Genomic DNA, 72,089 nt, shown 5'->3' on the forward strand with positions numbered 1-72,089 from the left:
ATGCGTGTGTGAGAGTGTGTGCATGTGCGTGTGTGAATGTGTGTGTGTGGGCACGCGCCTGCGTGTGTGCGTGTGTGTGTGCGTGTGTGTGTGCGTGTGTGCATGTGCGCGTGTGTGTGTAGTATTTGGCAGTGTTGAGGCCTCTCCATTGAGTAAGCAGCGGTCCAGTTAACTGAATGTCTGGTGTTAAATGAGCTTTGCATGTTGGCTAAACAGACCACTTCACACACACACAGACACACACAGACACACACACACACAAACCTTGGCTCCCAAAAGGCAGCTGTGGATCCAGGAGAGGCAAAGACAGGAGAGAGGGATAAAAAAAAGGAAAAAAAGGAACACATCGTCAGAGAGTGATGCATTCTCTCGCTGCTCTCTCTCATCAGCTGCGCCACAAATCAAGTGTTCTGCTGCTGCCGCTGCGACGGCGGCCATTTTGTAAAAGTCAATAAATAAACTGCCGCGATCGGAGGAGAGAAGTATTTAGATCATTAGCTCTTAGGAGCACTGGCAGAGGCGCTGTCTGAATGATGGAGACTCTTGGCACGGGAGGCAGCACCTTCAGTCAGGAATAAAGTGCAGCTTTCTGTTCATAAAACATCCTGCATGGCTAGGCTCGCCACTCATGGACTCGTGGAACCTCTGTGTGCATAGACAATACGCACAAACGCACATACACACACACACACACATGCCGTAGGGGTGTAAATAATAATCGAAATGTATCGATGCATCGATCCTACGGCCGCCGATCTAATCAAATTGCATCCTGTTGAGGGGGCATTCTTAAATATCAAAAATGATGGAATCGCTGGCCCCTGCCCAATGCCTCCATAACATAATAGAAGTGGAAAAGTTTTTGGAAGAAAACTAATCGAATCACATCGTATCGTGGGGAATTCTTAAGTATCGAAGATAATCGAATCGCTGCCTTAAGAAATCGATACCAAATCGTAGCGTCATGGAGGCTGATTTACACCCTAACACACCGTTGACTATTCAAGAACAGAGGCAGAGGCAATGGATGCCCCTATGCCCATGTTTCTTTTGATCTTTGTCTCTCATACACATGCAGTATACAAAACACACACATTCATGAATACTGACATACGCACACACATTCACTACTACTCACACATACTCAGGCACGTGTAAACGCACGCACGCACGCGCACACACACACACACACACACTTTCTCTCTCTTAAATACACATACAAGCATACCCATGCAAACACACACACACACACACACACACACACACACACACACACACACACACACACACACACACACACACACACACACACACACACACACACACACACACACAGACAGTGCTATTACGGGCCGCACAGGGAACTTTCAGTGCCTGCAAGAACAAAAGCCGGTGCTCGTGTTCACATTACTTCTGCACCATTTCCACTGTGTGGGCAAAGCTGTGAACCAGCGCAAAAAAATAAGCCAGCCCATGGATCACTGCAGCCAGGGTTCTCTGCAGACTAGTCTCCGAGGGACTGAGACTCAGACACAGGCTCCATGCTCTTGATTCGCCTCTGTGTGTCACTGATGTCCCACTCATGGTAGAATTACTGTACCAGCATAATAACATGAGAGCATGTTTGGAAATATTAGGAACATTCTCTGGGTGGTCTAAAATAAAAGTTCATGCTCAAAATAGTTTAGGTGTAAGCAACTGGACATCTTTTTTTTTGAAGCGTGAAGATTTATTTCACCTTTCATGTGAAAGGTGGCTTCCGCTTTGCCCTCATGTCAAAGAACCAGGCAAAATACAGAGAAGACGAGCCCTTACAGCTGACACATATACCGTACAGGTTGATTACTTTATTTAGAACGAATGGTGTACCAATTCCATCTGTTCTGTTTTTAATCTGTGACTTTCCGTTGTAACTGTACATAACTGGCTCACTCACTCACCCACCCACTCACTCATTCTCTGACGTTGACCAAGAGAGATACGTAGAAGGGAGCAAAAGGCTGTCTGTCACACAGTTTTTAAGCAGTCGGGCTGAAAATGAAAGAACCACAAACAGAATGGAAAAAACACTTGCCAGCCACAGTGTCCTTTTTTTTGCCTTGTCTCGTTAACATAAACATTTTTTTTAATGATACTGTGTGTGTGTGTGTGTGTGTGTGTGTGTGTGTGTGTGTGTGTGTGTGTGTGTGTGTGTGTGTGTGTGTGTGTGTCTGTGTAGGGGGGGATAGTGTATGTCTTTTAATGTACTGTATATTCTTATCTGGACTTTGAGTCTGTGAAATAAACGTTTATTAACAAAACTTTTTGTACAAATGTCAAGATTTAGCAGAAACTATTGTTACAGAATAGGAACTGAGTAGTGGATATAAAAAAGCTAATTTACAATTCGGAAAGATGAAAATCACATATAACAATATCCCTTATTCACTTCATTAATCCCTTATAACTTATGGTGAGTGGTGCATTTCCATTTATTATGCCATATTAATCACTAGTTGTGGATAGGGAACTATTCTCATTTGATGCCTGTTCTATGTAATATATGTAACATGTCATATTTGTATGTAATTCTATATTCATATGCACGTTATAGCTGGTTATATGTTGGAATACCAACACGTTGAGTTCACTGGACTTTGATTTAGTGGGACTTTCCATTTCACGCTTGCTCAATGACCTCCGAATGACCTCACTATGGCAACACATACCTGGTGTCTTCAAGTACATTAATACAACATCTGCCTCAAGCAGACATAGTGGCTCTCAATTATCCTTTCAAAAAGCTCTCAAATACACTAGGTCCCCTATCGTCCCCCGTTTGCACAAGGGAGCAATGTCCTCTTAGTAGGATGCCTTGATTCTAGGCACTGCATGCTCATTACAATGACCCTCTGAGCATTCAATAATCTAATATCACGATTGGTCATGGAGGATGCTAACGATATTGATAGCAGATGGCGGCTTTCGCAGCTAAAACCCACCCAACCCCACTGTGGATGCTGATTATTCCTGTGCAAAGCAGGTGCTCGTGTGTGTGTGTGTGTGTGTGTGTGTGTGTGTGTGTGTGTGTGTGTGTGTGTGTGTGTGTGTGTGTGTGTGTGTGTGTGTGTGTGTGTGTGTGTGTGTGTGTGTGTGTGTGTGTGTGTGTGAGAGAGAGAGAAAGAGAGAGAGAGAGAGAGAGAGAGAGAGAGAGAGAGAGAGAGAGAGAGAGAGAGAGAGAGAGAGAGAGAGAGAGAGAGAGAGAGAGAGAGAGAGAAAGAGAATATAGTGTACTTTGGTCATACCAGTAAATATTAGTTCAGTATTTAGTGTATTTATGAAAATATCACATTTGGAAATAGACAGCACAGTCTCAATGAGTCTCAGCACAGTTCTTCTCATCTACTACTCTGGTCACCATCCTGCACAGTGCACCTTTAAGGTCTTATTTGCATCATAGTCATGTGTATAAGAAGTGTGACTGTTAGGAGTCCACTGCCAACTTCCTACTCTCAGACATTTAAAAAGCACCAATTCACAGTATAAGCTTAATCAAACTGAAATAAAACTAGACTGCATTCTCACAGAAAATGCAAAAAGTGGGCTTGCCTATCACCATTATATTCAAGAAGGGAAAAAAGTCAGAAAAATAAATCCACAATAACAAAAAATCGACAAGAGATACAGACACAAAAATGGACTTCCTGAGGCAAGCACACTCAAAAATGAACCTTTGTAAGTTGTCCAATCAGGGCAAATACAGTGTAGTATCTCTACTCTACAGTCAAATTAGTGCTTCACGTAGCAACGAGCGCAGAAGAGTGTCAGCACCTGTTCAACAGATAGTAAAGGTGAAATGAAATGCATACAGTACAATAGTACCAAGGTCATTTCATGCATAGATTGCTTGTCTTTAAGACCCAGCTTTTTTGGTAGCTGATAAGACCGTTACTCCAAAAGACAGCTCACAGTTTACTTTGTTGTTGTTTACGAACTATCTGAAATAAGTTAGGCCTGTCAGGTATGGGTGTGAATCTAATTGATGAAATTACAAATTTTCACTTGGGAGAATCAATGCATTTTGTTTATTTTTTTGTCTTTTTTCCCCCTTCTTTTCTCGTCTCGTCACAGGGTTAGCAATATAATGTAAGCACGTGTGTGAACGACGAGGTAGTAAGATAGAGGAGTTTACACAACTAACGGGATTAGGCCCATTACAGGAGATTAGTGCTACCTCGGTCTACCCCCCTATCTTTTGTGTCTCCGACGGTCTGTCTTTTCGTGCTGTGTGTGTTGTTGTCGGGATTGTTATGGCAGATATCCATGCTGCATTTTCACTGTGCGTCTTGTCTGATTGCACCCATTACATCCAAGTTCCTTATCTGGATGTGATTTGTTCCACAGGCTGTGAAAAATACAAGGAAACCACCACCCCCCCACCCCCCACCACCTACCCCCCCAATCCCGCCCGTCACATGAATGGGACTATCTGCATGTACAGCACATGGTGAAATTAACATGGCCTTCAAAGTGAAGACAATTTCACTTAGAGGCGCACTTGCTTAGTGATGTGATCTAATCAATGAAGTTATTCACACATTTCAAAAACAATGTATATGTGTTTTTAAGATATTTTGGGCTGTTATTCATGTATTATTTTACCGACAGGACAGAGAGAGAGAGAGAGAGAGAGAGAGAGAGAGAGAGAGAGAGAGAGAGAGAGAGAGAGAGAGAGAGAGAGAGAGAGAGAGAGAGAGATGAGGACATGACCTCAGGTTGGAATTGAACACAGGTTATCGTCGTAATGTTAGCGGTTCCGTAGCCCACTGACCCACAGTGTCCCCACAATGTCTGTCACAATGTTTAATCTAGGTTTTTCAACTTTAATTGCTTGGGTTAGCACCAATAAAATATACTAGCTTTACATTACTAGATAACACTCCAACACTCTGCTGCTGTGTGATTTACTGAGGATCAGGGGTTGTGGTCTTATTTAATTTTACCTGGTGAACAGCCCCTACAAAAAAGATATTAATTACTTTGTTTAAGGATAATTTATTGAGCATAGCAGTACAACTTGTGATAAATAAAGTATGAGTTTGACTTAATTGGCCTCTGCAGCAGTAAAGAATACAGCCAACTCATGTTCACATTGTAATTCTATCTATGTGCCGCAAGCATAGTGGATGTAAAATGGTGTCACGCAATCCACAAGATTTTGTAATATTTCTTTTTACTAATGAAATACATAGACTTATGTAATTTTATACCATAATGCGCAGAACAAACTCCTAAATTATTCTCACAGTTTATGTGTTGCAGTTCATAATTATAATGTGGCTTACTTTAAGGACAAAGTTTGTGTTTATATTACATTTTCTTTAGATTTATTTATTTACGGTTTATGATTGCATTGTAATTAGAGTCGGGATTGCCCGGGTGGTTTATGGGGAGGAATTGCTTTATGTCCCAAAATAAATCAAGCACATTTATGTTGCCTGCGCAATTAAAGACAGACCTCTTTATTAGTACAAAGCAAGAGCGGGCGCTGATGCACCACAAGCTCCCTCTGTTGCACACTCAATAAGGAACTTGTACATCCAAGCGCAGGCATACTTCAACCAAATTAATAATTAACAGCACATATTACTCTCTCAGGTCGCCATGCGTGCATTCTTCCCCATCTCCCGCATGCTTGAAATGGGCTTCATGCTCACACACAGCACCCGAGGAGAGGGCCCAGCAGTGTGCTCTTGTGTATTCTTCTAGAACATTTTTGAGACAAAGAGCTGAAAGAACAGCATGGTCATTCTTCACAGCTTTTTTTGTTCACACTCTCAAGAAAAAAAATACACAAAAGCATCTCCACGGAAGGCAATATTGTCAGAACATATGCACTTTGATTGTTTCCCTTTTGTGCTTTTTTTTCAAGGCGTTCTCTCTCCACCACTGAAGCCCTGCCAGGAAAATGCTCCAAACCTGACACGAACAATGATGCCTTCTTTGATGTCATTTAGTCAGAACATGTGGCGGAGTCAAGGAAAAAGAAGTTCAACTATGAAATTGGCAGAGAGCTGAACGGTGCCGTCACACCATATGAAAGATTGTTTGCTTTAAAACAAACGAGCTTTTTACTCTTGCATTTCTTTAAATCGATCCAAAGCAAAAGTGTGGAAGCGGAGTGAAATGGATCCTTGTGCATTCAGTGTGACAAGCGGCACTAAGGTGGTCCATCACTGGCCATTTGCTTAACAATCGCACATAAGTAGAGACAGGTGTTTCTCTACGTCACACCTGAGCAAGTCCCATAGAGACTCAGGATGGATTTCTTTCCGCTAGACATAAGACAACCTTATGTCAGGCTATTTAAAGGCATAGAGGATATGCATACTTTTCCTACTTACTACAACCACTTTTTTTCTTTTAAAGGCCCAAAAAGAGCGAGAAACTTGACATTGATGTTCTATAGATTGGCTCTTATACAAGATACTCATATTTGCTTTCAGACATGTACTTACTGTGCATGACAAGATATTAATAAATTACATAGTATGAGGCAATATCAAAATATTTCTTCCATTTCACAGAGGCATTCAATATTTCAGCTTTGCAGTACATGAATAGTACATCTGTTGTCTATTTATCCATCTGTCGATACGAATATATGATAAATAACTCTAATATAATACAGTGCCCTCCATAATTATTGGCACCCCTGGTTGAGATGTGTTAAAAGCCTTAAAATAAATTCAGTGTTTATTGCAGAAGAATACTGTCACACTGAAAATTTTAGGAAAATGTAACCTTCAACTCAAATGAATTGTAGGAAAATAAAAAAATCCCTGACTAAAAAATAATTATTTTTCATTAAATCACCTGTTCCACAATTATTGGCACCCTTAACAATTCCCAGGAAATAAATATAATTGAAGCATTTCTGTCATTTCTACAGTAGTTTACAAAGTTTACCAGAGTATGTAGGAACATTTAATTAGTAATTCATCACTTCCTGTCTCCCTGGGGTATAAATATGACGTGACACCGAGGCCATTTCTCTTATCCACTCTTAAACATGGGAAAGACAAAGGAACACAGCATACAAGTGAGGCAGATGTGCGTCGACCTTCACAGGTCAGGCAGAGGCTACAAGAAGATTGCCACTCAACTGCAGCTGCCCATATCTACTGTGAGAGGAATAATTAAGAAGTTCAAAACAACTGGAACAGTGGTAAATAAGCCTGGACGAGGACGCAAGTTTATTTTGCCACCACGCACAGTGAGGAGGATGGTAAGAGAAATCAAAATATCTCCAAAGCTCACTGTTACAGAATTACAACAAATGGTAGCATCCTGGGGTCACAAAGTCTCCAAATCAACCATCAGGCGCTGTCTACACGCCAACAAGCTGTTTGGGAGGCATGCACGGAGAAAACCTTTCCTCACCCACAATCATAAGCGCAAACGTCTGGAGTTCGCCCAGCGGTATTGGGGCTTCAACTGGGACCGTGTGCTTTGGTCAGATGAGACCAAGATTGAGCTTTTTGGCAACAAACACTCTAAGTGGGTCTGGCGTGCCACGAAAGATGTGCATGCTGAAAAGCACCTCATACCCACTGTGAAGTATGGGGGGTGGGTCAGTGATGCTGTGGGGCTGTTTCGCTTCCAAAGGCCCTGGGAAGCTTGTTAGGGTGCATGGCATCATGAATGCTTTGAAATACCAGGACATTTTAAATCAAAATCTGTTGCCCTCTGCCAAAAATCTGAAGATGGGTCGTCACTGGGTCTTTCAGCAAGACAATGACCCTAAACATATGGCCAAATCTACACAGAAATGGTTAACCAGACACAAAATCAAGCTCCTCCCATGGCCATCTCAGTCCCCAGACCTCAACCCCATTGAGAACCTGTGGGGTGAGCTGAAGAGGAGAGTACAGAGGAGAGGACCCAGGTCTCTGGATGATTTAGAGAGATTCTGCAAAGAGAAATGGCTGAAGATCCCTCTTTCTGTCTTTTCCCATCTTGTGAAACATTATAGGAGAAGATTAGGTGCTGTTTTGTTGGCAAAAGGGGGTTGTACAAAATATTAACAACAGGGGTGCTAATAATTGTGACACACATTATTTGATGTCAAATAATTATTTCTTTATATGGGATTTTTTCCCCACTGAATAAATGCACTTGTATTGAAGGTTGGATTTTTCTCTTTTTTTCCATTAAGGTCCCATATTATTTAGAGAAAAATAATAATAATTGGAAGCTAAAAAACACATCTCAACCAGGGGTGCCAATAATAATGGAGGGCACTGTAAGTACTTTCCTGCTGTGTATTACTGTATGTGCATTGCCGTTAATGCTAATTGGGTTGATATGGGTAGAATATAGTAGCAGATTTGGAACGCAACAACACCTTGCCTTTTGAACCAAATGTAAAATAGGGAAATTAAACAACTTCAACAAGTGTACAATAATGGCGGCCGATGGCATTGCCAGTGCCCTTTAGAGAGTTGAAGTGACCTATTTGCGTAATTACAGTCTGACTCAGCCGCCATCTGTCAGGAAGCTACTGTGAGCCTAGTGACACCACTGATTGCTCATGCTTCAACTACACTCCTGACCTCAGGAGGCATACTGTACAAGGCCACCAAGCAAAAACACCTCTGGCCGCCACCTTGCAATCTCTGTGTTCCAGCAACGTGCATTTACATGTAGGTTCATTGACACTTTTGGGCATAGCAGTCAGATGCTGCAACCACACCCAATGCCATTATTATTGTATGAATGGAATTATTGTTAATATTTACATGGGAAACATCCAATCCATGTTGAGATTAGATTAGATTTGCCTTTATTGTCTCTTCAGGAGAGAAATTTTGTTTGGACATGAAATTATATGCTTACAGCCACACCCACTTCATCGACATCAAACCTTTTTAAACTAAGTTCAACTCATTTGCACACGCCTGTTCATCGCAGACATTAAGTGTCCTTGCTCTATTATTTAAGTCAATAAAACAATGTCAATGTTACACAAATAATAAATGTACCAACTTCAGGCATCGGAAATATAAGTTGTGGTTGTGACAACCCTGACGTTTGCTTCTAAAAATTTCAATGACCATTTAGCTGACACTTGTATTCAGAATGGCTTAGGTACAGCAACAGTTCTGGTGACGGTTGGTGAAGGCCAAAAAACAAAGCATAAAAATAAACACACTACATATAGCACATATGTTTTGACTGGGTTGTCGATGGCGACAGTACTGTTGGAACATCAGGATAGTTCACATGTATGAACTGAAGACATGTTTGGAGGTGCAGCAGAGTTCACTTCTTTACTCACAATTTCCTTACTCACAACTTCCTTCCTACCAAGTATTTAAACATCAATTCTCCATTCCAGCCAGTCACCAACTCTTTAACCTTTAGGCCAGAGCTGCTTAGTTTAGAGTTTAGTCTGTGACATGACACCAATACACATTTGAACTACAACACCAGCAAATACACACAGGTAGACTATAAGCTTACGTGCCAGAAAATATCCTAAATGTGTCTGACATTGCAATAGAATGTTTATTTTGTGACTTGAAATTCCTATTTAATGTACACAATCATGGTACAAAAAACTGAAGAAGAACAAGAACTCCAAGAAAAAAAGAACTACTGTGGGGGCAAAGAAACAGAGGCAGGAGTCTCTCCCGGACTGGATTTAAAAGGCTAAATCTGTCCTGTTCATTTGTGGCGGACTTGGCGTGAGCATATGACTTGGGCTTTGGAGAGGGAGGAGGGGAGGGAGAGAGAGCGAAGGAGAGGCGGGGGGAGCGAAGGAGAGAGTGGGGGGGAGACAAACGACAACATCAGAAATACGCTAGTCCCTGGTTCCTGTGAGTGTATGACAGAACAACGTTCCATACAGCCTCTTTCTTTCACTCTCCCTCTCCCTCTCTCTCTCCATCTCTCTCTCTCTCTCTCTGTTTCTCTCTCCATTCCTCCCAGCACACGCTTCCGAAACCTGATGCTTCGCAGCGGGCCCATTAATCCTTCCTTGTCGGATCCCAGCCAGGTAATTACTGTTTAAAAATATTTCATCCCATTCTTTTCCGCAAGAAGAGGAAAAAACGGGAACAAAGACAAACGCAATGCTAAACAACGGCAAAAAGGGGGCCCCGTTTTTAAATTCACTCGCTTCAATTCCTGCTTCTCTCTCTCTCTCTCTCTCTCTCTCTCTCTCTCTCTCTCTCTCTCTTACTCTCTCTCTCTCTCTCACTCTCTCTCTCTGCTTCTATCACTTGTGCAGGAATTGGTGGCTTTGTGCGCACAATGTACAAGGTGTCTGAAACAAAATCTTCAGCTATTTCATATTCAAATGCTGCAGTCACGCTCCAGTTTTCTGTATGGAGAAGTTCCCCTGTGTTTCTCTGTGATGCAGACAGAGAGAGAGAGAGGCGGAAAAAGGAGAGAGGAGAGAAAAACACAATTACGTGTACAACACACAGCTCGGACCTACTGCAAAGACCCACACCACCACCTCCTACATATATAATCTGAATGCCTTCACAATAATATAGACACACACCAACACCTACATAATTTAAATACCTTGACCATAACAAAGATATGTACACACAGCAATACCTTCTACCTATACAATTTAAACAGCTTGACAAAGGACGCACACCCACACCTCTATCTTTCATCCAATACCTCTCCGTCTGGGGAAAATACAGTTCTTTTCAGAAATTCACATCTGCCAGCATCAACAAAGTAATAACAAACTTTATTTGCACAGCACAATTCGTAACAGATCAAGCACAACGGTACTTTAACAAAAACACACGAAGCATTTGTTGCAGTTCGGAGGTTTTGTTGCAGCTTGGGCTCGGAGGTTTCCTTTTTTTTTTACAGTAACAGGCTGCCCATTGAAGGCTCACCGCCGCCACAATGAGCGTCCTGTCCTGCGTCTGTGTTGAGGATAAGTGTAGGTGACGCAGAGGAATGAGTGCAGAAGACGGGACCTGAGCATAGAGCTCCACAAGCCTCCAGCTGTGAGGGCCTTGTCTGAGAGACTCATCACTGAGCGCGCTCAGAGAGAACCCCCCCCCCCCCCCCCCCAAATCAGATTACCTTAATTGGCGTCCTGTGACCCTTGGTCCTACCCCTGCACAAGCAACCTCTGATCCTCAAGTATCGAAAAATGAAAATGCAATTTGGGACGCTGTTAGTGCCGGGCAGCTATGGTGGCGGTGGTGAGGTGTTGACGAAAGTGGAAAAAAAAGTTTTCCTTAACACACTGTTACTTGTATTGCTGAAGTTGCAATGATATTCATCAAAGGTGTGTGTCTGTGTCTGTGTCTGTGTGCGTGTGCGTGTGTGTGTGTGTGTGTGTGTGTGTGTGTGTGTGTGTGTGTGTGTGTGTGTGTGTGTGTGTGTGTGTGTGTGTGTGTGTGTGTGTGTGTGTGTGTGTGTGTGTGTGTATGTGTGTGTGTGTTCACACTATGAGGAGCTGGGATAAAGGAGCTACAGTATGTCAATCACCTCAAAGTGCATTTGCAAACATACGTCATAAACAGCTGGGAGGAGCAGTGGTGCAGCTAGAGTACAGTAGTCAGGGTATCTAGTAGGGCATATCCTTACATCTGAAGACTTAGGAAGAGATCAATTCATGGTTTTACCCTCTATGCCTGCATCATCCTGTCATAGTAAAAGCAAGCAAGCATGAGGCAAACACACTAAGGATGAAAAGAAACATATTGTATGTATACTGCATGTATAAGGATGGGAAAAAATGTCCTTCTGAATTTGGCCTTGTTTTTCTGTTTGTCACACATATACAGTACATTTCACAAATAAGTAAACACACACACACACACAAACATACAGACACACACACACACACACACACACACACACACACACACACACAAGCATTTCTGGACCTTATATCTTGTCAACAAAGCCCTGGAAATCTCCCCAGTCCTCCAGGGGGGATCCCTGGCAGGTTACGAAAAAAAGAAGTCCCCTGAACTTGTGCACACACACACACACACACACACACACACACACACACACACACACACACACACACACACACACACACACACACACACACACACACACACACACACACACACACACACAAGCATTTCTGGACCTTATATCTTGTCAACAAAGCCCTGGAAATCTCCCCAGTCCTCCAGGGGGGATCCCTGGCAGGTTAAGAAAAAAAGAAGTCCCCTGAACTTGTGTGTGCGACGTTGGTTGGCCCCCTCGGTGACTGGCGCCCGGCGCCCGGCACTCGCTCGCTATAGCTTAATACTTTGCCGCTAATTTGAGCGCAGGCAGCGGTGTCAGCTACCCCCGGCGGCTGACGTTGAATGGCTCAGGTGTGCTGACAGGTAAAGCGCTCGCAGTCGTGAAACCCTGGGGGAAATCAGGCTTGCTGATATACTCTACACCAAATGAGTCTGTTTACCGCACTGGGGGGAAAACAAACAGTCCTACTCAAAGGGATGCGGAGCTCATCAGCGGCAGTGGAGACCTACAAACAGGTTTTTTTTTTTACCTGGATAACTATATGTACGTCGCCCAGCGCATACTAATGACTGGCATTCTACATATGCAGACACACACACACGTTCACCTACACGCGTGCACACACACACACACACACACACACACACACACACACACACACACACACACACACACACACACACAAACACACGTACGTATGTCAGGAATGAGATGTAAGTTTATTTTTTTTCTTAAGCGGCAGCTGAACATAATTAATAAAGCATGATTAAAAGGAGGTGTGTGAAAACAAGATGCTATTCCATACGTGCCAAGTCGGTTCTGAAGGGCCTTTAAAAAACACAGGCAGGCTGGGACGAGTAACTCTACTGTACGTGACCATGAAGGGAAAACGTTCCCTCCTGTGGGAGGTTTACTAAGCGGCTCCTTTCCATTTCGCAAGTGCCTGTCAAAGTTTTACCTCTAATTTCATGTCCGGTCAAAAACTCACTGGGTTAACAACTTGCGCTGATGCACAAGATCGCAAAACCGAAATAAAACCCAGCGGTATTGCATTCAATGGTGCTTATGTGTAAGTCTAGTTTCATCTTGATTTGTTTGTTTGTTTGTTTATTAAGGTTGTGGGCGGAATGGCACGTGCTGTCATTTTTAATAGAGATGAGCTTTGATGAATATTACAGGCTGTTTGATGGCTGCGGCTGCACTGTGGCTCAGTGGCCTAAGGTGCTGTACCATTATACATAGGACTCGGGTTCGATCCCAACCTGAGGTTGTTTATCGATCCTTCCCCATGTCTCTCTATACCACTCATTTCCTGTACCCCATCCTCGACTGTCATATCTCAATAAAGGCTAAAAAGCCCCAAAATAAATACTACTGGCTGCTACGTATCTGCCGCATTTTCATCTCACTCAAACACGGCTGCCGCCACAAATGTCCATAAATTTGAACAGCCTGCGACAGTGTGCCAGTGCAGCCCGTGCGCCTCAACCCAAAGTCTTTTAAGAGGCGCTGGAAAAGCATCAATTCGGTTTCCAAACAGCGGTTACAGAACCTCCCTCAGTCGGATTACTGCTAGGACATTGGATGTGCCTTCTTGCTGAGCCAGAAAGTGTGTGTTTGGGTAAACCCCTATGTGCATCCATAATACTACAGACACACACTGAAGTCCTAAGGGTTTACCGCCCAAACACTGGGGTAGAGAAATAAAATTATCAGGGGAAAACAGAAGTGCGTAGAAAGAGGTTTCGTACAGGACATACACACAAAGAAACAAACACGCACACACACACACACACACACACACACACACACACACACACACACACACACACACACACACACACACACACACACACACACACACACACACACACACACACACACACACACACAAACAGCTTCTCTCCCTCTGCGTCACATACACACAGCCTCTGGCATGTCAACCTGCCCAACCTAGTCTCTGCTCTGTGACTGAAATAGGCAATTTCAATGCAGGCCTTCACATTTCATGAAGTAACTTTTTTTGTTTCAAAACAGACTGTTGATAAATACATGAAAAATACTGAATAACTGCCCACACAAATTCATACTCCAGAAGAAAGAGCTGTGTGACAAAACATGGAAATTTAATTTAAATCCACCAAACATTTAACAATGTTTATGCTAAACTAGCTCTCTGTTGCTCATTTTATTATCTCTTTAGTGTGTGTGTGTGAGAGAGAGAGAGAGAGAGAGAGAGAGAGAGAGAGAGAGCGAGAGAGAGAGAGAGAGAGAGAGAGAGAGAGAGAGAGAGAGAGAGAGAGAGAGAGAGAGAGAGAGACAGACAGACAGACAGACAGACAGACAGACAGACAGACAGAGAGAGTCATTTATAAGTGAACGTAAACATGTTTCATATACCAACAGTTGGTACTCAGGAGACAAATAGTTGGAGGTGGCATGTTCCCTCTGTATCTTAAGGCCAAAGATATATCACCGAATCCCAAGTTCCTGCTCTTAAAGAACCCGCATGCATCAGGGAAGAAGCCTCAAGTCACTTATTGCTACTTGAGGCAGTATTTTCCGCATACGTTCATAGTATAACTACACACCCACATCATTCAGAGGGAAAAACATAAGCATGATTTTCAAAAGTTTGTTGTCTTACTGGCATTTCAAATTGTAAAACTTTCTGTGAAAGACTGATTACATTACAAAGGTTGTGTATAGTATAGTAAATGCACTATGATTTTCGAAAGGAAGTGAGCCGGTTGTGTATACGCAGCACTGAATGTGAGATTTATTTTTTTGTCCTAATTTCAGTAACTCTGTTGTGACATTAGGGGGTGCTGGAATTCTTTAGAGGTATGACCTGAGACAAAACCAGGACGGGAAGGGAGGGGGGTTGAGATGCACCGAAGCTGCATGTAAAGCGTGAATTCAAAACTTTTAACTTCACACACACACGACAGAGTATTTAAGAGCAAAAACAGAACGGAAAAGCAGAGGAACTAAAAAAAACTAAGTAGAAAAAGTAAAAAGGATGAAGCTGGCCCATGTGTAATTCAGACCTATGTTTTGTTTTTTCCTTCTACATTAAAGAGCATACATATAGAATGTGTGCATCATAGCTGCAGAATGTTAATCTTGAATTGTGTGATATCTTTCCCATTCTCCTAATCCGGGACAAGTACTTACATGAAAAATACTTAATTGTAGATCTCGTTGATGTTGTGAGACACATTGGCACCATGTTAATCTGAAAGCAAAGAGAAAGGAAACAATAAATAAAGACGAAACACATACCCAGCAAATGCACTTGTAAAAATGGTCGAATTACACCCCAACAGAAGAACCACAAAAAAACCCTTACATCAAGCAACTTTTTCAAAGCAGAGCCTCATGAATAATTGAATAGGAACACATTTCCGCGTGTTTATTTATATATACATATGTATAAAATATCATTTATTCTAATAGGCTCTATAAATCAAAAGTATTGTCAGAGAATAAGAGATAAGTGAGGATATTGTGCGACGAGGCCAGCTGGTGGTAATAATTTAATGAAGTTTTACAGACGCCATAAAGGAGGTAAGCAGCTGTGGCATTAAGGATTATAAAGTTGGTAAAACTTTTAACAAGTGAGATGGATTTCAGTGCGACGTACATGCCACAGCACCCCCTACTTTCCCTCAAGAATAATAATAAGAGTGAGAGAGAGAGAGACAGTGTATGTGTGTGAGTGTGAGTGTGAGAGAGAGAGAGAGAGAGAGAGAGAGAGAGAGAGAGAGAGAGAGAGAGAGAGAGCGAAGGGGGGGGGGGGGAGAGAAGGGGAGGGAGAGAAACAGAAAAAAAGAGAAAGAAGGAATTTACACATCCTTCAATTGCAATGCTATCAATCACACGCGTGTTATTCCTTGGGGAGCGTCTTTACATGCATATTTATCAGCTCCGGCATGCTAATTCCCAGTGCGTCGCACCCGTCAGCCTCCTCTCCAGGCGTGTTTATGACTCATAATTGTTGATATCCTTTGATATATTTCCCTCAACTAAGACATCATTTGGTTTTTGTGGTCTTAAGTCAATGAGGCACAATGACCCGGGCTTTCAATTCAAATTTACAGTTCAATATCCATTATAAAGCCATTCAGAGGTCCCTACCAGGGGGTGCCCAGGAGGGAGAGGATGCATTGTTGTTGCTTTTTTTGTTCTCAGGGTTTTTGCTCATTTTCCTTCACATCAATAGTGAGGTGGAAAGCCAGGTTATATGAGGTGTGTGTGTGCGTGTGTGTGTGTGTGTGTGTGTGTGTGTGTGTGTGTGTGTGTGTGTGTGTGGGATGTAACAAATACAATTGTAAAATTCATCAAGTCAATACGGAAAAAAGAGAATCATTCTTTGAACCCTCTCACCAGGAGTCCCAATGACTCTGACATGGAGAACTGCCATAGGCCTCTTCACTCCCTGAAGCCTCTTCAATTAGGGAAAGTAAGAGTGGATGCAAGTTTAAGCACAACAAAAAAATCAGCCCAATCACAATAGGTTTCAATTGTTCAAATGAATGCTGCCATTGGATTAGTGGAGAGAGAGAGAGAGAGAGAGAGAGAGAGAGAGAGAGAGAGAGAGAGAGAGAGAGAGAGAGAGAGAGAGAGAGAGAGAGAGAGAGAGAGAGAGAGAGGAATGAGATTCTCAATCCCCCCCAGGAAAACCAAAAGTGATGTCTTTTGCAACAACTAAAAACTTAACACATGGTATAAACACATTGAGGCCCCCTCCCGCACGCCCTCCACCACAACCACCCACACCACCACCACCCCCAAAACAGTGCCACAGCCACCAGCTTCCCTCTCCTCCCATACACCGCCACCACCTCCCACACACAATTAACTTAAGGAAAAAGGTTTAAATAACACAAAGTGCCATATTGAAAGCGCACCTTCCGAGAGAGAAACGTGCATGCATTTACATGGCTAAGATGGCAGATGCAGTAATGAAGATGCCGATCCATGCTGTAGCAGAAAAAGCGTGTGGGAGATACTCTCTCTCCCTCTCTCTCTCTCTCTCTCTCTCTCTCTCTCTCTCCCTCTCTCTCTCTCAGACACCTGCCGCAGAGCCTGGCACCTCCAGGGAACCAACATCTGAGAAATGCAATTTGAGAGTTTCGGGTGGCACAAAGACAAGGCAAACACGGCACACGCGCAAGGCTGGGGAGAAAATGGGGGGGGGGTACTGGATATGTGCGGTGTGTGTTGGGGGGGAGGGATGGGACAGGGGTGGGGGAAGGGGTGCGGGAAGGGGGGGCGGTGTAGTAAACAGGGACTCTTGTGCCGGATGCTGGACAAACAAGGCTGCGCTTCCCTCCTTGAATTTTCTCTCCTGGAACATCGGCCTCGCTTTGTGGCACAGGTGTGTAAATTCAAGGACGAACTCAACCATGATGGAGGTGGCACTTGATTTTTTTATTCTGTTTTTTTTTAAACGTTTTTTTTTTTAGTGTTGTTGGTGAGGGGTGGCAGGAGTGGTGGTGGTGGTGATGATGGTGATGGTGGTAGTGATGGTGGGGGGCGGTGGCGTTGTTGGGTGTGAGTGTGGGGTGCTGTTTGTTTTTCTTTCTCCGTTATTGTCTCACGAGCTTGTTACGGGGAAGAGATCGTTTGTTTGACAGGACCGAGGGCTGGTCCGTCACTAGGGGGGATGAGAGAACAAGGTTGGCTTAAAAAGCCTCTTTGGACCTCACGGCTGCCTGTGCCTTCCCCATCTCCTAAACAGCATGTCCCATGGGACGGAGACATTCAAAGATAAACTTGAACGATAGAAGGAGAAAAAAAGACTAAGAAAAGGAAAAAAGAAGAGGAAAAAGAAACACTGCAATCCAAAAATGAAAACTTTTCAGGCTGCTTGTTTACTTTGTCAATGTTTACCAGTGCAGCCAGGAACTGGGAACCAGTAAGACGTGAAGACAAATTTTCAACCCAACTGGGCATAGTATAAGCAGCCAATAGAGACATGTTTGTAACCTGCAGGTATTTGAATGGCTTATCTCCTGAGAATGAACAAGTCACTCAGCGACAGAATATATCATGAGTATTGGTTGCCATGGTCTCTGAATAAAAACAGTAACCAAGTAACATATCCACTGACAAACAAGAAAACAATCTTTTCAATTCCATAGATATTATTCAATTTAAAAACTGCCCAAACAGAACATTGTGTTACATTTGGCACTGTGTTAAAAGTCTAGTTTGGACACGTATTTGGGGGAGTTAAGTCTGGTCCACGAGAGGGCCATTGAATTTTCATGCGTCCTCACAAATAAGTGACACAATGTGTTCACCATCATCCATCAGCCATCATTGCTGCCAACAGACAACAGCTCATCTGCTTGACTGCCTCTAGGCAGCCACTTCCTGTTGTGAGGGGTCACGGAGGTCAAAACAACTTCACTCTGGTCGGCGTGTACTTAACGAGTGGTTAATAATGCCCTTCACCACGCACACTATGTTGTGTCCTTCAAACTCAAGCACACGAGCACTCTTCACAAATCAGCTCTCCTCTCCTCCACCTGGCCATCACCAAAATGGCATTATATAAAACCCAGGGGCTACTACAGCATAATAATCTAAAAAAAAAAGAAAAAAGACGACAAGCATTTTCAACTGTGGCCCTCCTGTGCAGTTTGTCACTCAACAAATGTGAAGGTGATGGAATGATCTAATCACAATCATTTCGATGGCACAAAAAAAAACTTGAAACAGTTCATGGTAAAAAAAAAAGATAAGGGTTTTTATCACAAGTTGCTTTACATAATCAGGCGTGTAGCCATCGACTGGAATGACACTGCGTAAGAAACATTTTAAAAAAACCTCTTCATTAAAATCAACAACAACACAGGTGTGTGAAAAATGGAGGGGCTGGCGGAAAAAAATGAATTATTAATATTGAACTTAAGTATTATAACAGAGAAATCAATGAACATACCTGGCTCAATTAGCATGCAAAATGCTTTATTTTTTTCCATAATCCAGCACAGTATAATTATGGCCCTCTATTCTGGAACACGACAACTTTTGCTTTTTCTGAAGCGCACAACACCTGCTTACTTTGTTTACGCTCGCAGTTTCCCACTCATATTAATAAGCGGGTGCTCAGATGTCTTCCTACCTACTGCCTGTGTGTGTGTGTGTGTGTGTGTGTGTGTGTGTGTGTGTGTGTGTGTGTGTGTGTGTGTGTGTGTGTGTGTGTGTGTGTGTGTGTGTGTGTGTGTGTGTGTGTGTGTGTGTGTGTATTTGTATATGCTTGAGTACATGTATGCGCGTGTGTGCATGATTATGCGTTCCGCTACTAAACATCTTGCATATTTTATCCTTAAAATTTTGTTGTCTGAGGATGGAATTGTTTGGATTTATATATTGCTTGTTTTTTTTCTCCCTGTCTTGTCTTGGGGGAGGAGGGTAGGCCATGCCAAAAGTAGACCCGAAATATTCGAAGGCTTTACCAAACTCACACTGCTATCAATAGTCTGAATTCTGTGATACAACTGAACTATAGTCTGAATTCTGTGATAAAACTAAACTAGCAGGCTCACGAGAGAGAGTGAATAATCACTGTAGTGTATCACAGTTCAATAATCACTATATCATAAGTAGTGCATTACGCCTGTCTTAGTATAGCATGTATACATTCTCACAAGGAGCAGCACAACCCCCATGTAATCTTTACTGCAGCTGCGAGAAAAATTGGTTCCACAAGAGATTAAGTTGCTTTGTCATTTGTTTGGACACAATGCAAGTGACCGGACGTGCCGACGTGCTGATTTCGGGCCAGCCTTTAAGGACGCCGGAGAAACAGCTTGAGCCGGCCGGGCCCCTCGTCGCGGGACCACCGTTTTTTGGCAAGTCAAACTTTATCAGCACCAACATGCACAAATGAAAACAAACACAGCTCAGTCTGCTAATTACAGGCACATTTGAGTCCCTTCTCTCTCCCTCTCTACGCGGCGGTGGCTGCTGCTGCTGCTGCCGAGGACGTAAAAATGGCCTTCGCCGCTGCTCTCCCCTCCAACAACGTCGTCCAAAAAACTTGGTGAAAGGAGATGGCAATGCCGGGGTGGGGGTGGGTGGTCTCTGTTCGACTTCCGCTGCGTTCCAAGAGGGAACCTTGTTTGATTAGATAATACAGGTTGACACATTAGTAACCCTTGTGATTTTTCAAACCCATTATTTCACATGTTGAAGTTACAAATTACGGCACTGACACCAGGCTGGTATCTCCCAGGCCATGTGGCCTGAACCCTCGCCAAATCCGGCGCCACTAATTTTACTAATTGCCTGGGCGCCGCCAACACTTTTCATTGGTCCGCAGCCTGCGATGTCACAGGAAGCTAATGAGAACTAAATAATGCATGTGAACCCCTCTAATTGCTTCATTTCTCATTGTAGTTACCAGTGCCGTAATAAGAGGTTGGATGCCAAAATGTTTACAGTATAATTATTTTGGAGAGAAATATCAGCGTTTTTCCCAGATCTATGAAAACAAAAAAAATGGATGGAGGGGAGATGGGGTGAGAGAGAGAGAGAGAGAGAGCGAGAGAGAGAGAGAGAGAGAGAGAGAGAGAGAGAGAGAGAGAGAGAGAGAGATAGAGAGAGTGAGAGGGAGGAAGAGAGAGACAGATAGAGAGAGAGAGAGAGAGTGCAGTGAAATGAGACGTAAAACGTTTCCTGCCACAGGACATGCTCGAGCTGAAAATGTGCAAATAATCACCACTGAAACAAAAAAGATCTAAAACCCATCATGGAGTGGAGTCTATAGCAATCACTGTTAAATCAACAATCAGAATCATGAGGAAAACAAAAAAAGACACAAAAAACCCCAAAACAACTCAACTCCATTACTGACGGAGAAGCTTGTGCAACAAATTTGCAGTTTTGTGAAACCATCCTACTGATGAACACGGGAGGAGGAAAAAATGTATTAAACAAAGGGAAAAAAAAGAAAATGGCGGGAATAGCTCAGGCCTCTGTTTCAGCGGTGCATATCTCTCTGTATGCTTGAGTTGCTGCATGTCTATCGCTTTAAACACCCCAGCAGAAGCCACCTGGGGGTGGGAAGTGTAAGTGTGTGTGTGTGTGTGTGTGTGTGTGTGTGTGTGTGTGTGTGTGTGTGTGTGTGTGTGTGTGTGTGTGTGTGTGTGTGTGCGCGCGTGCGTGTGTGTGCGTGCGTGCGTGCCTGTGTGTGTGTGCGTGTGTGTGTGCATGCGTGCATATGTGTGTGTGTTGTCTCAGTCACTGGCCACTTTCCCACTCAACACACACTGGCCACCTCTCTCCCTATTCTATCCACGGGGAAGCTGTAATTCAGCTGTAAATTCAATCATCCAAATAGCTGAATATTTAATGCTATTAAAGCTCGGCCTAAAAGAGTTGTATTATTTATTTAGTCCCGATATCCCCGGCACAATTCAGTCAACATCAGGTGGTCCTGCTGAAAGCGGTCAATTTACAAGACATTCTAAATTATTGACCAATAATCTGTCTTAATCCATGTCATTCAAAACTTAATAATTCACAGCGGTGAGCCTAGTGGTGTGACAGCGTGTCCAGACGGCACACTCTTGTCCCCAGTTTACAGTTCTGTAAGGCTCTCCTGTATGACACCGGCTACTTAAAACAAGGCCTCTTAAAACCCCAGTACCGGCATGTTTGTGTAATGGTGCAGTGTGGTGCAGTTATGTCAGTCCTCTCTCCATAGCTGACTCATTGAGATGCTCGGGAGAAGCTTATATAAATTGTTATATAATCCATGGGTGGGTAGGTATTTAACCCTGCTCTTCAGCATCAAGTGTCTGAGCCCGAACACGCGCTAACCTTACCCATTCTAATTCTGTCTGTGATACTAAGGCGTTCTGTTTTATGTAATTGCAACAATAACTGACTGTTAAAACTACGTACAAGGGCACTGGGAGAGTTGATAACCTCATCTCACAAAATAGTGAAGGAAAAAATCCTGCAGAAGGTGATCTACATCATGCCAGAAAACGAATCAGATCTACTGTAAATCGGTTCGCCTGACCCATTCTGAACATGTCTTTAAAATCCTTCCATATCTTACTCAGTTAGGCTATTAACAATCAGATCTGATCAACTATGTAAGTTAATCTGGTTCTGACCCATCCTCAACATTCCATTAGAATTCATCCACATCTTATTCAGTTAGGCTATTTACAAACCAGCACAGCAACCAACAAAAGTTGTAAAAAAAGGGGGGGGGGAGTTAGAAACCATAACCTCCTTGGCTGAGGTAATTACAGACATCCAACACCTACTCTTTCCACTGTCACTATCTGAGGCAAGGCGAGCAGTCATGTGATGATAGGATGACTTGTTCAACTCTCCTATGGATTCACAGATGGTGCATCAGAGAGGCGATGTTGCTCCGAGAGGACCGGGGGGCATCAGCAGCAGCAGCAGCAACAGCAGTAGAGGCTCCAGATTTGGGAAACCTTCAGACTGGAAAAGTAGGGGTTGTTGACAGCTTGGAGTGTGAAGCATTTCACAGCGTTAATCTTACATTTTGCACACTGTTGAAAAAAAAGAAAGAAGAACAAGCTCTAATCAATCAACGCAAAATCCATTAGACTGAAATTAATGTACGTTTTTTTATTATTTATTTTTAATTTTAATAGAGGTTGTCACTCAAGTCATCTGATCTAAGCCTAAACCAATCAATACTTGCAAAAAAGCATAAAAGGTTTAAATATGAAGCATCTGTAATAGTATCAATGCCATGCTTGTTTTGATTAGCCGAGCTGATGTATACTTCTGAGACAAATATAGTATGCTCACAGCAGACGACATGACAAGGTACATAACAGGATTAGGCAGCATATCCTAAATGCTCCTTGATGTGTCATTGATAAAAGGATTTTTGATGCTTCATCTCCATAAAATGAATGCCCGAATTGTCCTATTAGCATTGTATTACACCATCTTCTTTATCTAAATGTTAATCTGTCCCCGTCAAAATCTCTGTCATATTCGGTGTGCCCGTCGAGTTGGATTTTAAAGCGCCATCACCAAAACCGTGAGCAAAAACGCAGATTACAGAGAATCTTCCAGGTCCTTGCAGCAGTGCCTTTAAAAGAACGACTATGCGAATCGATTGTGTTCTCTTCAAAGATACAATGTCTTTGTAAATTAATTCCATCCATATCAATGAAGTGTTATTGTTACTGCTCCATACCACGTTATGGGTAAATAAAATATGGAGGCTGGGTGATGGCTCTTCTGAGCATCCATCTATCTTGGGGATCGTAGCCCACAATCCCACATCAACAAGCCATACCATTATGCCATTAAAACTAATGGGCCTATTGTCCTCCAGCATTGTATTAACCTAGCCTCAGTGTACAACTTGCACACATAGCTCGACAGTTAAGGGTGTGTAAGGAAGCACAGTAGGGCAGTCCCGCTGAGGAACTTTAAATGTGCTTCTAGTGGTATACGAGGCTGGCAGCAGCGGAGGCAGAGAGCCTGCATCCATTAACGCAGCAGATGTATTATAAGTAATTAATGACAGCCATGTTGTCAACATTCCCTTAACTGTTTCCTCAAAACAAGCACCTGCAAGAAACTCAACCGACGCAACACAACAAAATGTACCAAAAAATAAAGATGTACAACTTGACAACAAGCACAGTGCTCTTTTAGTGACACAGGCCACAAATACAGACAGAACAAGCTTACAAACTTGTCAATGTTGAAGTTCGCTCAGTCAGACATCTAAACTAGTGCGGGGCATATTTCTTGCTTGAACTTTTCCTTATTGCTTGTTTGTCACATTTACTAAGTGGAAATCACTTCCGAATGGCCAATTCCAATTTTCATTGGACGACATCATCTGATTTGCAGCAACATGGGCATTTTGCCACTGGACAAGACTTGGGATGAAGATGATAAAGCTATTGGACCAAAGTAAAAAGAGAGAAAAAAAAGTGACGCGCATAAGGTAATGAGATCTGTAATTGAAACAGGGAGGTCTCTTCAGTTGACTGCTATAAACTGTACATTAAAACAGCCATTTTGATCTACACCCTGACAAGCAGAATAAATGTTCTGAATAATTTAACCAAAGCAAACATATCTTGTTAATTTCTGGATAATTACAGTTGTAGTACACGGCGTTGTGCAGGAAAGTTGGTAATTTAGGCTCCTGGGCAACCCTCTCCCTGTCACACAGACTCCGTGAAGCTTCAGTGGTCGCCACCAATAGCGGCGCACTTAATAAAAATTAGCTCATAATCAGCAGAGTTCAAAGGGAATCCACACACGTTCACAGTGCACCGTTTCAGCACTAGTGTGTGGGTAATCATCTCCAGAATCTCATTGGTCAACCGGCTTTTTTCCTTTGGTGTGTTACATTTGGGTAATTACTTTAAACAGAAACATGGGGTGTGTTGAAACAGAGCATAAAGAGGCTCAATAACTGCTCATGCTGAGAGACACCATCGGCTAAACATAGAGCATACGAGGGGCTCTTCAAACATGTGGGATGAAATTAGGATATTATAGGAGACCCTGTTCACACAGAAGTGGCCAAGTGGATAGCTGAGTCTGTCAATTCAGCACCATGCCTTAAAGCACAAGGCAGCTGTATTGCAGTCCATAGTACACAGTATAGATTTTCTGATGACCTTGTGACACTTCACTGTACTTTGGCTATTTCCTGAAAGGTATGTACAGTGCATTTAAATTCAAATGATTAATATTACGTTAATACAGGATTTCAGCTGAAGGCCTAGTGATAATGATAAAAGTGCTTTTAAAACAAACAAAAAAGTGTCCCCTTTTGTCTGTTAGGCTGTGTTTAGGTAAGATCCTTACAATGGCATTCATCATTATTCAAAAATGCAGCAGCAGCTTGTTCGAGAATCAACCATAGTGCTACCTTGCTTACTATGGCTGATTAGGTTGGTCAAGAGCTCAAATAGTCCTCAGTCACTCACACAGTCCGACAAAACCTCAAAGGAACCTCAATTGGGGAAGTCATGGGTAAGTAGGTAACAGTAACAGTCCAGTTAACTCTGGTGTGGCAAGAAAAAACAACTGGCAACTAAAGTACAAGGTGTAAGGAGCTCTAATTGTCAAAGTGAAAAGTGAAGGCCCACCTGGGAAACTCCAACTCCCATCGCCATTGTGACACAGCACTCCACAGCACACAAGTGTACACTGACTGCACACTGCAGACAACGAAATTACACCAAGGTGCTAAATTATCAACTTTTATGTCAGACACGTTCATAATCCAAACTAGAATTTACAGTGCAAGCGTCCAAGTGAGGATTTTCTTCAATGACTTTTGGCCAGGTGGCCTAAAATAAAACATGTTGCTAGGCAGACACGTGCAGTACTTCTCTCTGGTGCGTCATTTTTCGGCTATTCCACGTTTCCAGATAGATATGTTTTTTTAATTATCATTTCACAACGACGAAGAGAGAAATTCATTTACTCCATGACAGCTGTTCATATGTCAATTGCAAGATGAGATTCCTAGCCCCCCACCCCCACCCCCACCCCTCCAGAACAGTGGCATGTTTTTTAATGTCTGCCTCTCTCCTTAAAAGACAATTGAAATGGAGGCTTGAATCTGCGCATGGAAACTTTTGGAGGCAATACAAGTGAATAATCATGTAAAGAGCAGCCCTTGAAACAGGCCCCGCAGGTAGTACTCTGGCATGCAACAAACAAACAAGTAGGGCTCTTCTCTTCTCTTTTTTTGACATGGAGAGGAAAACACGGCTTGTTTACCCACTAGCATTCAACACTACAGCAGAAGCATTCTGCACAAGTGCAAAACTGGTTGCTGCGAAGAGGTCATATATTGAGAGCCATAGAGAATGTTGTCAACATGCGGTGGTATACAGCGAGGGAGACACATCAATTAGTAACTTTGGTGTGTGTGTGTGTGTATGTGTGTGTGTGTGTGTGTGTCAAGTCAAGTAGGTTTTATTGTCAATTTCTTTACATGCACTGGTCATACAAAGAATTTGAAATTACATTTCTTGCTTTCCCATACAGACATAGACTGTGTGTGTGTGTGTGTGTGTGTGTGTGTGTGTGTGTGTGTGTGTGTGTGTGTGTGTGTGTGTGTGTGTGTGTGTGTGTGTGTGTGTGTGTGTGTGTGTGGTGGGGTGGGGTGAAGGTTGAATTGGGTTGAATATTTTTTTCCAATCTTTTTAATCGCTCTTCATTGTTTATTGCACATTATTATTTTTTTTAAGTGTCAGCTATTTAGGAAATCTACCATAGAACACTAAACTATTCATTGTGCTCAAGTTTTTCTTTTGTTTCAGACATGTAAAAATTCTACCCTTTACCTGACATGCTTCGGTAAAGGCTAAAACTTTTACATGCCTGAAACAAAAGAAACACTTAAGACTTGCTTTAACGGTTAGGCATAATAGATGTTAAGAATCTATATTCATTGTGCTCTTTCAACTTGCCTGTTTGAATTTGGATAACCTCCGTATTTGATGCTCTCTCTTTTTTCAGCAAAATCTTTTCACAAGCAGCTTCTGGGGCTATTGGCAAGGCGAAACGGACAACAGAGTCATGAACTTGCAGTACAGAGCAGAGGGGAGAACCAGAAACCCATTTGGCAGCATTTGTTTGGGTTTTTCCTACCAGAGAGCAGAGACAACCAAGGCCCATAATGAGAGGCTTGGGCTCGTGGAGCAAACAGGAGAATGAGTGATGCAGCAGGCGTATAGAAGCAGTACTCATCTCCACTGTAGTTGCACGGAAGACATCTGGTACCAGGCGTGAGGAGATATTTTTTTTTGGTTGGAAAACACAGAAAAACATGAGCCCCTGCATCTGATTTGGCATTCTATTATTGAGAAGTGAGTGACACAGAAGGCGATGAAGCAGTAGTCAGTCATCTTTAGAGCAGTTTTCAGTGAAGATGACATCTGCTGCCACTACTACGAGTTTCTCACTCTTTTTTTGGAAAGCATAGACAACCTGGAGGTTCATATCACACACACACGCACATGCACACGCACACAAACACACACACACGCACGCACACACACACACACACACTCACAATCACACAAATAAACACACACACACACACACACACACACACACACACACACACACACACACACACACACACACACACACACACACACACACACACACACACACACACACACACATACGCACACACACACATTCAACCTGAGGGCTGCATCTGATTTGGGTCTCCATTATTCACCTCTCAAAAGGAAGGCATCGCACTTTCCCCGTCACTGACTCTACTGTACGCCATGAGGTGATGTCCAATATGAGAAATGTATGATGTGGCTTTGTGCACTGGCACACATGCATCTGTGATACACTTACTAATTGATTTATAGACAGCAGAAAGATCAGGAGATCAGAAGCCAGCTCTCGACATTGTCAACAGATTGTGTGTGTGTGTGTGTGTGTGTGTGTGTGTGTGTGTGTGTGTGTGTGTGCGTGCGTGCGTGCGTGCGTGCGTGCGTGCGTACGAGAGAGAGAGAGAGAGAGAGAGAGAGAGAGAGAACCATCCATAGATAATAGACATAGGACATAGGTAATTCTGTATCTTGTATGCTTGTATCGTGTGAGCGTACATATATGTGTATCTGCATATGACAGTGCTTGCTTGTGGCAAATGGACACGCTTGCATGTGTGCACATCATGTATATGTTTCATCACTGTATTTACCCATGTGTTCATCTGTAGGTGGCGTGTCTGCACAATATTCACACATGACAACACACGACTCCCATCCCTCCCCCACCCACCCTACACTGTACACACACACACACACACAAACGCACACACACACGCATGCACTGTACACATACCTTGTACAAATACTGTACACACACACACACACACACACACACACACACACACACACACACACACACACACACACACACACACACACACACACACACACACACACACACACACACACACACACAAACCCCTACCCCTCTGTGCACATACAGTCCCTCCAACACCCAAGTGGGTCTCGGCTCGCCGTTTCAGCTATGAATAGCATTAGCATCAGTCCAGTGTAAATAACTTGAAGTGGCAACTCATAAATACTTAATGATGCAAAAAAAATCCTTGAAGGGACTCCCTCTGCTTCTGTCCCAGACGGTGCACACACGGCTGCTGGCTTTGTTCCTGTAGGAATTTTCAGCCCCCCTCCTCTACGATTTTGCTTTGAATTGAGCCTCAAAAATGGTGAGGAAGACTTTCTGAATGATTAGTAACAGGTGTTTTAGAGGCAGAGGATTCAAGGTGAAGAGAAAGAAAGTGGAGTGAAGTGAAGTTTTGTGGTGGGGAAACTACTCATTTGAGCAAAAAAAAGCCTCTTATAGTAAATAGTCTGAATGTAAAATATAAGCTCTATGATACTTATACAAAGACAATATCAGTGCTCACAGATTTATGTTGCTCATTTTCTTTTGTTGCACGTTCTGGTTTAAATGTTTCTGAAACACTCCACAGCATACACTGCCACAGCATGCAATCCATGTGACTTAAAAATGCACAAATTAATGCAGCAAAGTAGAAGTGAAATGGAGATTGGTTTCTAAATCAGCAGGCTGATATACCTAATAGACAGCAAGAACACTCAAAGATACTCAAATGGTGATGTACCAAGCAGATCCCAAGCAGTGGCACTAAATGACCTCCAAAATAAAGCAAGCAACCGTGTTTGAAACAAAAAGTTGATGGCATAGGGGACTTTTTGAAACATGTTGGAAAACAATAGACTGGACTTTTAAGTTTGTTTCACAGAAAATAACTTATATGCCAGTGATCAAGCTCCTAAAGAATTATTTGTTAGCATTTGTTAGCAACACTGGTCGAATTGTTACCAAGCGTGACATCATCTTAGCAGCACACCTCTGTTCATATACTGCAGAGCACTGGCCCACTGCATAGTCAAGCCAGGCCAGGGCAGGCCAGGCTATAGTGTGGCTGGGTTGGTGGGTGAGTGACTGGCTGCACACGCACACACAGACACAGACACACACACACAGATAGTGCCAAGTGAGGGGCGGTTGTCAGCGAGACCCACACTGGTTAGGGCCCTGCCACCTCTTGTGTGGCTTCCCAGAAGCGTCCCGGGCGGGAGTGGACCAACTCCCCAGAGCTCCAGGAAAAGAGAGCCTGTGCTGTGCCCCTGGCATTAGACATTATTTCCAGCCCCCCAAATTGAATTTCCTCATGCAAATTGCCTCCCATCAGCAGTCAGTCTGTGTGAAGATATTAATTCGGGAAGGGAAGGGACTAAGGAACAGCTGCTCTTGCCACAGCCAATAATAATGCAAAAAAGGGAGCGATAGACAGAGGGAAAGAGACATGAAGAGCAGGCAGAGAGACAGACAGACAGAGGAAGATAGAAGAGAGATGCAGGGTGTGCCTTAAAGAGAGAGACAGAGAGAGATAGAGAGAAAGTGTGTACTGTATGTGTGTGTGAAAGTGGGAGAGAGGGAGAGAGAGAGAGAGAGAGAGAGAGAGAGAGAGAGAGAGAGAGAGAGAGAGAGAGAGGGAGTCTAACCTTAAAAGGCAAGGGAGAGAAGAGAGTAAATTGGGAGCACATACAGCTTTGGTGGGCTCTCTCCAATGAATAGCTTCTCTCCTGACAAGCAGCTCATTTACTTTCCCATCATGCATCAGATCGGTCATTCAGAAACACAAAAAACAAATAAGTCAAGTCGACCATCTGCTTGTTAGCGGCAACTATAAAAACTGCATCTTTTTAAAAAAATAAACAATAAAATTACGTTGACAGGCCAGAGACCACCTGAAAAGAAGAAGAAGAAGAAGGGGAAAAAAACGTGAATATTTTAATGTTCTTTAGGTTGGGCTTCCTACTACACATTAAAAAAATAACCCTCGTCTTTAATTTATTACCACAACGCACACAATACTTGTGTCATCCTCATTTTCTAAATCAATAATCAGCACAGCATGTTTCATTAACAGTGACCAATCACAGCCAAGCTGGGGATCTCATTTTACAACATGAGCATCCCTAAGACATAAACCATCTGCTACTTGTAGAAAAAGAGGAGGAGGAGGGGAAAAAAATCAAATTAATCCATTCTTATCATGCATTCTGATTTTAAAGCAATTAAAGATGTTCTTTGTCTAATCGCAGAAACGTAGAAGTGGGCTGGTAATGAGCGAGGCAAACTCTTCTGCGGGTGAACTTTCCAGGGTTCCTCGACTGTGCGTTTTGGAAACTTTACAAGCCTCGCGCACTCCAGTGAGCCGTTCGTCCGACAATACAGATGTTGGCACCAACTATGAATTTTTTATTAAGCATTTAATCATTGTGCAAACCAAGAATTCCCATAATATGAGGCCCAGACACAAACTAGGAAGATGCCCAAATCATCTAGTATAATGTTTTTCTCTTTTTTAATATAAAAAATAAACAGACGCCAATAAGCAAAGAACTTTTTTTTAAAGATTACATAAAGCCAAAAGATGAACTGGAATAACTAAAATTTACCTTAATTAAGCTTGGGGATACATCTCTCGCAGAAATGCTAATTTTTTTTTCGTCTGAAGATTCCATTTTAGTTCATCTCCCCATCCTTTCCCCGCACTCTAATCTCTAATCACAGCCAGCACATTAAAAACAGCATGGCGGAGTATCCATTATCTAAAATACTTCAAATATTAAGAATCTCGTAATTTGTTGTAATGAAGACGCATTAGCAATGCAGCAGAGTGGTATTAATTGTCAGCGCAGTGTTGGCTTCATTACTTTTATTAAGCTTGGCTCAGTGACCAAACTATATGACTTACCCAAGGTCCCTGGCTGAAGCTGTGATACCCAGAGAACTATTGCGGAGCAGCAGACAATAAACTCCCCATAACTCTGCGGATATTTTCTCAAGGTTTTTCTCCTCTCCAACAGTCCAAGAGCTGGTGATTACGAAAAGTACCCAAACGTACTGCGTTTTGCGTATGCAGTCTTATTTATTGCTACATTAATCCGCACAACACAACCTGACTGTGAGCGTGTGTTGTGAGGAAACTGCTTTCTCTGTAACAGCAGTACTCACAAACATGGCGATGTCAGGGCCTATGTTGACCCTTATCTACAAATGAACCATCACTGCAGCAGCATGCAAACACACAACCCCCCCCCCCACACACACACACACAAATGTTTGCACATACACACACACACGTACACTTAAATGTTCACACACACACACACACACACACACACACACACACACACACACACACACACACACACACACACACACACACACACACACACACACACACACACACACACACACACACACACACCAATCCACACATAATCACAAAAAATATAAACTTGTAAAAGGTAAATAACACACTGGCAGCCAGAATAAACCCCCCAGAAAAAAGTGTGGGGAGTCTCTCTCTTTCTCTCTCTCTGTCTCTGTCTCTGTGTCTCTCTCTCTCTCTCTCTCTGCTGGAGCCTTTTGGTGCCCTGTTCGGCCCATACTGATGGCCAGAGTTGAAATTCATGAGGCAGCCCTCCACTGAGCTGAGTTGGCCACCAAACGGCATCCGGCAATGAGCTCATTGTTACGCTCCGAGTGATTCTCTCGATTTTTTGGGGAGCAATCAACAGCTGTCGATCGAGATGTCCTGGCCCTTGTCCATCAATCACACTCGCATCGTCAGGAGGCACAACAATAACAGTCAGGGAGAAGCAGCAGACCCCAAATAAAAACCTCCAAACACACACACTCGTTCATGCACACACACGCACAGATACACACGCACGCACGCACGCACGCGCGCACGCGCACACACGCACACACACACACACACAGACCAGACAGAAACCATACACCACCACACAACACAACACAGCATGTAGTCTGTGCGTAGGGAGATTTACACAGGTCCTCATGGGGTGCTTTTCTGTGTAAAATAACACAATTATGTTATAAGAAAATGTACATTTGCATGCATTAATGTATACTTGGAGACACTAGCTTTTAATGAAAACCAATAGATCCTCGGGGGAAACACTGAGATGCTGGACGCTGCAGCGAAAGCCCACTAAGCATTATTCAGTATATTCATCGTTCACGCTGCATTTTGAGCTGAATAAGGCCTGGCTGCTGTTGACAATGTGTGAGTGCGTGTCACATCACCAAATCGAAATAATGTTCTCCAAAAAATGAGTTCCACAGACGCTCCACTCTCTAATCTTTAAGAGCAACTCATGATGCAAAAAACAGACGTCTTCTGTGAATCAAGTGTTGAATGAAAACACCATGGTTGCACAAATATTTTCATAACAGGTCTCACTTTTTGCTGTAAACATAAAAACCTCCACATACCAAAAATAAAAAAGAAAGACAAAAAAAAAACCCAAACACAAGTGAACACGCCAAAGTATAATTCACATGCTTGGCAAATCATCCGAGTGGTAAACACTCACATCACAATACCGCTGACCCTTTTCCTTGTGAAAGCCTTGTGCAACTCGAGCGCGAAAAAAGAAGAAAAAAAACACCTCAAGCAGACTTTCGGGATGGTATAACGTGTTTTCTTCTACATCTCCCAGAAGCAAACAGATGCTGTGCGTGTGGGTACAGGAGCCCCACCTCGCAGCGAAACAATAAGCGAGGAAATTGTCTTAATCTGAGGAAGCTGAAGGTTTGAGCGCTAACGTGATTAGTGCAGGGATCTCACTAATAAAGAAAGGCTTAATAAATCACCGCCGAATCTTTAGTCTACACAGCTATAGCTAACCCCACACAGACGGCACCATCTGTTTTGCGCCTATACACTCATACAACAACAACTGACACAAAAAAAATCTATATAGGGCAAGATTTTGATGTATACACTATATGATTAATAGGTTAACAACAAATGTAATTAAAACGGACAAACTCAATGCTTCCATCATTAGGGAGAGGTAATTATGAGGTAAATCTTCAAAGCCGGAATTGAATCCATAACACAGAAAATTATCTTTCCTTTCTCCAACTATGAACGCATCAATTCTGATGTGTGAGAGAGGCAGGGAGAGAGACAGCCGGAGAAACTGAGAAGGCCTACCTATTGGGAACGGGGAAATGTGATTTTGGATCATGGCGGCAGTTTACTAATTGTTAAGGTGTGCTACCTTACCATATGCACACCGAGTCGCCAGGAGCATTGCGGATCAGTCCCCCCTGCATGGCTGGGTTAAGCTCTGATCTTGTTTGCATCGATGCAAATGAACTTGTCGGATTTTCGAAAATCTGTTTTGGGAGGCTGCATGGCAGGGAGTGCTGCTGTAATGACCTCGCACCGTTTGTACAACACGATACTGTAATGTACATTACCTTCTCCGGGGTTCTGTTAAGTCATTATGGTTCTGTTCTGGTACAGTGGACCAGTTGTGGTTTGCAAAAGACAAGAGAACATGTTTAATGGCTGCACCTGTTCATAGTCATGGCCACCAGGATCAGACCATTTCTTACTCCCAAAGTTTTTCTGTCTTCTTTCTATGCATCTGTCTGTCTCTCTCTCTCTCTCTCTCTCTTTTCTCCCTCTCTCTCTCTCCATTTTCTTTTTCCTGCCTCTATCTCTATTTCTCAGCCTGTATCTCTCTCCCAATGTCTTTGTCTTCTTTCTTTCTCTCTCTCCCTCTCGCATACACACAGGCAGGAGGAACAGGAAGTAATACAATGTTTCCCGCCGGACCCATCAATTCCTATGTGTTGCAACTACAGATCCGGAGCTGCCATCAAAACCCAAACAAGATCCGTCAGCAATTAGGGGAATACAGAGGGACATTAGAAAGATGAGCTGCATTGCGGCCTACCTCCCGCTCCCTTCTCAGTGGGCTAGAGGGAGAACCGGCTGGCATGGAGGCTCTTCCCTCCTCTCGCCTCTCTCCATACCCACGCGCACCCTGGGTCATCTATATTCCACCCATGCTTTGGCAATATTGATATTGGCAGGCTAGCTGCTGATATTGGGGACGTAATGATGCAATTAAAACTCAAAGCATTTTACTATTACTGGCACACGTATGTGTGTGTGTGTGTGTGTGTGTGTGTGTGTGTGTGTGTGTGTGTGTGTGTGTGTGCGTGTGTGTGTGTGTGCGTGTGCATGTGTGTGTGTGTGCGTGCGTGCATGTGTGCGTGCGTGCCCATGTGTTAATGTGTGAGTCGAACCAACCCAGCGCCCCTCTTCCCCCAACCCTTATTTTAGGAGGCAAATATGATTTGGAATCTATGAACAGACCTGGAATGGCTGCATGCCTCATAATAAAGAAATTCATCTTGTCACATCAGATCACTATTTTTCCTGCATCCATCATGGTAGTGTTCAATGGGAATTACCACACCAAACGCCAAGTCTGATGTACTGCACCTAGAAAGACTTCACATGACATCTGCACGCTAGTCCGAGCTAAAGCGTATGTAAATATATCAGCAATGATTAAAATACATTAACGAAAAAGCGTCGCATTGGACATGAATGCAGCACATGGGGTATAAAGCCATACACAAAAGAAAAACATCAGAAAACAACACAACACAACCTCCCATTCTATACATTTAGTTATACGTCTGCTGCAGTCATCTCCATAGACGCGATGAATGCAAAACACAGCCTCTGTGAGAAGCAAAAAATGCAAATCAGTGCAATAATGTTGGTTTATGCACAGGTTATATACCTTGGAAATAAAAGATCAGAGTGCTTTTTAAGCCATATGTTGTTCCTTTGTCTGGGAGAGGGGGAGATGGCCTCCCGTCACTTACGCTTCTGATTAGCAGAATGATTTATGCCACATTCACTCAAAAATTCAGGCTGCAAATGAGAAAATGCATTGTGACTCGACCAGATGTGCACAATAAAACAAGATTCCCATTGTAATCTCGGGTACTTAGTTTATATGAAGCTAATATAAGGCACACTTGGATGTGGCAAAGTCACTCTTTTTAAAATTTGACTATAAATGATTGGAAATAAATTGTGTGTTTTATGCCGGATGGCATGAGTGGGTTGATAAATTAGGAACAGTTTTGTACCCTGACTTATCTACAAGACAAACCTGGCGGAGATCACAGGGATTAATTGCTTCAGAGGTGTGAAGTGGCGCTTTCCCATTCTTCCCCACACATTCTGCGCCTAAACAATGATTAATCACCCTTTAACTATTCTCCAGAGGACGCTTGCATTTGCCAAGACAGGGGCCTTATCCGCATAAATCCGTGCGTGCAGGTTGGGAGGTACTCTGCCAGGTACAGGGAACACAACCTGTCCCCATCCGTTATCAGATTAGGGAGGTGTCACGCGGCAGACGCACGAGAGTGACGTTGCCCGCGCTCGGTCCCCTGTCTACTGTCCCCAAGAGCTGGCTCTTCCGCGTTCACATGCCAACCAACCCAACCAACCAACCAACCAGCCCAGCCGCTGCTGCAGCACACGTGCACGTGTCAGCCTGTCACACACCCAGTGTGGTGGCGGCGGATGGTTGACGAATGCCGGCTGAGCTTGTTGTCTGACTTTCAGCTGGAGGAGTCAAAATGTCACGCAGACAGACACAGACAGAGAGACAGACAGACTAACAGACAGATTGTGACAGAGACAGAGGTGCTGCATCATTGCGGTTTAAACAAAGCCTACAGTGATAAATATACTGTAACAGTAGAAAAATGTCTATGCTCTTTTATTAATGAAAGAGCCATCTACAGCAGTGCATTAGGAATGTAGTCTGCTGTATGAAAACTAATGTCCAAAAACAGTAAGAAGGTTTGACGCAATTACCATCCCCTAAGAAATATTACAACAATAATAATAATAATTCTAATAATAAATACATTAATATATTTCTTAAAATAAATAATAATAATGATTCTTGCAACTTTATACATTTTCATTTTCATAACTACAATTCCCCTTGTGAAAGATTTCAATTAACACATAATTTTTCAAGTTCTAACATTTCATAAAGGACACAAAGGGAGAAAGACAGAGCGAGAATGATAGAGAGACAATTAGAGACAGAGAGAATTGGTGTGTGAGAGAGAATTTGAGAGAGAGAGAGAGAGAGAGAGAGAGAGAGAGAGAGAGAGAGAGAGAGAGAGACAGAGACAGAGACAGACAGACACAGAGACAGATAGATAGACACAGATACATAGCCAGAGACAGACAGAGACACAGGCCGACAGAGACAGGCAGACAGACAGGAACCCAGCCCTACAGTATATTGACCTTCTCCTTCTGGTCAGTTGCAAGGAGAAGGAGAGCAGTGAAGGAAGAAAGCAAAAAAAAAAAAACAGAAGGCAAAAGAATGAGGTTAGCATTTAATATTTGATGCCACCTGCAGCGAACTTGTGCGTGCACTAATGTGGGTGACAGATAAACAGAGGGAGTCGTCCCCTGACGCCTCTCCCGTGGCTGCGGGGTGTAAGTGCATGCTTTATCTCTATGCCGACTCAATAGCTCAAATGGATAACTTGTGTTGCCTCTAATTTGCATTAGGCGAGGACTGAGGCGTGAAAGCCGCAGTGAGGGCCGTCACACCTCCCATTAATACCGGGGCGAACTCTCTCTCTCGCTCTCGCTGCATCCTCTGGGAGACCTCGGTGTGAGTGTGCCTGTGTGTGCCTGTGTGTGTGTGTGCGTGTGTGTGTGTGTGTGTGTGTGTGTGCGCGTGCGTAGGTGCATGTTTTTATCTGTGTTGCCAGTGCTCTCCTCACCCACAGCCTTACTGCAGAGCTCTATCTGCCAGCAGATGTAGTGTAGCATGCCGTGCGTGATCATAATAAAGGTGTTCTACTCCTCGCTTACCGACAACTGTAGTGTAATATCTGCGTTCTTAAATAACATCTACAAAGAGTCTGTTTTGAACTGCTACGGTATTGTCACCTCTGCAGTATCCATGGCTACATTGACTTTCCAGCAACTGCAACAGTTTACCTGCAGGCTATAGTGTTCACGAAAAAAAAAGCATAAACACAGAATGCAGCATATGTTACAGAAATTCCACTGAGCTAGAGGATAGAGGGATGCACCAACAAACAACATGTCTATCGATTGCCAACACTTAGTATACTGTAAACTAGGGCTGCACGATTATGGAAAAAATCATAATCATGACTTCTTGGTCAAAATCGTAATCACGATTATTAATCACGATTATTGAATTTCGCAGACTTTTTTGAAAATTATAACAAAATAAAATATAACCAAGAATGAATTATATACGGGATGAGCAAAATAAAATGAATTGTAATAATTATGTGAAGGCAATAGCATGAAACTTAGGTGGACAGATTTCTGGCCAGAAACACCAGCCTGTCAATATGTTCTGGCTTCAAGGACGCTCTCAAAGGTAGGTCACTATTGCCACGATTAAAATTTCGACTTCGATTTCACTAATTTAACACGATTTTCGATTATTTTCGATTGATTGTGCAGCCCTACTGTAAACTAAACAAAAATGTGGACTATGGCGGTGCTGAGTGGACACATGTCTTTATATACAGCAGAGATGCACATACACTTATCACTGATTCTTGAGAAAGTGGCTAAAACAGGTTGTAATGTTGACAGAAAAAAACAAAGTGAATTACAAAATGGTATGGTATATCCTCGTAGACTAAGGTCTTGGCTTTTCAGAAATGCACAAGGCCAATCTCCCCATTATGTATTTTTTTCAGAAATCAGGCTTTTCTCCGATCATACCTTGTTTTTTGTCAACACCGTCAGACACAATTAAAAGTTATTAAAATTGTATTGATTTGGTTGCATATGTATCTGGAGTTTTTAAGTGATTATGTGTATTTTTTGGTTCACACATATCCCTTTAAATGTTGAAAATTCACTTTTGTTCTATTTTAATACTGTTTCATGTGTTCTAATTTTAAAATATGTACCGTCATACGATGCTTACTTAACGCCTAAATACAACAAACAATTTTTTGTAATTTCACAAATATTCGTGTAGGCTTAAATTGGCTATTACTTTGATATTTCAACAACTCCTAAGGAAAATGTTGTAAGCACATTCCTTTAAAATGTCCAAAACTCCTTCTTACGGTGGTGACTTAAGAACTGACGGTGGTGACAGTAATCTGAGAGTGGTGAAAGTGGCCTAATTAGTACCTGAATTTAGCAAAATAAATAGCCCTCTCAACAAGTCAATGGCATCTTTCATAAACACTTTATTTTTGTGTATGAGCATGTGCTTTTACTTCATTAGTTAGATTATCTAGGAAGTAAGCCACTGGTTGTTGAAAATGTGGTAAAAACAGCTTTTAAGTTGTTCAAATCCAAAATATAGAGGTGTATAATCATAGATGTAGGTCTTGGCTGTGCAGGGAATGCATTGGCCAAGCTCCCCATGTTTAACATTTTTCATAAAATGGGCTCTTTCTTGTTTTGTCAACAGCGGCAGACAGAATTAGAAGTAAAAACACATGTTTACTGTATTAAAGTGAATTACTTTAACAATTCAACATAACTGTAGATACTTATTGTATGCATATTCTTAAAACATGTCAAAAACACGTAAAACATGTGTTTTTTGGTGAACTCCATCAGATGTCACCACCGTCAGGTTTTCTGACAAAAAAACCTCCAAATGCACCTCAGTGGTGGCTAGAGTATCATTTTGGATCACAATTATTACTAACATGCCTTGTAATGTTTCATTAACCAGCACAATTTAGTAAAATATGGAACAACATGATGAGCAGAACAAAATCTGACGGTGGTGACATCTGACGGTGTGAGACAAAAAAACACTCTTTTAAATATTATGCATTGTTTGTTCACATTAGCCATTTCATTTTCGCTCTGTTTCTTGGGTGCTTCATACCTTTTCTGAAAAAAATTATATTTATTAACATTAATGTAATACAATACTATTAAAACCCCCGACGGTGTTGACAGTTTATGGTTGGGACAGTACCAGTGTCCAAACAAATTAACAAATTGAGGACAAAATAATAAACTTACAGGAGCTTCAGTGATGGTGAAGTAGGCAGTAGAGCTAAAGGTTTGAAAAGGGGTCCTCAGTAATGAAAATTACCTTGTGCATACCTGATTTTATTGCCTTTTAGAAAAAATCTGACGGTGGTGACCAATATGCTGGACACATTTTGAGCAATCAGTAAATAATAGTAAATATTGTTTTACATCCACTATGTGCACATCTGTAGAACCACTTTAATATGGTCTTCCACATCATGGTGATATTGTTCAATTCTGTTAGTGATTTTTGTATTTTAAGTCAATTGAAATGATGATGCCAGTCCTTGGGACAGGCGTTTTTACAGGGTGTGGACAGGTTTATAGCCATGAAAAGTAATACAATTACACTTAAATATTTCAAACAACTGTGTATTCGTGTGACAGACCCCTTGGCCATTACCTGGGTTCATTTTGTTTGTGAAAATTTAGTTGATTTTCAACAGAATTAATATTTTACTGCAGGGACATGTTTTTGCCAAACTTTCAAGAATCAGTGTTATATTTAAAAATGCTATGTTACATTTTACTATACAGTACCTAGCTGACAACTAAAGCTACTTACACAATGTTACCAAATACAAGTTATTGGGCAATGGTGTAGGGCAGGGGTCACCAACTCGTCGGTATTGGTGTCAGTCGCTGGGCCAATGTGGGGTAAGGAGTACCAAGGACACTTCAGACATGGATGTAATGGGATTCGAACCTGCAACCATCCTATTCCAACACCGACCCCCTTGACATTAAGCGAAAGCCCATTGGGAAACTCCAACTCCCATTGTCATTGTGACACAGTATTCCACAGCACACAAGTGAACACTGCACACAACGAAATTGCATTTATGCCTCGCCCGTGCGAGGGGGCAGCCCAAATTGGCGCCCCTAGGGATCAGTGCGGTGGGATGGTACCATGCTCAGGGTACCTCATTCATGGAGGACGGGGGAGAGCACTGGTTGATTACTCCCCCCACCAACCTGGGCTACAAGTCTGACACCCTAACTGCTTACCCACGACTGCAAATCATGCCTGCCCTACATACAACAAAATTACTTAAGAGTTGAAGGCCACTATTGTAACAGCCCTTTGCTAAATGTGGTGTAAAAATGGCAAAACTTGTGAATCCTGTCTATGACCTAGTCCATTATGTCGCATTATTACTGTAAATCTTTCACGCTTTGGCTGGTTTTTGTTTCCTTGCAAAAATCAGGTCAGAGGGTTTTTTTAATTATTGCTACACTGTCAATTTGCCTCGGAATCATAACCTCCTTAGCAAAGATAATACACTGCCCTGACGTGTAAATAAAAAATACCAATTAGAAATAATTTTATATCATGGCTCTTTTGGCATTTTGTCAAATAGGATTAAGAGTGTAATTCTGCAACCTCCTTCCAGTGACCAAAATACAGCAAAAAAGCGTGTTAACCTCATGTGGTTGCATTTGCACAAGGTCATGGTGGTAATTAGGCTATTTTAGGGCCCATCTAAACTGAAACCTATGCCAGGCACTGTAGCCCTTTCTCCACTTCAGCCTCTTTGTCTTCACTCACTATAGGCTCTTCCAATGGGAAATCTCACTTCCAGCACATTCTCATCACCCTCACATGCAGTATATAAGCGCTGATGATGCAACACACCTAATGGTCCATTTACATGTTTCTGTCTTTTAAGATAAAGCAGAACAGCAGGTGATATTAAAGAGAGAAAAAAGGGAAGCAGAATACCTGCTGTTTAGTTTTAAGTGATCAAAAGAGTTGCATGTACTTGGACTTTTTTTTCGCAGTATGAGGACTTTTCACCTTCCTTCCTAGGTTTATTATGCTTTAATAAAAGTGATGGAGGCAAACTGTTCCCTGCTATTCCCTGCCGACCTGTCCATTGGTGTGTCTGCCCATCTCAGATTTTTGTTTGTGTGATACATTTTGAATGGGTGGACAGATTTGAAAGGACTCTTAAATGGTAACACTCTATAAAAACTCCCTGAACCCTTTAACTTTTGGCTGGCTGGGGAGGTGTCAGAATCTGTGCTTTGGCGTCATTTTACATCTATTTTCATCCAGCCCTCACTTCGTCGATGATAATGAGACCATCTATGGATATTTTCTGGGCTGTAGATCCAGGCCTGTCCATCACCATTTCAAACATTGCTAACTATATAAGACACTTTTTAACATCAGGAAATGTGTGAAAAAAATAAAGAAAAAGTCATTATGATCACAAGATACAGAAACTGTTCTGACGATTAAGAGACATTCAATGAGAGCAGTTGATGCAGACTAATGATGAGCAAGTCCCTTCCTTTCCTGACCTGATGAAACTGACTTGCGTTGGGCCATGTGTCATTGCATGAAACACATCGTTGCAGTACTGTCTTTGAAGGTAAAACGTCCATAAAAAGAAGTCCATTTCCTCTTCCACGCATTTTAACGATATACATTTTTCAATGAGCTGGGTTAATGTCAATTTAAGCCGGGCTTATACTGTGCGACTTTTGCCCCGAAGATGTAATATTTTGCAGGGTAAATATGGTAAACCACTTTCAATGGCATTGAGACCCTTACAGTAAAATGTGTAGGCCTGTGCCTTCAGTCACACTCAATTGAAACGACAACAGGACACTTCCTCAAACTGCTTTGTTCTGGTAAAACAAAGGAATACAAATATGGACACCATTCCCATGCTAGTTTCTAAAATAACATACAGTAACTGACTAATAAACTCCCAGTTGTTTCTGCGACTTGTGGTAGAGCCTATTCTGAATGTGTGACAAACAAGGACGTTTTGACACATCTCAGAATGCTAACAATGCAATGTGTTGTTACACAGAATTAAAAAGGCAATTTTACACCTGGAAACATATTTTTGCTTTGATACAATACACAAGCTGTTGTGCAGAAATAAGAAAAACATGCATTTTCAACACTGTTAATCAGTGCAATTAATATGTTCATGGACAAGGAAAGAGTGAGAGGGTGATATATCTGTTTGGGAAACGTCTATGATTATGCACAGTGACTTGAGTTCAATAAGAAGACGATTCAAAACATATTATTTTCTTTCATCACACATGGGACGCGTGGAGGGAAACAAACAACTAATGGAGAACCTAAGACGACAAGACAGAACTGAAGGTAGCAAAAACCCGCAATACGATTTTTGTTCTTTAAGAGTGGTGGGGAGGCTGGCAGTTTTCAATCTCACGATTTATTTTGTCGTTGAATCAGCTACTCAGTTGTAGTACTTCCTTTTGTCTCCTTTTCTGAGAAACGACAATCTCTACTTGATTACCTCCTACTCTGTCATTACCTAATAAGATTCCTCGTACAGCAGACGCCTGGATCTTTGCAGTGGCTGCTGCACACTCGGAGTGGTGATTGCACCTTGTGTGGAGGACTGTTTGCTCAACACTTCCATGCTTCAAGGGCCATTTCGCCTCATTCTGGCACAGGTGGCAAATGTGCTGGAGGTCGCTTTCTTTAAGTAACAGTTAATTAACATTTGAATCACTGTCTTTTTGAAGATGGAGGAACGCAGGGAAAGATGGTGCATCACATGTCATCAGGCTTTAAGATCACCCCCCCCCTCCTATCCAAAGGGCCGTTCTTTTTTAAGATTTAAAGGTGCTCCTGGGATTCATCGTTTTCATCATTATCAAAAAAACAACCTTTAGAGGTTACACACTATGGAGCATTGTTGCAAAAGGAACACTAGTGCAGTATGTCTTGCCTAGAAAGTATTATGTCCTTATTATGTACATGCCATAAGTGAATATAAATGTAAATGTTTGTACCAGAATTACAAGAATATCCTAACACAATGTATCCGTTTGGGGGCGGGTGGAGGGCGTATTTGAATGGATAATAAATGTATCTCTGGCGGTGGGGTTGACTCAAAAGACACAAACATTTGAACCATTTACTTCTACTGTAAAGCTTCCATATAATATTTATGCAGAGCACCTACAATGGATAAACTGCATAACAAAAGGAACATCCCTAGTGGACCATTTCTCTGTCTTCCTATCGCACGGTTACTTATCTGTAACAATTCATAACACCGGTAATTTAAATCAAAGCAATATACAAATGTTATAAAGTATTCAACTAAATGTGAGAGACGTTCCCTGTCACCTTAAATCTCTCTAGATCAAGACAAGGACACTTAGCTACCCAGAATACCCCTGGTTGTAAAGTTAATTACTCATAAATCAGCAGCGTGTTTTTTAGGACACTATTTGTTTGTCTGCAGGGAATACACTCTAAATTGGGCCCTGTATGATGATTGAGCCTTGATGCAGCATCAGTCTATTTTGGTGCAGTACCTACACACACACACACACCAACACACACACACAGACACGCAGACACGCACACACACACACACACACACACACACACACACACACACACACACACATTCTGGCTGCTAGACAACATTACTGACAAGTGACAACAGTGAAGGTGATCCTGCAGCTGAAGTTACACCTCACCTGCTTGACACTGCCAATTATTGTGACCAGGGCACCAAAAAACAAAAACAAGGACAGGACTGAGATGTTGCACTCTGATATAGTTTTTATAGTAGTTTTCAAACTATGCTTTACAGTGTTTGATAGGTAACCTTTGTGACCTTGTGATTAGTTTAGCTTCTTCTTAAACGTCAACAGAGTTGTCAAGTTGTCTCAGAATGCCATGCCTAATTAAAGAGAGGACATTCAAAGACAATGATTGATTCCTGGTTAAATTCACCTAATGATGACATAACACACTTTCAAAAGACATTGGTGTGTGCATGTCCAACACTTAAAAAAAAAACCAAGTGCTGCTCAGAAGAGGACTGTTTGAATGGCTTTGATGCAATCTCACTAGCCATGCTACTGAATGGTCAAAGATCTTCCCTCAACATTCATAACAAAAGGGGTACACGAGCACACTGCAGGGCGTAGAAAAGTGGTGATAAGTGTATGGAGCATAGTCACAATGAAATGACGATCCGCATAAGTGAGGATGTAAACACGTACACATAGTATGGCAACAAGGCTTAGGTGGTACGCAAGACAAAAAAGGTTGTGAAACACTGCTCTACACTATGGCTGTGAAGTCAAATTGGGTTTGTATGTGTTTGGTTTTAAATTCCACTAAGAAAAATGCACGGGGGGAAAACATAGAAAAAATGGGTGGTGTTTAAGCTGCACCAAGCGCGAGTTAGCTGATTAGTTAGAGCAGCGCGATGTGGCTGATCAGCGTCAGCTGCGCTCGTTTGTACTGATCTGGTCTGCGCGCCAAAGTCAAGCGCAGGTGGTTTAATTAGGCTGCTCAGCTCAGTTTGGGGAAACGCTGCTGGAAACCACACGTACAAAATTGCCGTGCTTGGTTAACAGTTTGAAGATATTGTGCATACGTGACTCTGGAGACTGGGGAGGCAACCGGTAAGAGATTGTTTGTATTTTAGATGTTTAGTGAACTGGCGCTCAATTGCGTTCAGTTTGTTTGCTGTAGTGTCCGATGTTTGCGCGTGTGTTTGCAACCATTGTCGAGTTATTGGTTAATGTGAAAAGTAAATGTAGTCTTAAACAGCCGGGCACACATTCGCTCTGTTTATGGTGCTCGCAGTGCAGGGGCTGTGGATTGTTTAAAGCCACGCAGCCTAATAGGCCGTTGGGTCGATAGTTTATAGTGCAGTCAATTATGCTAAAAAATGTCACTCTCAGGTAAATCAAATGCGTGCTCTCTTGTAGCTTTTATACAACATCTTAAATTCATATTGCTGTTTTCTGGGTTTACTGTTGACATATTGCAGAGTTAATTTTGGTATATTTATTACAATCACATTTGCACATTTCATATTAATGTTGGCTTTCTTGCACAGACTTGTATTTTGTATTTTGCACATGAGCAGTGCGTGGTAACTATACTAACCATTTTGTTCTCTTGTCTTGTCTACTGTTTACCCTTAGGTTTTTTACCTAATGGGCTGACCTGCTACTACCACGAATTGTTCCTCCTGCTAACAAACTCAACTCAATGAACTTGTGGCCCGAATTTAAATAAAAAGAGAAAAAAGGAAAAGTCAAAAGGAAACAACTCTTGTCTTGTCTAGTCCTTTGAGTGGAATCCAGTGCACCTTCAAACTCCACCAGAAGTCACTTCCTTTTTCAAGTTGGGGAAAATGCACAAATCAAAATAACCAAATGAAAAATCCAAGCAAACCTAGAACAACTTGACAGTAAAAAACCGGAACCAGGACCTGGAACCGGAAGGAAGCCATCCTGACGACAACGTGAGGCCCTGACGTCGAGATCCAGCAGCCAAGGACGTGGGGAACCACTGAGCCAGGAGCTGGAGGACAACTAGGGAGCCTTGCTGTCGATGCGGAGAAAGGCAAGAAAGCGCAAGACCGAAACAGAAGCGCACACAACGACAAACACTTACCCTGCCAGTGAGCCACAGTCTACAGCGGGAGAAATGTCTGCCGATGAGCTCAAGAAGGATCGGGCCGTGGCAAAAAGGACTTTCACCCGGCTGGCAAACACACTGCAGAGGACCTACAGGGACAAGTCAGCTCTAGAGCTAGAAGAAGCATTCAACACGCTCTCAAAGGCGGCAGAAAGGGTCTGGGAGGCCAACGATGATGTGGAAGCCAAACTCCTCGAAGATCTGGAGGAAGAGGAGGGGGAGTTACCACAAGATCAAAGGGCTGACCTCACAAAGACCGCTGGTGAGTGTGAGGAGCGGTTGAACCAACTCAAAGATCTTCTTCAAGATGTGCTGTGGTCCAACACTGCAGAGGTTGATGTATTCACTGCACTCCAAGCAGCAGAAGTGGAAGGCAAGCGAACAGCTGCAGTGGACCTGGATAGTAGCCTGGAGGGGTATGAATTTCTACTTAGTCACCTCAGAGAACTCACAGAAGCTGCAAGGGAGTCATTCGAGCATTGGAAGCGATGGGCCCCATCAGCACAGAGGCAAGAAATCCAGGACCGATTGAAGGACCTACATCAGAAGATCCCTGTCCTTGTATCCCGGAAGGCTGACTTCATCTGCCAGAAGCTGAAGCTGAAGCAGGAGCAGAGTCAAGTCACCTCTGTCCAAACACCACTCGTGCATGCTGTCCGACTGAAGCGGACGGCACTTCCCAAATTCTCCGGAAACAAGCGTGACTTCCACAGATGGAGGAAAGACTGGGAAGCCCTTCAGAAACAAGGTGAGCCTTCAGGTTCCAGAGAAGTGAAAAAGTTTCAGCTACTTGATAGCCTGGAGGAAAGGATCACCCAGGACCTGAGGCTCACAAGCTACCAAGAGGCTGACGACATCTTCCGTGTCCTGGAAAACCGCTTCGGCAACCGAACCACCATTGCCATAGAGATTGTGGAGGAGGTGCAAAGAATGCCAGGCGTGAAGAGCCACCAACCACGTGAAATTGTGGAACTAATTCAAACAGTTGAGAAAGCACTACAGGACCTAAGTGACCTTGGAGACACGGGTGCAATCAAAAACCCCTTGGTCACTAGGTCCATTGAAGGCAAGCTCCCTGAAACCTTGCAGAAAGAGTGGCTGACTCATGCAGCAGATCAACGGAATGCTGTGTCCCCAACCAACTGGTTTGACTGCTTGCTGGCCTTCCTCAAAGAGCAGGAGGCTATCTATGAGCAGCTTGACCACCTGAAGGAAGAGGAACCAAAAAGGCAAGACAGATCTGGACCATGGCATGGAAGGACCAAAGCCACCAAATCTGATGATCTGTCAGCTGGATGCGTGGTCTGCGGTGATTCAAGACACAGACAAAAGCTGTATTTCTGTAGGCAGTTCCGTAGTCTGACACCTGCAGAGAAGAACACTGCTGTCAAGGAGCTGGGGGCATGCGAGAGATGCCTTGACGTTCATGATGAACCAGCATTTTGCAAGAGAACTTTCCTGTGCAAACACCCTGACTGCAGAGATGAACGTGAGCACCACTATTACCTGTGCTCCAATGCTGCTGCAAGAACAGCCACTGCAGTGAGTAGTGAACACCCCAAGACTGTGGGGAGGGGGTACACTGCTGACCAAGAGGAGTTCATCAGCAAGCTCCCCACAGAACTGGCAAGACAATGCAGACATGTATTTTCCAATTCCGCTTCAAGAACACTCAACACAGTGAGTCAGCCCTCAAACCTCCTCATTCAACATGGACTGCAAGAACTTCCTGTCATTATGATGCTGCTTCAAGTGACTGTAAACACTGGGCAACAGGTTGGCACCCTGGTTGACCTAGCTTCAGATACCAACTACATCACCCACAAGGCAGCGAGAAGGCTAAATCTTCAAAGTGAAGAAATGACCCTCGTTGTTCATGGTGTTGGAGGGATGAAGACCCGCGTGAAGACCAGAAGATACCTGTTGAAAATCCGTGTGAGGACTCCAAACGGTGGACTGCGATCCCATGAGTTGGTGTGCTACGGGCTGGATGACATAGCAGACATCCACAACCATGTGACAGCAGAACAGCTGCAACGATTCTTTCCTGATGTACCCATAAGTGAGCTTACAAGACCAAAGAAGATTGACTTGCTGATAAGCCATAGAGAGGGCAAGCTGGCGCCGCAGTCAATCAGAGTTGTTGAGGATCTTGTGCTCTGGGATGGGCCGTTAGGGAAGATGGTTGGAGGCGCCCATCCAGACCTGTTTGAAGATGTTACAATATCAGCCCACACATCAGGCACACACTTTGCCAGGTCCATGAGGGCTACCACCAACATGGAGCACATCCCCAAATCCAGAAGGCCTCAGCCCAGATCCCTGGACGTCTCTGGGCAAAGTGGGAGGCAGGAGTCTCACAAAGAGCCAGGCCACCGCAGAAAGATGTGTTACCGCAACTACGCTGATGACGGTGACCGTCTTGCCATCTCCAACTCCTCCACAAAGATGAGGAAGATTCATTTGAAACTGCAATGTCAAGGTCCCATTGGGTTTACAAACCAGAGAGCTGTACGCAAACTAGGAGGGTCCGCAGTCAAATCCTTAACAGACTTAAGTGGGAGGAAACCAAGTCAAGTGGCTTCTCGAAGGGATAGGAAAGAAGTGATTGCAGAACTTCCCATTCAACACAAGAGGGCGGAAGATTCTCCACCACATCAGAGACTTGTGAGGCATGTGAGCAGGGAGATTGACCCAAGCCCACTGGTGAGAGCTGTGGGCGCAAGGAAGCCTCAGACTGACGAGTGGAAGGAGGCACTCCAAGCTGCTGCCCTCCACACCTCAAATGACTCGTTTATTTGTGTTTGACTTGTAAGTAACGACCTTGTCAGTAGATCTACTGATAAGGTCGAGTGGGAGGTGTGAAGTCAAATTGGGTTTGTATGTGTTTGGGTTTAAATTCCACTAAGAAAAATGCACGGGGGGAAAACATACAAAAAATGGGTGGTGTTTAAGCTGCACCAAGTGCGAGTTAGCTGATTAGTTAGAGCAGCGCGATGTGGCTGATCAGCGTCAGCTGCGCTCGTTTGTACTGATCTGGTCTGCGCGCCAAAGTCAAGCGCAGGTGGTTTAATTAGGCTGCTCAGCTCAGTTTGGGGAAACGCTGCTGGAAACCACACGTACAAAATTGCCGTGCTTGGTTAACAGTTTGAAGATATTGTGCATACGTGACTCTGGAGACTGGGGAGGCAACCGGTAAGAGATTGTTTGTATTTTAGATGTTTAGTGAACTGGCGCTCAATTGCGTTCAGTTTGTTTGCTGTAGTGTCCGATGTTTGCGCGTGTGTTTGCAACCATTGTCGAGTTATTGTTTAATGTAAAAAAGTAAATGTAGTCTTAAACAGCCGGGCACACATTCGCTCTGTTTATGGTGCTCGCAGTGCAGTGGCTGTGGATTGTTTAAAGCCACGCAGCCTAATAGGCCGTTGGGTCGATAGTTTATAGTGCAGTCAATTATGCTAAAAAATGTCACTCTCAGGTAAATCAAATGCGTGCTCTCTTGTAGCTTTTATACAACATCTTAAATTCATATTGCTGTTTTCTGGGTTTACTGTTGACATATTGCAGAGTTAATTTTGGTATATTTATTACAATCACATTTGCACATTTCATATTAATGTTGGCTTTCTTGCACAGACTTGTATTTTGTATTTTGCACATGAGCAGTGCGTGGTAACTATACTAACCATTTTGTTCTCTTGTCTTGTCTACTGTTTACCCTTAGGTTTTTTACCTAATGGGCTGACCTGCTACTACCACGAATTGTTCCTCCTGCTAACAAACTCAACTCAATGAACTTGTGGCCCGAATTTAAATAAAAAGAGAAAAAAGGAAAAGTCAAAAGGAAACAACTCTTGTCTTGTCTAGTCCTTTGAGTGGAATCCAGTGCACCTTCAAACTCCACCAGAAGTCACTTCCTTTTTCAAGTTGGGGAAAATGCACAAATCAAAATAACCAAATGAAAAATCCAAGCAAACCTAGAACAACTTGACTATGGCTGAGTCATATACACGAGTATTAGGTGGAATAATGACTGAATTACAGTCACTGAGATGCACAGGGGTAAAGCTAGTGTTAACTGGCCCTGCCGTGGCCATCCGGTGGGGCGCTCGCCTGCCATGCGGCTGACCCGGGTTCGACTCCCAGCCCGGGTCCTTTGCTGACCCCTCCCCGTCTCTCTCCCCATTCGCTTCCTGCCTACCTGTCGTACTGTCCTGTCCATAATAAAGTCTGAAAGACCAAAAAAAAAGCTTTAAAAAAATAGTGTTAACCGGTTAAGTGTAAGCAATTTGAGCTCAAAAGTATGAAAGGCCACAGGCTGGCAGGTGCAGCAGTTTATCAGACAGCCCAAAATAATTGAAAGTGACAACTAGCAGCACCACAAATGATTTATTAGTGTTTTACTCTGCTTCTAACCATCCTTGAGGCCAGAATAAATTATTTAACAACAACGTGTTTTCAAATCATTAATTCTACTGTGTGTAGTCAGGAGCCCATACTGCTCTGTAGCTCCAAGGTTGAACTAAGACGAAATAAAAAATACTACCTACATTTAGGACATGGATGTTCTCCCACTCAACGCTGACCATCCTCCTTTGTATCAGTGTTTTAAAAGGCATTTTGGGAACCCCTGAACCATAACACATCAACATGTCACATTGTTAAACACAACTGTCAGGCATAGTGCTATACAGTATGTGTTGTGAACTTCAGGATGCAACACAGAGGTTGTTTTCTTAACCTCAACAAAAAATGTGCATATAGTAAGATCGTTTCAGTGATTGGTAAATTCAGTGCAGGGCATTTCTGATTTGCTGTAGCACTCTCTATGTACTAAGCCCCAACTTTGCAGAAGGGGAGTGTCTCTTTGTAACAGTAAGAGGAATTCACTTCCCACCTGCTCAGCAATGTTGAAAGTTGAAAACTAGATATTGCTTAAAGCAACCTAAGTGAGGATAGGACACTCCACTGCATTCTCTCCAATGCCAAGTTATTCTATTCTCTCTCCTTCATTCACTCACAGCTACACCAGGCAAATCCATCACAGCTGCCAAAGCCACACAGGACTTGATACAGTGTGAGGAGGACATATATGAAAAAATAATGGCCTTGAGGGGAGAAAAAAAATAAACTAATGCTCCACAAGATTTTCAGAATTACATATTTATGTTTCTAGACTCGATGGCTGATTTATAATTAATCTGACATGGCTGTAAGTTTGGTAGCACCCATTGTATGTATAATAGCTCAAGTGTTCTCAAACTTATAAATACAAAGCATATATAATAATGTGTTGCCTCCCTATTATCAATTATGGAAATAACACAGCAAAAGCATATCCTAAATCCATTACTGTTGTAAGCTAGACTTGTCTCAATAAATCAGCATCTACAATCAAAACTGAAATAATTTTTTATGCATAATGTATGTGGTTGTTGCCACAACATCTGTTCATTATGCAGAGTAATGCATTCCTGTAGTTTTTAAAAACTTCAGTCCTATAAAATAATCATAATGAATGCTTCATTATAGAGCAAGACTACTGGAGAGCGCTCGTTGAGAGGGAAAGTACTTTACTTTTTTTCACCCCCCGCCCCCTCATCCCCGACACACCTCAAGTTTTACCAGTTCCTTGCCTTTTTCCAGACAATCTCATTGCAAAAGTGTTGATGAACAGTCTCTCAACTTCTGTTGTTTACATGTCTTAGCATTTTTATTTTGAAATTAAATTTCACGGCTTTTCAATTAAAGACTCCCAGATGCTAAGTAGGACACCACCTGAACATCCATTCCGTATGACAATTTAAAACTTTGAAAATTAGAAATATAATTCAAATATGATAAAACACACACATACTGACACACTGCCATGTTGAAATTATGTTATGACCAAAAAGACAGTGAGCAGAAGAGAGCAGTGAAATCACTTGGGTTGTGGTTTATCCATCTGGGTTTTTTTGTCAGTACTTTTTTGGTCTGTATATGACATATCCTCAAATCCTAATTATGACACAACATTGCAAAATGCCTTCTAACATAAAAAGCTCCCTACAAAGTACACAGGGTGACCTGTTGTTTATAATGTGTGTGAAATACATTAATCCATACAAGGTGTATATTTCACCGCAGCCAAGACTTATGTCATAGAGAAAAGATAAATCTCCACTATAAACCCTTGTAAAGACCAAGACAGGGTGCAAGCATTACAACAATGTAAAATCAAACCCAGCATTTCTCAACCAGAAGGGAGCATTAAATATGTTGCTATCATTCAGTGCCATTGTGTTCAAGGTACCAGATGACACAGCGGGGTACAGATCCTTCCACTTGTAGGGGCTCTTGAATAGAAAAAATGAATTGCACATTAAAATGCTTTTTCCCATTAATGGTTTTTACACTTTTTTTTTACATATGAAATCTTACTGTACAAGTTATGCGCTTTATTGCATTTTTTCCAGTGACACAGTAAGTCAATAGTTTCACAGGGAACCAACAACATCAGCAATGCAACTAGCACTTGAGATCATTGCAGAATAGCTAATCTGGATTAAAGAGCACAGGTGCCTTGTGATACAGTACATCAGCTAAAATACAACATCTTGTTGGACATATTTCTGTGTAACTCAGTTTTCTACAGTAAACAATAAGGTGTGAGTTGAAACAAAGTAAGAAGTGGTTCTTTTGTTTTTAATTAATGCTCTTGTCACCACCGCTCTGATGTCCTTGCTAGGATCTGAGTGTGCTTCAGTTTCAGATCTTCAGTTCAAATTAAGACCAAATGGCCTGAGAGATAGATTTAATTTTCCTGTGTGTGTTGATGTGAAAATGCCATTCAACACGGCAACAACGTGGCATCAGAATGCAATAATCTCAAATTAAGCCATACATAATTTAGGCCTTTTCATGAAGATGAATTAATAATTCAATAGATAAATAATTTACAAAATAATCAAATAAATAAATAATGAAAGGCATAAATAACTCATTACACTAGATTTCATAAAGCAACCTTCTCCTGGAATCAAACACAAATAACAGAGCACCAGTCTCTAGACCCATCCACTTTGTCAAGGTTTAGTTGTGCTGAATGACTCATCAACACTCTCCTTTGATTCATAAAAAAAACAAATTATATGGTCACATTTTGTTATTCCAAAATATACTGTAAATTGGTGGCTATTTGCATTATTCCCTCCAAAAAGGTATACTGTGTACATGGACCAGTGACTAAATTCCAATAACCAATGTCAAGAGCCAACACATACTGCATATCAACGACTTTTACCCTTCACCAGAAACCAGTCATGACAGCTGGACAAACACCTTCTGCAACGCACAAGATCAAATCTGCTTCATAAAAACATCAACAACCTGGACAAACATCCTGTAGAACAAATGTAGTGGTAGCAATAGCAGTTTGGATCAGTTGGATCAAGGTTATTTTTCACAGATGACATGAATCCAAAAACTCAGGAACTCCAATTCCTCAGCATGGTTTCAGCACTTGATATTTCAGACACGCCTCTTTCAGCTGCTGTCTTTACATAAATAATAAGTGATTTACATAGACACCAACAGAGCAACAACTCCATGGCTGCCTCTAAGGTGAGGGAAATCATGGGGGCATATGGCATTAGAACATCCAAGTTTAAAGGGACACTGTGTGAGATTTTTAGATGTTTATTTCCAGAATTCATGCTGTCCATTCACTAATGTTACCTTTTTCATGAATACTTACCACCACCATCAAATTGTAAGTATTCATTATGACTGGGAAAATTGCACTTTTCATACATGAAAAGGGGGATCTTCTCCATGGTCCGCCATTTTGAATTTCCAAAAATAGCCATATTTAGCTGCAAAAATGACTCTACTTGGACCATACCAGAAAATATTTGTTTATTACTTAGAAAACTTTCATGTAAAGATCAAATTTGGCAATTGGCAGCCCAGTTCCAATGAGCAGCGTAGTTGCAGTACCCTTTTTGACCATTTCCTGCACAGTGTCCCTTTAAGGTCTAAGAAACTGAAGGCTAGCATAACTGTTATATGACACTTCGCCTTTGGCTAATTCCCGCTCCCCTTGGGTTACAGTTTCTAAGGTCAGACAGATAAACATTCTACACTCTGATATCACCGAGGTTTATACGGTGACTGTAAGTAATTGCGGCAGTAGTTAAAAAAAAATAACAGTAATATCTTACCGAGACCGAAAACACCAGAGGACCACCTGCATTAGAATTCAAAAACTGTTGGACCTCTTTCAGACCTCTCTTTGTGCTGTCATTGGTCAATATTCATTCAATGGCAAATGCATGATGCCGTGCCATGATGTAAAGGTCTAAACCCCCCATACTCAATTAGCGGCCACAAATGGCCCGCGGGGCATCTATTTTTGGCCCTCGAATAATTTTGAAAAATGCAAACAAAAATAAAAATAAAAATAAAATAAAAAAGTTTTTTTTTGGTCCGATCACGCTGTCGGCTCTTATTTTGATATCGCGCTAGGAAGAAGCGTGCCGTGCCCTGCCCCCTCAGGCAGTTTCTCCCTCTTTGCCAGTCACTGGCAGGCTCCAGACAGACGCACCTAGTACGAGGGTGGCTGGCATTAGAGGTTGTGAGGTAGACAACAAGGGAAGGAAAACTACAGAAAACTACACAAACAAAGATATGTCCGAATTAAATTATGAAAATAGCCTGTGACAATAATGGCACGGTGGCTTCATGAAATGGAACGCAGACAAGCCAAGTCTCCCTAAAGTTCATGAAGGGAGCTTCCCTGATATTCCCTGGTGCCTGTGAGTCGGGACAAAGCACCCCTACAATTCCAGTGAGAGCGTGCAAGCAAGATACAGTGAGTCCAATATGTATTTGATCCCTTGCTGATTTTGTTGGTTTGCCTACTAACAAAGACATGATCAGTCAATAAATGTTATGATAATATGTATTCTAATATGGAGAGACAGAATATCAAAAAGAAAATCCAGAATTTAACTGAAGAGAATATATATTAATTTATTTCCATTTCATCGAGCAAAATAAGTATTTCATCCCCTGCCAACTGATTACAGTTGCGGGCCCACAGACCAGATGGGCACTACCGATCAACTTGTCATCTGAATTTAAGACACCTGTACATACTAACATGCATAAAAGACACATTGAATCAGCAGAATCAGTCCATAGTATGAGTGAATCAGTCACACTCCAACCTCACCAGCATGGGAAAGACCAAAGAGTGGTCAAATGATATCAGGGACACAATTTTAGACCTGAACAAAGATTAAATGGGCTGCAAAGCCACAAGAAAGAGACTGGGTATTAATGACCCAGCTGTTGGTGCATTTCTTCCAAAATGTGAGGAATACAAAATGACTATCCATCAGCCTGTCTGGGGTTCTATACAAGATTTGACCTTTTGTAGGGATTTGATAATCATGAGAACAGAAAGAAATCACCCTAGAGCTGTATGGGATGAACTAGGCAATGATATCAAAGCTACTGGGACCAAAACTGAGAAAACTACTGGTAGCACTTAATGCCACAGAGGTTTAAAATCCTGTAGTGCACACATGGTACCTCTGCTTCAGAAGGAACCTGTGCAGTCCCACTTGAGGTTTGCCAACGGACATCAGACTGGTTTAGGATATGATAAGGAGGTGCTGTAGTCAGATGAAACAGAAATCAAGCTGTTTGGCATTATCACAATTCAATGTGTTTTGAGAAAGAGTACTGCTGTCTATGATCCCAAGAACACCCTCCTCACCATCATGCATGAAAGTGGTATCATTATAGTTTGAGGGTGTTTGTCTGGCCAAGGCACAGGACAACTTCACATCGTCAACGAATGGATGGAGGGAGACATGAAATGTGCAATCCTGAGTGCAAACGTCCTTCCCTCCACCACTACACTGAAGGGTGGGCCATTTATGGATCTCCCAACATGACAATAATACACAACATACAGTCAAAGCAAATAAGGAGTGGCTCAATAAGAAGCCTATTAAAGTCGTGAAGTGGCTTAGACAGTCTCCAAATATTAACCCTATAGTAATTCTATGGAGGGAACTGAACCTCCCATTTACCAAGCCACAGCCACAAACTATTAATGTTTTAGAGATAATGTGCAAAGAAAAATGGGCAAAAATATGTTCTACTATGTGCACAAACATTGTCATCAACTAAAAGAAGCATCTGACCTCAGTGCTAGACAACTAGGACTTTGCCACAAAGCACTTTATCTTCTTTAGCTAGAGGGGTCAAATACTTATTTGCCTAAATTAAATACAAATAAATTAAAATATATTATTTTAAGTTATTCTCTGGAAATTCTTTTTGATATTCTGTCTCTCCATGTTTGAATACATATTATCATAAATTTATAGACTGATCATGTCTTTATTAGTGGGCAAACTGGCAAAATCAGCAAGGGATCAAATACATATTGGACTCACTGTAACTTGTAGGCTACACCGTGTGTCAAAAATTCGATACGGCTAGATTACGCTCTACGCAGACGATAGTCTACGAGAGGGAGAGGGAGGGAGCACGAGAGAGAGAGGCTGTGAAACGTGCAAGCATGTTCAAAACAAGTTTTCACACACGGCTCGACTGAGAGCACGCTGGTTGGTTAGTCTGCAAAAGTTATTGGCTATAAACATTTACCTAAAATCCGTTTTTGACACTTTGTCTTAGAACGGCGCAAAACACATGGTTCCCTCAATCAACAGACCGAAATCCACCAACCCAGGGAAGGGGTTGCCAAAATTAAATAATTCTAAAGTGGTGAATAATTGTAGACTAAACCTTGATTGTGTAGAGGAAACAACTTGTCTCTGAATGTGTCCAAGACAAAAGAATTAATAGTTGACTTCAGGAGGAAAGAACACCAGTTTGAAACCATTAACATCAACGGTGAGACAGTGGAGAGGGTGAGAGACTTTAAATTCCTTGGCGTTACCATCTCAGAGGACTTCACCTGGGACAGTCACACACAGCGCATTGTTAAAAAAGCCAGCAACGTCTGTACCACCTCAGACGATTGAGAAAGTTTGGGATGAGACCCAAGATCCTGAGGTCGTTTTACAGAGGCACCATTGAGAGCATTCTGACGGGGACCATTATTGCATGGTATGGGAACTGCTCTCAAGCCAACAGGAGAGCTCTTCAGAGGGTTGTGCGTACAGCTCAGTACATATGCGGCTGTGACTTACCCTCCATACTGGAACTGTTCAAGGGAAGGAGCATCAGGAAGGCAAAAAAGATCTTGGCTGATCCTAGTCACCCCAACCATGAACTGTTTACTATATTACCATCTGGGAAACGGTACAGAAGCCTGAAGTCTCACACTACCAGACTCCAAAGTAGTTTCTTCCACCAAGCAGTTAGATTACTGAATTCATGCTGAAGACAACAAGGCACTTTCTTTGCACTTTTTTCCACCCCCCCCCTCTCTTTTTTATTTTTATTTGTTTTAAATCTTTTTGAGGACACAAGAAAAACACAACAATTTTTACTCTTTATAGGCTTCAAACCTATAATAAGACGTAATAAACTAATCTTGAATCTTGATTGCCTACATCCGTTAGTCTACTATGCACAGTGACATTAACACTTAATCAAGAAAAAAATAGCCTACCAGTGAGTGATGCCGTTTTGAGCATAACTTTTTCTTAAAGAATCCACCTCCGTCAAAGTTCATCTAGTCTAGGCCTACATTGCGCAGGCATTCAGCGCACATGAGCAAGGAAATTAATATCGGAAGGAATCTAGTTCAAAGCACGAGGCTAGCAATAGCTGTGTAGGGCAAAATCATATGGACCAATGTCAACATGCCACAGCCAATTTAATAACCAATGGCCTTACCTTCAAATGTTGGCTTGATCACAGAACTTCAAGTAGGCTAATATTCCACTTAAATCCATGGTTTTACATAGCCTACACACCCAACTCACAGCTAGCAAGCCGTGTAGATATGTGCTGCTAACATCACTAATTCAGAATCCAAATTTATTTTCTCCCATTTTTCTATGCTGTTTTCGGATTCGCCTTAATCAACAATGAAAATATGAGATAGTAATCAGTCGCCTACCTCTATTTTCTGTGCACTACTGACATGTTCTAAAACTAGTACCAATCTCTATCTTCACTTATAAACTCTGCTGCTGTACTGTCAGCAAGTGCGAGGGTGCTGAGACGTTATCATTGTTACATTTTACAGCTGTTAAGGTGTCGGGATGATACAATGTTATGGGCTGCTGCTGCATTGGGGTTTGTGTTGCGTCTCTTACAGCAGGCTATTGTGCGCTCATTTATTTTAACCATAGATTCTAGGCCTACAATACTGAAGGCGTCCCGCAATAGTTTTTTTTATTAATATTCCAAGCCACCTTAGGAGGCCCCTGATTGGCTGAGGCCCCCAGGCTTGAGCCCCTATTAGCCCCCTCGTTAATGCGCTGGCGATCAGAGCCTGTCAATAAATTAATTTCAAAGTTCTCTATGCCTCGTTTTTGAAAGTAATGGTCCACATTTGATTGCAAACAGTGTGTTAGGAGTTAGGACTTCGAATTGGTTTAGCAGTAGCTGTAGCTAGTTGATAACACAAATGAAGGGAAATTGTGTTTGAGCTCTGCTGGCAGCTAACTAGTGGTAGCCTACTTAAAAACGAATTGCTTGATAAACTTTTCACACTTTTAAACAGTCTCCAAATAGTTCGTTTGGAATGCTAAGACCCTCATAAGACTACAAACAAAGTTATGAGCAACTTGACGATTTATTATTGGCTGTTGCATGTAATCAACATTGCATCAAATGTGCCATTTTCTTGTTGCAAAACCTGAGGTGTCCTGTGTCCTCCTCTTTGTTGGGTCCATTATTGCATCTGATTCTCATGCATGTGAGAGTTACATAAACAAAGTCATAATAAGCAACATTTGTTTGAAAAGTGTTATCTTCAGGCTTATTGGTTTTCTCACAAAGAAATAAATCTTTATGAATGTAGTCTTTTTTTTAACTGAAGGGTGGCAATGAGTGCAAGGCAGGCACCTCACCCCACAGTGCTCCAGAAAAATGCAGGCCCTGTATGAGAGAAATGTTGTCCCATCCTGTCACTGGAAACTAAATATCTGCTGTGCGTGCGTTTTGTGCTTACAAAGGCCTTATCATTTCTTTATTTTTTTTATTTTTTTGGGGGGGTTGTCGTGTCGGCCCGGCCCGGCCCTTTATTGGGAGGAATTTTGAAAAACTGGCCCTCGGGGACTTTTAATTGAGTACCCCTGGACTAAACCTTAAAATTGGGACAAAGCAATTTTCTATTAGCAACAATTTTCTATTATTACAGATCAAAGGTAGACAAGACTGATACCATGAAAGTGAGAAGAACACTGGTTTGTATCAGAGTAGTCGAGAGTAGAGTACAGTAACTTCACTGATCAACCTTGGTATGTTATAAGACATACTGGGTGACATTTAGGGCTTTCATCAAAAACAGCAAATGATAAATCTGCAGCTTGTAGAAGATGGATCAACAACAACCAAACTGAAATAAACAATGTTTTATTCAATTAAACCACTTCCAATATATGCAAACAGGTCTTTGAAAAACATTTTTTAAAGAAAGACACAGTATCAACCTCCATTTTAAGCATATCCCATTATCACTTAATTTAACTTGAAAAGAAAGGATCATGCAGCATTGGCATCATATGTATTGTTTGGTTCAACTGTAATGTTCTATACGTGTAGAGTTGTTTTATTGGCATATTAAAGTGTATGTTATATTCTTTTGTGATATTATCCAAAGACTACAGAAAAGAGAGAGTCAACACACACCATCTTGTAAAACCTGTCATGTTCTTTCGAAGACATAGTCCCCAAATATTACGCAAACTATGACACGAAAGAACCTAGCAGTTTTACAGACTATCTGGTCCATCCTACTATTAGTTGGCCAAAGTTTTGGGATTCAAATTTTTGGAAACAGAATGCTATCCAATGAGGTCATTCACATCAAGAAAGGACAATAAACTAAATCTTTCCCTATAATGCATCATCTGTAGCCCATAATGCACACCATACCTCCAGTGGCACACTGTAATAGACATTGAAAAGTACTGTAAACTACCATAGAACTACAATACTATGACATACCACAGAGCCTTTAGTAATACACCATGACTTGGTCATTGCTATTCTGGTAACAGCTAATTTATAACGTTGTGTCAACGGGTTAACACTGAGTAAGAAATGTAATGTCAAATTAGTTGTTTGGGCTTGTTTGGCACAATATTGCATCTAACATAAGCTCTTAGACTCTTCATGTGCACTATCTGTTTTTTCACCGCCATTAATTTTTTTTGGCTGTATGTTGGTCTTGGTGATATAAGCTTACACGTAGGTGCTCTTTTGAAAACTAGACTCAGATCTCCCAGACTTAGATTCTACTTTTAGCACAAAGATGTTTTCTGAGTTAATATAACTACAAGATAGGTCCCACAGTGGAACTAATACACTTTTATTTTGACGGGCTTCCTTAAATAGATGAGTTACGACGACGAGCCACTTTTAGCCAGGAGCAACTTTGTGAATACAGACACAGGTTTGTAAGAGTAACTGTAACAAAAAATACCCTCCATGCAAGCACTGCAAACAGTCAATGCCTTAGTGGTAAACACATGTGTAGTAACAAAACACCCCATGTGCAACACCAAAGCAGTCAAATCCCAAAAGACCACATGCAGTTCACCCTGAAACTACCCTTGTTAATAATTCATCTGGCCCACAAAATAAATATTAGCCATTTTAAACGCTTATGTTTCTTTCATATATGCATGGGGAAAGGGGGGGGGGGGGGGTGGGGGTCATGCTTGCATCTTATTTCAAGTCCATGAGTGCCGGCCACTATCTACATATAGCCCTCCTCAGGGCCGCAGACAGCTTTGGATGGGCCCAGGACAAAGTTGTCTGAAAGGGCCCCCTACACCTAATAAATTAAATGGAATGCGGGCCCAATTATGGGCCCCACATCATCCTGGGCCCGGGACAACTGACCCCTTTGCCAAAACAAAATGCAAAAAAACCCTACATTAACTGTCCCAGGTTAAGTGTAGCTAAACTATTACTACAACTGACATTATTATTTTTTGACATTGACTTCAGATATGCGGATACATATCGCCAACCTTTCTGTAAAAATGTACTGCACCCGGATTTCATCATATCCGATCTGGTGGTGACCCTTGCCAATAGAACAGCGCTCTGTGTGAGAGCCATTATTGGGCTGGATGCTTTGTGGTGGCACACGTGCGTGGGGGTGTGGGGTGTGTGATAGACGAGACGAGGCCCCGGCACTGCCCTTTACTGTAGAGGTCACAGGGAGGCCATGTGTGCCAGGCCAAGCCACCGAGCTCCACCGCTCCCCCTCCAGGGTCCCTAGCCACCATATGGCAGCCATCTTCCTTCCAAATCACACACACTCAAATACACACACATGCAAGCACACACACACACACACACACACACACACACACACACACACACACACACACACACACACACACACACACACACACACACACACACACACACACACACACACACACACACACACACACACACACACACACATACACACACAGGTACACTAACACAGATACCGTCCAAAAAACACACACAAGTACAAAGCACATACACAAACAACACACACACACACACACACACACACACACACACACACACACACACACACACACACACACACACACACACACACACACACACACACACACACACATGCACACACACAGGAAATAACGGTCAGGTGCCCCGGCAACAAGCCCACTGGACTGTCATTTCCCATAAAGCAGCACCTGCAGTTCTGCACCGGAAAAAAAATGACAGTGTTACAACGACGCTAACAGTTCTAGCTTATCAGGTATGCAGGCTGCCGGTGAAGGCTGGACGAACTAATAAAATCAATTGAGGAAATAATCATTGTTTTGTTAAATAATGGAGAGGAGGAAATCTATTAATAATTCAGGGTGTTCCGTGTGGAAGATGGGGTGGCGTTAAATGGGTTTGCCCGAGGCAATGGCGGCGGACTGTGGACCTGCAGACAAATGTACAACGTTCTCCGTGTGTGTGTGTGTGTGTGTGTGTGTGTGTGTGTGTGTGTGTGTGTGTGTGTGTGTGTGTGTGTGTGTGTGTGTGTGTGTGTGTGTGTGTGTGTGTGTGTGTGTGTGTGTGTGTGTGTGTGTGTGTGTGTGTGTGTGTGTGTGTGTACAGTATGTGTGGGTGGGATGGGTGAGTTTGCAGGGCTTATGAAATAACACGCTTGTATTATTTTCAGAGTTGTGTATATTAAATTACAGCCTAATCATACTAGCGCCTCAGTTTGACTCTAGTTCCGCTCAAGTGACGGAAGCAAGCAGCACACACAAAAATATGTAAACTTCCCCTACTCTCTCTACCCATTAAAATCTATTCACTCCCAACGACGCCAAACAATGAGGATCCCAAAAACAGAAGGGGGGGGGAGAAAAAGAGGTGCTGGACACAAAGATTAATTAAAAAACAAATGTACAATGGACACATGAATCGTTTCATTAGCAGCCAGTTTGTGCAGATGCAGAAACGCCAAGACAATATTTATGAGGGTCCAGGATGGACAGCGCTTAAGATAAAACAGTCTAAAAATGTGCAACAGACAAAACAGCAGATCTGGAATGGCGAACGGTCTAATGAAGCCAGCTGGTCCCCATCCAGACAGCCAGAGGAGGAGGGGAACGATTGATAGGAGAGGAGACCCGGGGGGAGGGGGGTGGAGAGAGAGAGAGAGAGAGAGAGAGAGAGAAAGAGAGAGATGGGGAAAGAGTCTGAGAGAAAAGAGAAAGATGGAGAGAGAGAGAGGGAAGGAAGAAAGAAAGTGAAAGAAAGAGCAGGCCAGAGAGAGAGAGAGAGAGAGAGAGAGAGAGAGAGAGAGAGAGAGAGAGAGAGAGAGAGAGAGAGAGAGAGAGAGAGAGAGAGAGAGAGAAGAGAAAGCGAGAGCAAGAAAGGAGGAGAGAGAGGAAGACATGTAGGATGTATGGCTGCAGAGTCTGTTGTATTGTATCAGGAGGCACCAGTAGGTAGACTTCTTCCAAACTATGGAAAGCCCCACTGCATGCCAAATACTGTGCATCTGCTAATCACGCTGCAATTACTTGCCTAATAGATGTTTTTTTGTTCCCTTTTCCCACCCAAATCCGCCATGTTGTGGAAATTCATTATAGCGAGAGGGCAGGACTGCGGCAGCGCTTCTCCCCGACGCCTTTAGACGGAGGCTTTCTCAGGCACACAATGAGCGAGGGAAAGCGGTGGACAGCTTAAAACTGAGCTAAGCTCGCAAAACAGCTAACACCAGCATCACCATCACCGCCGATTGTCGCACGTTTGAAACTTGACACCTTAAACAAACAATGAAATTTCCCTCAACCGTGTAACCAAGTATGCGTTCATGCCTCACACAACGTGAAATCTCCAGTTGTAATTCGGCAATGTCTTGAGGGTCAGGATTCCACCATACATTTATGATGTTTAGAAGCTTATTCCATAGCTTCAGCAAACTGGGAGCTAAAATGTATTGTAAATTGCATTAGTAATGTACCCGAACAGTTTTCACTGCCACCGTATGTACATTCCTATCCTCCATGACCTCAAATTCATTTAGAAATCATAAAATAAAAATATAGGCCGAGGTATCAACCTTCACGTTTAAAATGTTAAATTATTTAATCACCTTTTTAAGTCAGCCTATGCCAAAAAGAGTGACACGTGAACAATCTTAACTGTTATGTGATCTGTCAGCAAAAAAACAAACTAAAAACTGGTCTGATGTCACTACAGCAAAGGATCACCTTGAAAAAAATGTTCTAAGGATATCTGGTCTGACAGGGGGCACCCTGATCAGCTAGGTTGAAAAACATTAACTTGGTGACAGAGAGGGGAAAAAAGTTATGTTTGGCCTTGTCCAGTCAAACAGCTAAGGCACCATATACTGTTGCGCCAGGGACCCAGCTTCGATTTCGGCTTGACGTCATTTCCCAATGCTCCCCCATATCGCTTTCCCAATAGTTTCCTGTCACTTTCCTTACTATCCTGTCAAAAATAAAGGCATTGACCCAGTTGGTATTGCATTGGCATTGGCTCTAACGGCTGGGCACTGGACTACTATGCGGGTGACCCGGGTTTGATTCCCAGCCCCTGTCATTTCCCGATCCTTCCTTGTCTCTCTCCCGAACCTCGCTTCATGTCTCTCCTCCACTGTCCTATCTGAAAAATTATAAAATCCCCAAAAAATGATAACAAAAATAAAGGCATAAAAGCCCAAAGAAGAAAAAGAAAATTGCAAACATTTATATGTGTTCTCGACAGTGTTGTTCTTTTAGGAAGCCACAGGGGGCACATGTTGCCTCATGAGCCCTTTGATGTCTAAGATTTAAGTATACAAAAGTTCATAGCAGTTCAGTGAAACTCTGCCATTAGTCTTTGCATTAATACCTGTATTGCATCCTCTACAACACCAAAGTGTGCCATGAAAGAATGCTGTCATAACCGAAATGGGATTCACTGATAAATTACAAATAATATTATATTTCCACACTGTGTACTGTTTTCCAGAGTTCCTTGGCTTAAAAATGTCATTTATTTTTTTTGCCCAATTTTGCATCTCAAAACATAACATTTATAATGTCATTCCTTCAAAAAATTGGCAAACGCAGTGCCACAAAATGCCTCATGGGGAGACCAGGCAAAGCTGGCAAATGGTAAACCTTCAAGTTGTGCATGTCTAAATTGAAAATTTTAATTTCCCAAAGCCATACTAGAGTTTTAAGAGCACATCTTGAACAGGGTATGAAGATGTCTGTAAATTTAATCCCGGAGGTATGAGGTACAGGCACAAAATCCAAAATAACATGGAATAAAAACAAGGACATACAGAATAACATACAACAAACAGGTTTTTTTCCAATTGTATGTATGCTAGGACATGGTTTCTCCTTTTCATTTTGTCCCATGTAGTGTCCTGTTCTAGTTTAGCCATAAAAAAACAGTGTTGTAGTTATAGTGGACTGTGGACATTGTAACAGGCTTCACACTAATTACTGTAAGCAAGTGGCTCTTGTGACTTGTGCTACTGTACCGACAGAGAGCTTCTTACAGTAAAAGAGCGACATACAGGCTGTTCACATTATGCCTGCTTGTTCCAGTGCGGTTTTCACCCAATTTGCTGCGGCAAACCAGATCCTTCATTTCCACATTATTATGTATCCTTCTCTTCAAACAAATCTCTCTCCTTTAAACTTCCTGCATTAAGGAACATTAACATATGGGCCCGTGTTTTAAAATTCAGTTTCTAAATCATGGGCTGGCTATTACAGAAACATTTTCTAAATGTATGAATTTATTTAGTGAAGAATCATCCCCCCCTGGGGTTTCCATAGTAAACATTTGGAACTCATTATTGGCTCATTTTTGTCTTTTTTGCATAAAAAACAGGAGAAAACAAACTTTCTCCTCGTCTCCTCTCCTTCATTCTCCCCCATGATTGACACGCAAGGCAGTTCATTAGGAGACGTGATTGACTGCAGGAGTGTAACATTTAAGGATGATTTTTGTTTTCTTGTTGTTGGTTGTGAGCTCTGCTTGCCGACGAGCAGAGGAGCTCCAGATCCATACAAAGGCACCGGAGACACCCCCAAACCCTCCGAGTTTGGTCTGTCATAACCACAGCGCTTTTGGTACTGGGGACTGTGGCTCTGTACAGTAGCTGGCATGTCATACATTTTTCAGTGAGCTACACAATTGCCCCTTCCCCTTTACAGTGACACAAAATAGTTTAGGAACACCTTAGCATTGAAAAAGGTGATAAAACAGTGGGGTGCAATATATATTTACTGCTAAAATGACTGGCGACAAATGCGGAAACAGAGATGGATAGGTCAATCAAGAGTGTCTTGGAAGGACTTCTCCTTGATGTTTTCATCATACGCTACAGAAATTTCACAGTGCTCCATCAATTATGAAAAGCTGAGGTTACATGCATGGGTTGGTTCCAACAGAATGACCTCTTAAAACTATTAGCACACTGGGGAACATGCCATTGGCACTCAAGGGTAAGATGAGGAAGTTCACTGTGGTCGAGCATATCTCAAGAGTCCTCCCCAAAGTGCAGTCCAGCCTGTCAAAGTACAGTGCGGTACATGTGAAGTGGATGAAGTGGGCAGGCTAATAACTGTGCCACTTGAATGACTCTTAAGTGACCACTTCAAGACGTCTCTTATCACTGACCTTGTTACGTATGAGCAGGGAAGCCAACAGTGGCAAGAAGGTAGAGAATGTGCGCACATCAGTGGCACAGGTGCTGAACAAAATAAACTAACTGAAGTAAATGATAGAAGTCTGCAACACTGTTAATGCTCCCAGTAATTTATTTGCACGACGTTTCGGACCTTCGTCCTTTTTCAAGTGCAAGCCAACAATGCCAACATGGGGGGGGGGGGGGGGATATGATAGCTTCTTATGCATGCTGAAAATACTGCATTACTACTAAGATGTCTAAGCACATGCATATTTCTCTTCAGATAAAAATAGTATTTTTTGGAATCACCTACCAGTCTCGTAAATGTGAATGTAGACCCACCACACTAATATTACCATATAGTCACATGAGGTAAGGCAGGAATGTCTCCAGGTCAAGTTTAGAAGAGCTAATGAATATGTGTGTTTGACCTGGCATATCAAGGCAGTCTATAACAGGAAATGTTTAGTCTGGTACAGCACAATTCAGAAAGCTGACAGATATGAGTGGGGCTAAGCCATTGTTGTTCAAACTGTGTCTAAATGTATAGTCCAACACTATGAGTAATCAGAGGATCACTGTCTAATCACTGCACAGAACCCGAGCAGATTCTGATAATATGTGTTACAACTTTTTGGTTCCGAAATCTTAAAACCTAATGGCTAAATGTGCTTTAATTTACACCTTGATACGCCAGCCTTTGTGACTATGAGGCCTGATTGTTCCCTGTTGAGTAATTCAGCGTAGGCCTAACCTGAGATCAGGACAAACAATGCTGAGTGTGTATATACAGTGAGTCCAATATGTATTTGATCCCTTTCTGATTTTGCCGGTTTGCCCACTAATAAAGACATGATCAGTCTATACATTTATGATAATATGTATTCAAACATGGAGAGACAGAATATCAAAAATAAATTCCAGAAAATAACTTAAAATAATATATTTTAATTTATTTGTATTTAATTTAGGCAAATAAGTATTTGACCCCTCTAGCTAAAGAAGATAAAGTGCTTTGTGGCAAAGCCCTAGTTGTCTAGCACTGAGGTCAGATGCTTCTTTTAGTTGATGACAATGTTTGTGCATATAGTAGAAAATATTTTTGCCCATTTTTCTTTGCACATTATCTCTAAAACATTAATAGTTTGTGGCTGTAGCTTGGCAAATGGGAGGTTCAGTTCTCTCCATAGAATTACTATAGGGTTAATATTTGGAGACTGTCTAGGCCACTTCACGACTTTAATATGCTTCTTATTGAGCCACTCCTTAGTTGCTTTGACTGTATGTTGTGTATTATTGTCTTGTTGGGAGATCCAAAAATGGCCCACCCTTCAGTGTAGTGGTGGAGGGAAGGACGTTTGCACTCAGGATTGCACATTACATGTCTCCCTCCATCCATTCGTTGACGATGTGAAGTTGTCCTGTGCCTTGGCCACACACACACCCTCAAACCATAATGATACCACTTTCATGTATGATGGTGAGGAGGGTGTTCTTGGGATCATAGACAGTAGTACTCTTTCTCAAAACACATTGAATTGTGATAATGCCAAACATCTTGATTTTGGTTTCATCTGACTACAGCACCTCCTTATCATATCCTAAATCAGTCTGATGTCCATTGGCAAACCTCAGGTGGGACTGCACAGGTTCCTTCTGAAGTAAAGGTACCATGTGTGCACTACAGGATTTTAAACCTCTGTGGCATTAAGTGCTACCAGTAGTTTTCTCAGTGATTTTGGTCAGTAGCTTTGATATCATTGCCTAGTTCATACTGTATAGCTCTAGGGTGATTTCTTTCTGTTCTCATGATTATCAAATCCATACAAAAGGTCAAATCTTGTATAGAACCCCAGACAGGCTGATGGATAGTCATTTTGTATTCCTCACATTTTGGAAGAAATGCATCAACAGCCGAGTCATTAATACCCAGTCTCTTTCTTGTGGCTTTGCATCCCATTTAATCTTTGTTCAGGTCTAAAATCGTGTCCCTGATATCATTTGACCACTCTTTGGTCTTTCCCATGCTGGTGAGGTTGGAGTGTGACTGATTCACTCATACTATGGACTGATTCTGCTGATTCAATGTGTCTTTTATGCATGTTAGTATGTACAGGTGTCTTTAATTCAGATGACAAGTTGATCGGAAGTGCCTATCTGGTCTGTGGGCCCGGAACTGTAATCAGTTGGCAGGGGATCAAATACTTATTTTGCTCGATGAAATGGAAATAAATTAATATATATTCTCTTCAGTTAATTTCTGGATTTTCTTTTTGATATTCTGTCTCTCCATATTAGAATACATATTATCATAACATTTATTGACTGATCATGTCTTTGTTAGTAGGCAAACCAACAAAATCAGCAAGGGATCAAATACATATTGGACTCACTGTACTTATCAGCTGGATAACATGCATCCTGTCAGCCAGTGGAACAGGCTCCAACTCTCCCCTACAGCTTATTTTCGTATTTAACACTAATTCATAACAACATCCCCACCATCTTTAAAGGGGTATAAATGTAAGTAACCGCCATCTTGTCTGATTAAGTGCTGGGTTATTTATTTTAGCATGTGTTACAAAAAAATCTGGGGGAAAAAAACAACATCTCAAAACATTCTCCTTAGGTATCCCCCCCCCCCCCAAAAAAAATCTCATCACCGTTCCAGAAGCCTTAAGTACTTGGCTAAATTACAGACCCTCTCTCCCATCTTCACTGTTTGCCTTTGAGTCTCCATGTATGCTGTTGTACAGTAATGGTCCTCCCAAACTGCTGCTGCTTTAATACAGGTGGCGGGGGTTCACGGGAGCCATCTGATGCCGTACCGACGGCTCATCAGCGAGCTCTGATGGAGCTATTATTCCCGTTTTAATCATGATGTTTAACGTGAGCACCCTGTAGATGCCAGCCACAGAGAGGGGCGGCTGGGTCCACACAGCCAGGGCTGGGCGTGCAGTGCTAGTGCAGTGCAGTTAGCAGGTACCCTCACACTTAATTATTGAAACACTACACTCTTGTACATGGCTGTGAACATGACAGGAATAAATACAACGTGTAGCAAAAGAACAATGGAGCTTTGAGATGAGATGACGGGGGGAACTCTGGTCCCTGTCAGATGACAAGCTTCAACACTCTACTGACGGCATAGCAGAGTCATGGCCCCGCTCTCCTTGCTTACGAGTGAAGAGAAGGTTTTGCTTACATACAACGATGTGGGGAAAAAAATGAGTTTCTGGGTAAATAAATGTCATGGGGACTGGAGTCACCGCAAACTTTAAATGCTGTACAAGGGTACAGGGAGCTTACGTGTCAAAAAGATTTTTAAAAGCCTTTAACCTGATTTCAAGGATCTTGTTTTGTTTAGCGTGTGACATTTTTTCCCTCTTTGTCAAATCATTTAATCTGGTTAAACAACGGGGATTTTGCCTGGGCAAAAATGGAGAACACTTGCTGCAAATGCAGAGTTTTAGAAAATGTTCAATAGCGAAAGGGAACAAATAGATGTTCTGAATTTACGTGAAACAATGGCAAAACAATGCTTCCATTCTTGGTTGAGAATGCTCCTTGTAAAGACAAGTGAACAAAGGGAATGAGGAGATGGTAGTGGCAACTCCAGCAGTGGCCATTGTCTGAGGATCACACGTATACATACGATGTGCACACTGAGCAGGTGTGCCTGTGTGTGTGTGTGTGTGTGTGTGTGTGTGTGTGTGTGTGTGTGTGTGTGTGTGTGTGTGTGTGTGTGTGTGTGTGTGTGTGTGTGTGTGTGTGTGTGTGTGTGTGTGTGTGTTGGTGAGTGTGTGTCTGGAGGGGGGGGCAAGGGAGTGAATTGTGTGTGTGTGTGTGTGTGTGTGTGTGTGTGTGTGTGTGTGTGTGTGTGTGTGTGTGTGTGTGTGTGTGTGTGTGTGTGTGTGTGTGTGTGTGTGTGTGTGTGCGTGTGTTTGTGTGTGTGAAAGAGAGAGAGTGTGGTTGCATGTGGGTGTGGGTGTGGGTGTGTGTACACACTAGGCACTGTGTATGTTTTAGTGCACGTGCGTGTCCATATGAGTGAGTGACTGAGAGTGAGCCAGTGTAACTACATTGTTAAGACATCAGCAACAGAATCTCATTTCGTCAGGGGAGAGGCAGACAAACGCGTGCGGGGGTCCACTGGGAGTTGGCTGCCTATTGTCTGGGGTTCAGCCCTCCTGGAGCCCCCCAGAGGAGGCAGCAAGGCTGAGGCAGCTCCGGTCCCTACCCAGCCCTGCAGGCCTCCAAGGGTCAAGGGGAGTGTGCCAGATAGGACCCAGGAGGCCAAGATAATGTGTGTCAGTGTGTATGTGTGTATGTGTGTTTGTGTGCATGCGTGCGTGTATGTCCCAGGAGGCCAAGACAGTGTGTGTGTGTGTGTGTGTGTGTGTGTGTGTGTGTGTGTGTGTGTGTGTGTGTGTGTGTGTGTGTGTGTGTGTGTGTGTGTGTGTGTGTGTGTGTGTGTGTGTGGCTCCAGGAGAACTTTAAGTGATCTAAATGGGGACATTTTTACCTCTTTTTAAAATGTCCTTACAGTAGACAAATATCCTGCATCCCGTCCATTCACACATTTTTATAGCTCTCAGCATTTTGGTCGTTCAGACCTTTTTTTAGGTTTTTAAATGACCATATACAGGTAGTATCTGATACAATACAATGTTGGCCTTACATGAACAACTGAAATCAAACTAACACCGCTATATCATTATAATGCAAGAGTTGATCATAAAGAAAATGGAGGATACACCTTCTCTTAACAAAAACAAAAAGAGTTTCACCACAGAGTGCATCCATTCATCTGATGTTATATAAGAGTGTTACGAGTGAGAGAGAGAGAGAGAGAGAGAGAGAGAGAGAGAGAGAGAGAGAGAGAGAGAGAGAGAGAGAGAGAGAGCAGTGAGGCTCGTTTCTCTTCTCTCTTCCTCTGTGCAGTAACATCTCTATTTGTACTCCCTAGGGACCAAGAGCTTGTCAGCGTGGTGGCTCCAAAGAGACAGATCCCTGTACCGGCACCAGGGGCGACTGCTTTCGTTTGTTTTGTGTTAATCGACTGCAATCACGCTCAGCTCTCTCTCTCTCTCTCTCTCTCTCTCTCTCTCTCTCTCTCTCTCTCTCTCTCTCTTGCTCTGCTGGGGGGAACACGCTTGCCCGACCCTTGCCTCTCTCCTCCCCTTTCCTCCCCTCCCTTGTGTTGCAAAGCCTAACCCTACACGCTTTGCACAGTCCCTGTGTTCTCCAGCTCCCCATCTTTACATACTATACACACACGCATGCACACAAGCACATGCTCATACACATGTGCACACACACACACACACACACACACACACACACACACACACACACACACACACACACACACACACACACACACACACAAGTGTTCATACTCACACACACACACACACACACACACACACACACACACACACACACACACACACACACACACACACACACACACACACACACACACCTCACCCGTTGTACAATAAGCTGTCATTTATTAAATAATTTTTAGAACACAACAGGTTAAGCCTACAATTTGCTACACTCTAAGGGAACTGATGCTGCAGGTGCCATTTCAAGGCCTTCCTCTATATTTGTTTTAACCACCTGTATGTCACAGCCCACAAAAGACATTAAAGAAACTATTGTGGTCTTTCCGTGGAAGTAATGAATAGCAATCATGCAAACTACCCTGACATTTGTTTCATCACAAAAAACTTTCGGTAAAAATGGGAGGTTTTCATTTCTTTACAGCATAAGGACAGTTCAATGGAAATTTACCTGAACTGACTGTTAAACCTCGTGCTGACAATAAACAAATACAGACTCTTATTTTTTTCCACTTAAATCAGCAAAGGGCAATGGCTGTGTGTGTAAACAATAACAGCTCCTTTACTCTATAGACAGGAACTCAGAGTTTGATTTCATGGTATGATATTCACTATGTCCTTGCCGTGCGGCGTCCCTCAGGGATCAATCTTTGGACCAACCTTTATATGATCCAGCTCGGACAAATCATGTAGAACAACTCAATTATCATGGCAACACTGATGGCACCCAAATTTGCTTAACTTGGTCATCTAATGACTATGCTCCCCCTTGAGCCTCTCTATGAACACATTGAGCAAATTAACAACATGATGTCAGATATCTTTTCTTGTCAGAATGCAGACAAAGTTTGCTTGAGGAAAAGAAAGAAAGGTCTAGAAAGAATAGACTTGGGTCTA

This window comes from Engraulis encrasicolus, chromosome 5, assembly GCF_034702125.1.
Source record: "Engraulis encrasicolus isolate BLACKSEA-1 chromosome 5, IST_EnEncr_1.0, whole genome shotgun sequence".
NCBI lineage: Eukaryota > Metazoa > Chordata > Actinopteri > Clupeiformes > Engraulidae > Engraulis > Engraulis encrasicolus.